At 47.6% G+C, this 72,089-nt stretch overlaps 1 protein-coding gene across 2 annotated transcripts; it reads left to right on the top strand.

The window, feature by feature from the left end:
• Window positions 1-20,300: 20,300 nt before the first annotated feature.
• On the top strand, window positions 20,301-56,414 carry LOC139263498 (ovarian cancer G-protein coupled receptor 1-like). 2 transcript variants are annotated; one of them, XM_070879674.1, is made up of 3 exons: window positions 20,301-20,468; window positions 48,838-49,997; window positions 56,300-56,414. In XM_070879674.1, exons 2-3 carry the CDS (start codon window positions 48,972-48,974, stop codon window positions 56,336-56,338), a joined length of 1,065 nt encoding a protein of 354 aa, XP_070735775.1. In that variant the 5' UTR covers window positions 20,301-20,468; window positions 48,838-48,971; the 3' UTR covers window positions 56,339-56,414. The 2 variants fall into 2 exon arrangements, with proteins under 2 accessions (XP_070735775.1, XP_070735776.1); XM_070879675.1 differs by having other exon boundaries at window positions 56,296-56,369.
• Window positions 56,415-72,089: the final 15,675 nt, after the last annotated feature.

Below are 72,089 nucleotides of genomic sequence, written 5' to 3'. Positions count from 1 at the left end.
GACTCAGAGTCCGCAACAAAGGATGAATGCAAGGCAATTCACACCTTGTTGGTGTTGTGGAGGCTTCCATTCAGCCTATTCATGCCGCTTCAAAGGGTATGTTTGCAAGAGCTGTGGAACAATGGAGCACCTCCAATGAGCTTGCAGACGAGCTGCAAGCTCTGCAAAACCTGCTAACCACCACGTGGCAGAGGAAGATCGGTCCATGGTGGATCAAAGCAATTTCGAGCCTCAGAGAGAGGAGGCAGATACTGAAGTACACGGGGTGCACACATTTTCGATGAAATGTCCACCTATAATGCTAAATGTAAAATTGAATGGCTTACCCGTAGCCATGGAACTGGACACTGGCGCTAGCCAATCCATCATGAGTAAAAAGATGTTTGAGAGACTGTGGTGCAACAAGGCACTCAGACCAGCCCTGAGCCCCACACAAAACTGAGAACATACACCAAAGAGCTCATCACTGTCCTGGGCAGTGCCATAGTCAAGGTCACCTACGGGGGCACGGTGCACGAACTGCCACTCTGGATTGTCCCGGGCGATGGCCCCACACTGCTTGGAAGGAGCTGGCTGGGCAAAATCCACTGGAACTGGGATGACATCCAAGCTCTATCATATGTCGATGAGGCCTCGTGTACCCAGGTTCTTAAAAATTTCCTTCCCTTTTTGAGCCAGGCATTGGAAATTTTTCCAGGGCGATGGTGCGGATCCACTTGGTCCCAGAGGCACGACCCATTCACCACAAGGTGCGAGCGGTATCTCACATGATGAGGGAGAGAGTGGAAATCGAGCTGGACCGGCTGCAACGCGAGGTCATCATCTCCCCACTGGAATTCAGCGAGTGGGTCAGCCTGATTGTTCCAGTACTCAAAAGTGATTGCACGGTCAGAATCTGCGGTGATTATAAAGTAACTATTAATCATTTCTCGCTAAAGGACCAATACCCGCTACCTAAGGCAGACCACCTATTTGCGATGATGGCAAGCTCGACCTGACTTCGGCCTACATGACGCAGGAGCTGGAGGAGTCTTCAAAGGGCCTCACCTGCATCAACATGCACAAGGGACTGTTCACCTACAACAGATATCCGTTTGGAATTCGGTCGGCTGCAGCGATCTTCCAGAGAAACATGGAGCGCTTACTCAAGTCGGTACCACGCATGGTGGTTTTTCTGGACGACATATTGGTTACGGGTCGGGACACCGTCGAGCACCTACAAAACCTGGAGGAGGTCCTCCAGCGACTGGATTGCGTAGGGCCGCGGCTGAAGAGGTCGAAATGTGCCTTCATGGCAACAGAAGTGGAGTTTTTGGGGAGAAAGATCGTGGCAGACGGCATTCAGCCCACAGACGCCAAGACAGAGGCTATCAGGAACGCGCCCAGGCCACAGAACGTCACGGAGCTGCGGTCATTCCTGGGACTCCTCAACTATTCTGGTAACTTCCTACCGGGGTTAAGCACCCTCTTAGAACCCCTACATGTGTTATTGCGTAAAGGTGAGAACTGGGTATGGGGAAAAAAACAAGTAATTGCTTTTGAGAAAGCCAGAAACATTTTATGCTCCAACACGCTGCTTGTATTGTATAACCCGTGTAAAAGACTTGTGCTAGCATGTGATGCATCGTCGTACGGAGTCTGGTGTGTATTACAACAAGCTAACATTGCGGGGAAGTTGCAACCTGTCGTCTATGCCTCCAGGAGCTTGTCTAAGGCCACGAGGGCCAACAGCATGATTGAGAAAGAGGCATTAGCGTGTGTGTTTGGGGTAAAGAAATTGCATCAGTACCTGTTGGCCTCAAATTTGAGCTGGAAACCGATCACAAGCCCCACATATCCCTGTTTGCTGAAAACAAGGGGATAAATACTAATGCCTCAGCCCGCATAAAGGTGGGCACTCACATTATCAGCATATAACTATACCATCCGCCACAGGTCAGGCACCGAGAACTGTGCGGATGCTCTCAGTCGGCTACCATTGCCCACCACGGGGCTGGAAATGGCGCAGCCTGCAAACTTGTTGATGGTGGCGCAGCTCGCAGACTTGTTGATGGTCATGGAAGCGTTTGAAAATGAGAAATCACCTGTCACGGCCCGCCAGATTAGGACTTGGACCAGCCAAGACCCTCTGCTGTCCCGAGTAAAAAAACTGTGTACTGCATGGGAGCTGGGTCAGCATCCCCGTTGAAATGCAAGAGCTAATCAAGACATTCCAGTGGCAAAAGGGCGAGCTGTCCATTCAGGCAGACTGCCTGTTGTGGGGTAACCGCGTAGTGCTACCCAAAAAGGGCAGGGAGACGTTCGTCTTGGATCTCCACAGCACACACCCGGGTATAGTAATGATGAAAGCAATAGCCAGATCCCACGTGTGGTGGCCCGGTATCGACTCTGACTTAGAGTCCTGTGTACAGCAATGCATAGTGTGTGCTCAGTTGAGCAACGCGCCCAGAGAGGCACCACTAAGTTTGTGGTCCTGGCCCTCCAGACCATGATCGAGGATCCATGTCGACTATGCGGGCCCGTTTCTTGGTAAAATGTTCCTGGTGGTGGTGGATGCTTTTTAAAAATGGATTGAATGTGAAGTAATGTCAGGAGGCACTGCCACCGACACCATTGAAAGCCTGAGGGCCATGTTTTCCACCCACGGCCTGCCTGACATACTGGTCAGTGACAACGGGCCATGTTTCACCAGTGCCGAATTTAAAGAATTCATGACCCGCAATGGAATCAAACATGTCACCTCGGCCCTGTTTAAACCAGCCTCCAATGGGCAGGCAGAGCGGGCAGTACAAACCATCAAACAGAGCCTTAAACGAGTCACATAAGGCTCACTCCAAACCCGCCTGTCCCGAGTACTGCTCAGCTACCGCACAAGACCCTAATCGCTCACAGGGGTGCCCCCGGCTGAGCTACTCATGAAAAGGACACGTAAAACCAGACTCTCGCTGGTCCACCCCAACCTGCATGATCAGATAGAGAGCAGGTAGCAGCAACAAAAGGTAAACGATGGTCGCGCCACTGTGTCACGGGAAATTGATCTGAATGACCCTGTGTATGTGCTAAACTATGAACATGGTCCCAAGTGGATCGCGGGCACGGGTGATAGCTAAAGAAGGGAATAGGGTGTTTATAGTCAAACTAGACAATGGACAAATTTGCAGAAAGCACCTGGACCAAACGAGGCTGCGGTTCACAGACTGCCCTGAACAACCCACAGCTGACACCACCTTTTTCGAGCCCACAACATACACCCAAAGGATTAACGACACCACCCTGGACCAGGAAATCTAACCCATCATGCCCAACAGCCCAGCAAGGCCAGGCTCACCCAGCAGCCCTGCAGGGCCAACAACACGCCAGCCCAGCAAGGGCACAGTCAACACACCAGAACAGATATTTGTACCGAGGCGGTCCACCAGGGAAAGAAAGGCTCCCGACCGCCTCACCTTGTAAATAGTTTTCACTTTGACTTTGCGGGGGAGTGATGTTGTGTATCTGTAAAGCATGCACTCCCATGTTCCGCCACCAGGGTGCGCATCCCCTGAAGTCCCAAGGGATCCCACCATCCCTTGGGAGCACTGTATATAAGCTGGTCCCTAAGACCTGTTCCTCACTCTGGAGTGTCTCAATAAAGACTGACGTCACCGTTACTTTAACCTCCCTTTGTGCAGTCTCATCTGTGTTAGGAACACAATAGAAGGCATCGTGGCTGCTGCCAGGATATCGGGCATTGATGGTGAGGATTCGGCGTGTGTGGTCGCAGACCAACTGGACATTCAGTGAGTGGTAACGTTTGCAGTTACGGAATACCTCAGGATTGTGATGCTGTGCCGCAAAGCAACATGGGTGCAGTCAATTGTATCCTGCACCATGGGGAACCCCGCTATCCTGGCAAAGCCACATGCACGCTCGTGCTGCTTCTCTCTGCTTATGGGGAAGGAGATGTAGTCCTTCCTCCTTCTGTACAGAACATCTGTGACCTCACGGATGGAACAATGAATGCCAAACTGAGAGATGTTGCAGATGTCTCCTGATGCTCCCTGAAAAGATCCATTGGCATTGAAATTGAAAGCGATCATAACTGTAACATAGAGCTCCCCCTAGTGGACTACTGTGGTAATGCAACTGCTGCTGTAAATGCAATAAAAGCATCATGTGACCATGTCACATGACAAGTTCCTGCAGAGCCATCTTGTAGTCTGTGTGTGTTTTTGATGTCATAAAGAATACATCATGTCGGCAAATGAGAATAGGATTTCTGGATTCCATAGCTGACATTTTTGTTGTTGGCTATTTCAGCAAAACAACGGAGAGACGTTGAGAGTTTTTTTTGCAGCACAGCTAAAAATTCAAGGTAAATTACAAGCACACTGTTGACATTGCCAGAGTCCAGATGGCTGCACCTATGGGAATAATAAGGCTCTTGGGTGAGTTCCATCACGACCGAGAAACTGTTGGAGTGTATGTGGAGCGGCTAGAAATGTTTTTCACCGCAAATAGTATCGTCGAAGTCCCTGATGATGAAAACCATAACCGGGTGGTGTTAGAAAGAAAGCAGGCTATTTTTCTGACTGAAGCAGGCCCCGAGCTGTATGAAACCCTGAAAAATGTGCTTGTTCCCGTCAAGCCAAAGGACATGCCACTGACAGAGATTCTAACCAAGTTAGAACAGCAATACAGTCCTGAGCTCTGGAAATTGTTGAGGGTATCAGTGGGTACATTGTAGCTTTAAAAAAGCTATCAATTCACTGTCAAATGTCGGAAACTTTCAGGACCAAGCATTGCTTGACCACTTTGTTTGTGGGATGAAAACTGAAGCAATCAGAAGAAAGTTGTTGATAACCCCTAACTTGACTTTCGATTTAGCTTGTCAGGCTGTTATGTCGGTGGTTATGGCTGACAACCGAGGTGAATCGCCTGCAGGTTAAAAGTAAAAGGCAGTTGGGCCCCAAGGCCTCAGCAATTGATCAAGGTATCAGAGCACTGAAGTCATGCTATCGGTGCCTGGGACAACATATTGCTCAAAGTTGTCCATATGTGAAGGCAGAGTGTTTCTGCTGCAAGAAACCTAGGCATTTTGTGAAGGCATGCCGGCTGAAAAATAAACCAATGTTCAATGCTATAAGTCGAAATCGCCAGAGACTACATAACATTGAAGAGAAGCAACAGGGCGATGAGGTTCTGGAGATACCCGTCATCAGGAGCACAAGGGTATCAAACAGCGATTTGCGAAGTATCGTCATCCAAGTAGATGTTGCAGGAACTAGGATATCCATTGAAATCGACACTGGTGCATCCGTGACTGTAGTCGCTATATCTCGACAAGTTGAGTGATTTTCCACTGGAAAAATCAAAGATAGAGCTGCGAGGCTACTCAGGAGAGCAAATCCCAGTTGTATGATCTATCACCGTACCGGTGAAATACAAGGATCAGTTTCAGTGCTTGTCTCTTAGCAATGGCAGCCTTGATAGGAATCATTGAAGCTGGATTGGAATGAGATTTTTCATGTTGAAACGAGATTTGCATTGAAGGATGATGTCATCAAAGCGAAACAGGCAGCCCGACCCAAGACTTCAAGACTTCAGAGGACGCTAGACCAGTTTACTACAAGTCACATCCCATACCATATGCACTTAAGGAGAAAGTTGGGCAAGAACTCAAAAGACTATAAACTGAGAACAATGGCCCCGAACTTGGTGGAAACCAAGTGCCGCCCAAAGGACCGCTGAGATACCTGATGGTACGTTGGGTGGGAGTTTCGTGGAATTGTCCTGGAAAGACCGCCTGGCGGCAAAAAAGGGACTTACGCCGTGAATCTGGGCGGCAGCGGGCATGAGCTCCCAATCTCGCCTGCAAATGCAATCCTCAGCAAAGTACCGCCCATGGTTGAGTTGGGCGGGCTCAGGGAGGAGGGAGAGGGGCAAAATTAAACTTTTCAACAAAAAAAAAATCAATAACACTGGCAAACCTTCAGGGGATCCCAACCACCTGAATCGCTGGGTAAAAAAAAGTAAAGAAAAGATTACTAATCTTTCTTTGCAGGTCTTCTTACTTATCGTTGAGGTTAGACCTGCCTCCACGTGGCGGCCCCTTCCGCCTGCTGCCGCGGACTCCCGCTCGGACCAAACTGGCAGCTCGGCAGAAGGACACTTATGCGTGTTGCGCACCAGCGGATGTCAGTGGCCGGTCCCCAGAGGTCTTCCCTCCCCGCCGCCGGGAGGCCTTCCTCTTTAATGCATCATCTTTTGTCAATTCTTTGTTTACGGTTCCTTTCTCAAAATAACTGAACTTCTCCCCCCACTCTCCCCATCACCACCAACCTCTGATAACTCACCCCATGGCCTTTCTTCGTACAGAACCCGGGACAGTGAGTGTTGGCATCCTATCCCACCATGGAGGGAAGTGCCGAAGCTAAGACTGATCCTGCCTTCGCCTGTAGCCTTTGCTCATGTATTTTCCAAGCGGACCTCAATAGCAGGAACCTGGGCTGAATTTTCTTCCCCTTCCCTGGGTCAGGGTACTGAGGCCAATTTTAGCGACCCATGCTGCTCCACCTGTGATCCGCCCAGACCTTGAATCTCAGACAGTTAGGATACAGAGCAGCCGTGATCTGACTGAATGGCGGCACAGACTCAATGGACTGAATGGCCTCCTCCTGTTCCTGGGAGAGCCTCCTGGTCTGTGTGGCTCAGTACCACATTGGTCAGAGCTCAGAGACATGGACCATGTACAGTAAACACCTCAAATCGCTGGAGAAGTACCAGCAACAATGACTGCGCAAGATCCTGCCAATCCCCTGAGAGGACAGACGCACCAACATTAGCGTCCTTGACCAGGCTAACATCCCCAGCATCGAAGCACTGATCACACTCGAGAAGTTCCGCTGGGCGGCCACATTGTTCACATGCCAGACACAAGACTCCCAAAGCAAGCGCTAAGTGAACACCTCCGCAATGGTATAGTTTCACAAGATATTTATACAGTAAAACCCAAGTTATGGCCTCTCCCTGTGTATTGCTCTGTCTCACAGTCAGTGAATACAGATAAAGAGTTAATTACTATATCCTGGTCCTGACATGGTTTACAGATATTTCCTTTTGTCAGGATTATCAGTTGGCCAGCCGGCCATTACTCCATGAGAATGAGGTAATGGGCTATCACCTGTCTTGTATTGTGTCAGGATTGTTCAATTTCTTGGTCAGTTTATCGTTTACATCAAAAGGATGAGGTCTCTACAAGAGATAGTGGCTGGTGGTTTGAGTACATAGGAAAGGGTGGGGTGACATGGAACTCTTGTTGTGTAGACAATAGGAGAGCACCATGGGGGGGTACTTGTCTCAGTATGACTTGTCTCCTAGCCATCAGCCATCTCAAGCCAGGTTTAGCTGTTTATGCAAGCTGACTGCTAAAATGCAGAAAGTTCTGGAAAGACCAGGACTCCATTTTGATATATATATATTGCAATGGGCACACAAATACCGTATGGTATCAGCTTAGATAAAAATACATTTCCACAGGGACCTTGTCAAAAGCCTTTTGAAAGTCCAAATACACCACATCCACTGGTTCTCCCTTGTCCACTCTACGAGTTACATCCTCAAAAAATTCCAGAAGATTTGTCAAGCATGATTTCCCCTTCATAAATCCATGCTGACTTGGACCGATCCTGTCACTGCTTTCCAAATGCGCTGCTATTTCATCTTTAATAATTGATTCCAACATTTTCCCCACTACTGATGTCAGGCTAACCGGTCTATAATTACCCATTTTCTCTCTCCCTCCTTTTTTAAAAAGTGGTGTTAAATTAGCTACCCTTCAGTCCATAGGAACTGATCCAGAGTCGATAGACTGTTGGAAAATGATCACCAATGCATCCAATATTTCTATGGCCACTTCCTTAAGTACTCTGGGATGCAAACTATCAGGTCCCGGGGATTTATCAGCCTTCAATCCCATCAATTTCCCTAACACAATTTCCCACTTTATAAGGAGATATTAAGACAGGTGTCTAAATGCTTGATCAAAGAGTTGGGTTTTAAGTAAGGTTTTAAAGGAGGAGGGAGAGGTGGAGAAGCAGAGAGGTTTAGGGAAGAAATTCCAGACTCTGGCACCCAAACGATTAAAGGCACGGGTCAAAGTGGATAGGAAGAACCTATTTCCCTGAGCAGAGGGGTCAATGACCAGGGGGCATAGATTTAAAGTAATTGATAGGAGGTTTAAAGGGGATTTGAGAGGAAATTTCTTCACCCAGAGGGTGGTGGGGGTCTGGAACTCACTGCCTGAAAGGGTGGTAGAGGCAGAAAACCTCACCACATTTAAAAAGTACTTGGATGTTCACTTGAAGTGCTGTAACCTACAGGGCTGTGGACCAAGAACTGGAAAGTGGGATTAGGCTGGGTAGCTCTTTGGTCGGCCAGCGCAGGCACGATGGGCTGAAATGGCCTCCTTCCGTGCTGTAAATTTCTATGATTCTATGAAAGAGGGATGCGTAATGGCCAGAGTCAGAGGAGCAGGGCGTTTGGGAGGGCGAGTTGTAGAGATGGAGAAGGTGACCGAGATAGGGAGGGGGACACACCATAGAGGGATTTGAACACGTGGATGAGAATTTTAAATTGGGAGGCATTGGAGGACCGGGGGCCATTGTAGGTCAGCAAGGACGGGCTGATGGATGAGTGGGACTTGGTGCAGCATAGGGTACAGGCAGCAGAGTTTTGGCGGAGCTGAAGTTCACAGAGGGTGAACCGGGGGCACTAGAGCCTGAGCACTGGGCCCATTCCATGGAAGCAGGTTTTAGAGCAAAATTCAGCATTGATTATTGAAGGTACTATGTGCAGATGGGCATTGTCTGCCTGCTCATAGTCGGTGTTAAAGTTTCTGGGAAATTATTCAGTGAGCAGGGAGTTCTCATGCCTTCCTGGACACCATTCTGTCATCATCACCAAAAACAGATGAACTGGTCATTCATCTAAATGCTATGTACTGAATCTGCTTCATTTGCGTACGCTGCCCATTAAAGGTCGTTCATTGTACGAGAGACATCGCTGGGATGTAATTGTTTTTCTTATGATGGATAGAGTTGACCCTGAGCTCCCTCATCAAGAAGGTTGGCAAGCAGCCTAGGCCCCAGCCCCGAGCCAGAGGGCCAGTTGCCAGGAAACTGCCCAACGCAACTCTCAATTCTCTCCTTCCCTCTAGGGGGGTGCCCTGGCCTTGGTTCAACGCTCACCCACGCGATGTAGCTGATGTGGGAACCTGGCAGCGGGAGGAATTGGGAGGCCCACCACTAGGGCTCCAGCAGACACACCGCCAATCCCCATCCTTCCCCATTGATCATTCCCTCAGCGCTTCGCCCAGAGCTTCTGCTGGAATTTGAATGCAAAAAAAAACCTCTCGATTTGCGCTCAGTGAGCGGAGTCGCCGGGGTCACCAGGTCGGGTTGCCCGTGGGGTTGGTGGAGGTTGGGTCGCGGAAACAATTCCCAAAGGTCGACAGATTTTTGCTTTGCTGCGAGGAATGGAATGAAATAAATGAAGTAAATGTGTAGACGTTTCCTACAACCGGAGGTAGGACAGTGATAAGAAAGAAAGAGAAAGAAAGCGAAGGAGGGAGGAGGAGGGAGAGAGAGAGCAAGAGAGAGGTGGGAGGGGGAGAGAGAGGAGGGAGGAGGGAGGAGGAGAGAGAGGAGTGGGAGGGAGGGGAGAGAGAGGGAAGGGAGGGGGGAGAGGGAGAGGGAGAGAAAGAGGAGTGAGAGGGAGGGGGGAGAGAGAGAGATAGAGAGGAATGGGAGGGAGGGAGGAGAGAGAGAACAAGAGAGAGGTGGTAGGGGAGAGAGAGAGAGGAGGGAGGAGAGAGAGAGAGAAGTGGAGGGGGAGAGAGAGAAGGGAGAGAGGGGGCGAGGGAGAGAGAAAGAGAGGGGGAGAGGAGAGGGAGAGAAAGAGGAGGGAGTGGGGGAGAGAGAGAGTGGGAGGGAGGGGGAGAAAGAGAAGTGGGGGAATGAGGGGAGTGGGGGAGGAGGAGAGAGGGGTGAGATTGACCTGAAATGTGCCAAGGAGGCGATCTGCAAAGCTCTTTGGATGGGTACTGAAGTCATGAAAGGCGGTATAGAAATGCAGGTTTGTTCGAATGCATGCTGTCCAGGGAATCCTTCATTGCTTGCTGCAAACTAGGTTGTCAGGGGATGAGTTTACATGCTGAGAGGTTGTTTCCCTTGGCTGGAGAGTCTAGAACTAGAGGGCATAGTCTCAGGATAAGGGATTGGCCATTTAGGACTGAGATGAGGAGGAATTTCTTCACTCGAGGGTGGTGAATCTTTGGAATTCTCTGCCCCAGAGGGCTGTGGATGCTGAGTCTTTGAGTATATTCAAGGCCAAAATCAATAGATTTTTGGACTCTATGGGGAATCATGGGATATGGAGATCGGGCGGGAAAGTGGAGTTGAGGTCAAAGATCAGCCATGATCTTATTGAATGGTGGAGCAGGGCTTGAGAGGCCTTATAAGAACATAAGAAATAGGAGCAGGAGTAGGCCATCTGGCCCCTCGAACCTGCTCTGCCATTCAATAAGATCATGGCTGATCCGATCCTGGCCTCAATTCCACTTCCCTGCCCGCTCCCCATAATCCTTGATTTCCTTATCTTTCAAAATCTGTCTATCTCCAACTTAAATATGTTCAGTGACCCAGCCTCCACAGCTGTCTGGGGCAGAGAATTCCAAAGATTCACGACCCTCTGAGAGAAGAAATTCCTGCTCACTTCCATTTTAAATGGGAAGTTCCTATTTCTTATGTTCTTATAAGAACAACTCAAAGGAATGTGCGTGGATGGACTGCAGGATGAGTTTAGATGAGGAGATATGAAATAGATATAAATTATACATATGCCTTGTTGTTGATGAAAGATTTTACAATTAGGAGTGGTTGAAAAACAAACAGGACTGGAGCCAGGTATGACTCATCATGACTAAACTATGTCAGCAACAGTCGTGTAATGGATACACCTTGAGGGTGTTGGTTGAAACAAATTACTCCAACTTACACTAATTGGTTGTGAGGACCAATTCGGGATAATAAGGTAAATTTGGCTCCGATCCACCTCAGCCATTCCAGACTTCTCGTAAATTTGAGCACCGAGACCCATGTTCCTGTGTTCAGCGATTGACACCGATTCCTCGATAAACCGATTAACAACAACAGCAACTTGTATTTATATAGCGCCTTTAACATCGTGAAATGGCCCCAGGCCCTTCGCAGGAAGGTTATGACAAAAAATTTGACACCGAGCCACATAGGGAGAATTTAGGGCAGGTGACCAAAAGCTTGGTCAAAGAAGTATGTTTTAAGGAGCGTCTTGAAGGAGGAAAGAGAGGTCAAGAGGCGGAAAGTTTAGGCAGGGAGTTCCAGAGATTGGGGCCTAGACAACAGAAGGTGCGGATACCAATGGTTGAGCGATTATAATCAGAGATGCTCCAGAAGACAGAATTAGAGGAGCATAGACATCTGAGTGTTGAAGGCTGGAGGAGGTTAGATGGATAAGGAGAGGAATTGAAAATAAGGATGAGAATTTTTAAATTGAGGCGTTGTTTAACCGGGAGCCAGTGTAGGTCAGCGAGCACAGGGGTGATGGGTGAGCGGGACTTATTAATACCTGATTAGAAACAGGATCAAGTCGGGTTGCTGACTCGGATTGGACGTATTCCTGGAGGTTTCATCACATGACCTCTGGCCTCCAACCGCCCCACCCAGTCAAACAGCCAACTTTCACCCATCTCCAATATTTTTAGAACAAATAAATAAAAAGTGTTTAAAAAGAAGGCATAAAAAACACATTTTTTTCTCTCCTGACTTTGCTCGCAGCAGTGTCCCGGAGATTAATCTCTAATTCCTGAAGACTCCGGGATAATCCCAGAGGGTGGGAAACCCAAGGATCGAGAGCTTTAAAGGTCAGTGCAGAGCATAAGAACATAAGAACATAAGAAATAGGAGCAGGAGTAGGGCATACCGCCCCTCGAGCCTGCTCCGCCATTCAATAAGATCATGACTGATCTGATCATGGACTCGGGTCCACTTCCCTGTCCGCTCCCCATATCCCTTTATCCCCTTATCGTTTAAGAAGCTGTCTATCTCTGTCTTAAATTTATTCAATGTCCCAGCTTCCACAGCTCTCTGAGGCAGTGAATTCCACAGATTTACAACCCTCTGAGAAAAGAAATTTCTCCTCATCTCAGTTTTAAATGGGCGGCCCCTTATTCTAAGATTATCCCCCCTAGTTCTAGTCTCCCCCATCAGTGGAAACATTTTCTCTGCATCCCCCTTCCTAATCTTATACGATTTGATAAGATCACCTCTCATTCTTCTGAATTTCAATGAGTAAAGGCCCAACCTACTCAACCTTTCCTCATAGGTCAACCTCTGGAATCTGGAATCAATCTATTGAACCTTCTCTGAACTGCCTCCAAAGCAAGTATATCCTTTTGTAAAAACCAAAACTGCACGCAGTATTCCAGGTGTGGCCTCACCAATACCCTGTATAACTGTAGCAAGACTTCCCTGCTTTTATACTCCAGCCCCTTTGCAATAATGGCCAAGATTCCATTGGCCTGCCTGATCACTTGCTGTACCTGCATACTATCCTTTTGTGTTTAATGCACAAGTACCCCCAGGTCCCGCTGTACTGCAATCTTTCTCCATTTAAATAATAACTTGCTTTTTAATTTTTTCTGCCAAAGTGCATGACCTCACACTTTCCAACATTATACTCCATCTGCCAAATTTTTGCCCACTCACTTAGCCTGTCCATGTCCTTTTGCAGATTTTCTGTATCCTCCTCACATATTGCTTTTCCTCCCATCTTTGTATCATCAGCAAACTTGGCTACGTTACACTCAGTCCCTTCTTCCAAGTTGTTAATATAGATTGTAAATAGTTGGGGTCCCAGCACTGATCCCTGTGGCACCCCACTTGTTATTGAATGCCAACCCGAGAGTGAACCATTTATCCCGACTCTCTGTTTTCTGTTAGTTAGCCAATCCTCTATCCATGCTACTATATTACCCCCCAACCCCGGGAACTTTTATCTTGTGCAGTAACCTTTCAGGTGGCACCTTGTCAAATGCCTTCTGGAAATCCAAATACACCACATCCACCGGTTCCCCTTTATCCACACTGTTCGTTACATCCTCAAAGAATTCCAGAGCAGGTTAATGAGATCCTGATGGGACACGAGCCTCAGTCGTTGTCAAGGAAACCAAGTGACATGGGATGTATAAGGTAGGATGTAAAACTAGACGGGTATTCTGGGGTTTTACTTCCTCTTGTCTTTGGTTGCAGGTGTGAGGAAGTGGGGATGGGAGGGGTGGTGGAGTGCGGGAGGGGTGGTGGAGCGGGGGAGGGATGGTGGAGCAGGGGAGGGGTGGTGGGGAGGGAAGGGGAGGGGTGGGTAGGGGGAGGGTTGGTGGAGCGGGGGAACGGTGGTGGAGCGGGAGAAGGGTGGTGGAGCGGGGGAGGGGTGGTGGGGCGGGGGAGGGGTGGTGGAGCGGGGGAGGGGTGGTGGAGCGGGGGAGGGGTGGTGGAGCGGGGGAGGGGTGGTGGGGCGGGGGAGGGGTGGTGGGGCGGGGGAGGGGTGGTGGAGCGGGGGAGGGGTGGTGGAGCGGGAGAAGGGTGGTGGAGCGGGGGAAGGGTGGTGGGGCGGGGGAGGGGTGGTGGAGGGGGAGGGGTGGTGGAGAGGGAGGGGGAGGGTGGTGGGGAGGGAGGGGGAGGGGTGGTGGAGCAGGGGAATGGTGGTGGGAAGAGGGAGGGGGGGTGGGAGGGGTGGTGGAGCGGGGGGGAGGGGGGAGTTAGGGAGGGGGGTGGAGCGGGAGAGGGGTGGGGAGGGGGAGGGATGGTGGAGCAGGGGAGGAGTGGGGGAGATATCCAATTAGTTCCACTATTCCTGCTCTTTTCCCGAAACACTGCAAAGTTTTCCACTTCAAGTATTTATCCAATCCAATTTTGAAAGTCAGGATTGATTTCTCATCCTCTCCCGCCCTCTCTGGCTTTTTTTCCAATTAGAATCACAGAATCATAGAACGGTTACAGCACAGAAGGGGGCCATTCGGCCCGTCGAGCCCGTGCTGGCTCTCTGCAAGAGCACTTCAGCTAGTCCCACTCTCCCAGCCTTTCCCCGTAGCCCTGCAATTTATTTTCCTTCAGGTAATTTTCCAATTCCCTTTTGAAAGCCACCATTGAATCTGCCTCCACCACCCTCTCAGGCAGAGCATTCCAGATCGTAACCACTCACTTTGTAAAAATGTTTTTCCTCATGTCGCCTTTGTTTCTTCTGACAATTACTTTAAATCTGTGTCCTCTGGTTCTCGACCCTTCCGCCAATGGGAGCAGTTTCTATCTACTCTGCCGAGACCTCTCATTATTTTGAGACCTCCATCAAAACCCCTCTCAATCTTCTCTGCTCTAAGGAGACAATCCCAGCTTCTCCAGTCTAGCCACGTAACTGAAGTCCCTCATCCCTGGAACCATTCTCATCAATCTTTTCTGCACCCTCTCTAAGGCCTTCACATCCTTAGTGCGGTGCCCAGAACTGTCGTTGGTTGTAGATGTCCTTTGCTTACCGATCTTCCCGCCAATGTTTCCCCTTATTGACTATCAAAACCCCTCAGCAATACTCACTCCTGCACACACAGGGCTATCCCAAAACCATAAATAAAGACTTGCATCTCTAGAACTTCTTGCATGACCTTGGGAGATCCCAAAGCCCTTTACAGCCAATCAAGGACTTTTAGGAGGTGAAATTGCCCCCCGTTCCGTTTGGGGCGCACAATTTGAATTAAATGAATATTTCATCATCATCATAGGCGGTCCCTCAAAGCAAGGATGACGTGCTTCCACGCCAAAAAGGGATGAGTTCACAGGTGTTTCAATGTTCCAGATCCCGAACTAATATTCCAGATCCCGAACTACATGTTGGTGGGTGGAAGATGCCTGTGCGTGGATTTTTTTAACGTGGGGTGGCCGTTGCACACCAGCCACCACACGGGCTTGACAGAGCTAGGTCTTGGTCCAGTGGAAAGGATTACCCAAGACGACTGGAGACCAGCTCTGCTGCACGGACCGAGAGCGCACACATATCGCAGTGTGGGCTGGGCCCGTGCTGCCCCTGGGCCCTCGCCTCTTCTGGGCCCCGAACTCACGCCTCTCCTGGGCCCTGGTCACTTCCCTCTACAAACTCTTGCCGCTCCTTCGCCCCTCCTGCTGTGCCTGCCCGCACTGCAATCAGCGACCTGGCCTCGCAGCCGTCGCCCTCCTGCAGCAGCACATGCTGCTCCCTGCAATGGTATACCGCCGCACGCTGCTCCCTCCAATGGCCCCGGCCTGCTGATGGTCTTGGAGGGAGCAGCGTGCGTCGGTCCGGCCCGGGAATTGACACGGTCCTGGCCTGCAAATGAATATTTAGCATCTGGCTAAATGTCGCTGAATTGAGGTCTTTGTCTGAAATAAAATGTACGGAGCGGTATCGGAGGCGTGGTTCATCGATGCGGGGTGTGAGTGCAGAGTTAGCGGGGCGCGAGGCTCAACACTGCGCTGACGTGTCACAACTACGCTCTCCTTTGAAACGGGAGGGCCGGTGCGAACTCTGCCGCCGCTTTCCTGGCACCACTGGGCCTCCACGGAAGGTTTCGGCTAGGCCGGCACCCAAGGCACGCCAACCAATGGTGGAGTGATGAAAATCAGGGATGCTCAGGAGGCCAGAATTGAAGGAGAGCAGAGATTTCAGAGGATTGGAGGGCTGGAGGAGGTGACAGAGATAGGATGTTTATTTACACTGTCACAAGCTTTGAGCTTCATTACTTTTTCATGAATTTTATTTTTAAATGCCCTTCTTCACTGTTTCCTGGGAGGCCCTGAGTTTTGGGCTGCCAACTTCCCAGTAACCATGACGACTCAGATCTGACCCTAACCTTCTCCTCACTTATTTTCCCTCGCCGTCATTTTTGCGGATCTTGTGGGTTTCTTTATTGTGAATTTTATGCTGATAGGGTTAAAAGAAAGAAGGAAAGACTTGCATTTATATAGTGCCTTTCATGACCACCGGACGTCCCAAAGCGCTTTAAAGCCAATGAAGTACTTTTTGAAGTGTAGTCACTGCAGTAATGTAGGAAACGCAGCAGCCAATTTGTGCACAGCAAGCTCCCCCAAACAGCAATGTGATAATCTGGTTTTTTTTGTGATGTTGATTGAGGGATAAATCGTCATCATAGGCAGTCCCTCAAAATCAAGGAAGACTTGCTTCCACTCTAAAAGTGAGTTCCTAGGTGGCTGTACAAAACTGGAATTACAGTCTGTGTTATAGATGGGACAGACAATGGTTGGTGGAAAGGGTGGGTGGGGAGTCTGGTTTGCCGCACGCTCCTTCCGCTGCCTGCGCTTGGTTTCTGCATGCTCTCGGCTCTAAGCACCACTCAGGGTGGTCTTTGGCCAGGAACTCCCAGGTGTTGGTGGGGATGTTACACTTTATCAAGGAGCCTTTGAGGGTGTCCTTGAAATGTTTCCTCTGGCCGCATGGGGTTCGCTTGCTGTGTAGGAGTTTCGAGTAGAGCACTTGCTTTGGGAGACTTGTGTCTGGTATGCGGACGATGTGGCCCACCCAATGGAGCTGGTCGAGTGTGGTCAGTGCTTCGATGCTGGGGATGTTGGCCTGAGCGAGAACACTGACGTTGGTGCGTCTATTCGCCCAGTGGATTTGCAGGATCTTACGGAGGTATTTCTCCAGCGATTTGAGTTGTCTACTGTATATAGTCCACGTCTCTGAGCCATATAGGAGGGTGGGTATCACTACTTCCCTGTAGACCATAAGCTCGGTGCCAGATTTGAGGTCCTGGTCTTCAAACATTCTCTTCCTCAGGCGGCCGAAGGCTGCGCTGGTGCACTGGAGGCGGTGTTGGACCTCGACATAGATGTCTGCCCTTGCTGATAGTAGGCTCCCGAGGTACGGAAAATGGTCCACGTTGTCCAAGACTGAGCCATGGATTTTGATGTGCTGTGCAGTGATGTGTGGCAGGGTCAAGTTGGTGGAGGACCTTTGTCTCACAGATGTTTACGTAAGGGCCATGCTTTCATGGGAAATATTGGCTAGGACACTGGGGACTTCCAGATGGTACCAGGGATGAGGGAATTCAGTTAGATAGAGGGACTAGGGTTATTCTCCTCAGAGCAGAGAAGGTTAAGGGGAGATTTAACAGAGGTGTTCAAAATTGAAGGGTTTTGACCGAGTAAATAAAAATGAGCAGGAACTGTTTCCACTAACAGGAAGGTCGATGACCAGAGGACGCAAATTTAGGATAATTGGCAAAAAAAAACTGTTATGTATGCAACCCTAGGTAACCTGTATCATACCGCCACCAGAGGGCATACCTGTTGGAGTCCCAAGAGATCCCAGCATCCCTTGGAAGCACTGTATATAAGCAGGCCTCCCATGCTGTACCAACACTCTGTAGTTTGAATAAAAGAACTAAGGTCACACTTACTCATGTCTACAGTACTCAGTTACATTACTTTATTATGAACATAACAAAACCAAAAGAGAGATGAGGAGCAATTTTTTAACTCAGTGAAATGTTACGGATGATGGAAGTAGAGTCGATAGTAACTTTCAAAAGGGAACTGGATAAATACTTGAAAAATTAAACATTTGCAGGGCTATGGGGGAAAAGAGCAGGGGGAGTGGGACTAATTGGATCGCTCAGGTCAATTGGCCTCGTTCTGTGCTGTTTCATTCTATTCTACATTAGTTTCACCCTCGTGTACTTATCAAGCTTTCCCATAAATACATAAATTAATGCTGTCGTTCACAAGATGGATACAGATGGGGGCTGGGTCTCTGTGTCTCCCTCCCAGAACAGCTCCTCCCATTAAAGCATCCAATAATTCTCTGAATAGGCAGCCTTCTCTGTCAGCCAGTGGCTCAGTGGGGTAACACACTCACCTCTGAGTCAGAAGGTTATGGGTTCAAGTCCCACACCAGGGATTTGAGCATATAAATCTAGGCTGATACACCCAGTGCAGAGCTGAGGGAGTGCTGCACTGTTGGAGGTGGTGGCTTTTGGCTGAGACATTAAACTGAGGCCCCGTCTGCTCTCTTGGGTGGACGAAAAAGAACCTGTTGTGGCACTACTTTGAAGAAGAGCAAGGGAGTTATCCCCAGTGTCCTGGAGCCAATATTTATCCCTCAACCAACATAACAAAAACAGATTATCTGGTCATTATCACAATGCTGTGTCATTGAATATATTTAAGGCGGATATAGACAGATTTTTGAGCGATAAGGGAGTAAAGGGTTATGGGGAGCGGGCGGGGAAGTGGAACTGGGTCTCTGATCAGATCAGCCATGGACTTATTGAATGGCGGAGCAGGCTCGAGGGACCTTGCTGTGTGAAAATTGGCTGCCGCGTTTCCCACACTAGAACAGTGACTGCACTTCATTGGCTGTAAAGCACTTTGCGGCATCCTGAGGTTGTGAAAGAGGCGTTTTTAATGGCGGGGACCCATTTTGACCCCGTAGCCCCCATGGAAAACTGTAATCTGTGGCGCTGCTGCTGAGATAAGGCTGCTAGATCTGTCAGTGTAACCAGCCGAAAGCCAGCTAAACCATGCAGCATCTGCCAGGCCCAATAAAAATGAGGGCAATAAACAAAGAGCTCTGGGAAAGTATCCAACGAGCATTGCACAATTAGACAGGATTACTCATTCACACAAATTGAGCTGGATCCTCGGTGCCCCGCAGCAAGGCTGAACATAAGAAATAGGAGCAGGAGTAGGCCATACGGCCCCTCGAGCCTGCTCCGCCATTCAATAAGATCATGGCTGATCTGATCATAGACTCAGTTCCACTTCCCTGCCCGCTCCCCATAACCCTTTACTCCCTTATCGCTCAAAAGTCTGTTTATCTCCGCCTTAAATACATTCAATGTCCCAGCCTCCACAGCTCTCTGGGGCAGAGAATTCCATAGATTTATGATCCTCTGAGAGAACAAATTTCTCCTTATCTCAAATGAGCAACCCCTTATTCTGAAACTGTGCCTTCTCATCATAAGCAGTCCCTCGAAATCGAGGAAGACTTGCTTCCACTCCAAAAGTGAGTTCTCAGGTTGACTGTACAGTCCAATACGGGAATTACAGTCTCTGTCACAGGTGGGACAGACAGTGGTTGAGGGAAAGGGTGGGTGGGAGTCTGGTTTGCCACACGCTCCTTCCACTGCCTGCTCTTGTTTTCTGCACGCTCTCGGCAACAAGACTCGAGGTGCTCAGCGCCTTCCCAGATGCTCTTCTTCCACTTAGGGCGGTCTTGGGCCAGGGATTCCCAGGTGCCTGTGGGGATGTATAGACGCACCAACGTCAGTGTTCTTGGTCAGGCCAACATCCCCAGCATCGAAGCACTGACCACACTCGACCAGCTCCGTTGGGCGGGCGACATTATCCGCATACCCGACACGAGATGCCCAAAGCAAGCGCTCTACTCGGAATTCCTACACGGCAAGCGAGCCCCAGGTGGGCAGAGAAAACGCTTCGAGGACACCCTCAAAGCCTCCTTGATAAAATGTCCCCATATGAAACGATGGAAGCAGCACTGGGGCATGATGGCTCGGGCTGTGGTTTAAGGGAGGGGTCGGGAGGCTGGTTATTTTATCTCCTCCTCGATCCGTGCTGCGTACGTTTGTGATTTTTTTTCCTGGGAAATCCGGACAATTATGGAGTGCAGTTCCTCCCACTCCCACTCCCCATCCAGGGCACCGGCAAAAGCCGTCACATTCCCCTTCGTGGCACAAATGGAATTTGACAGATTCAGGATTGCAGAAAACTTCACCCCCAAAGCGCCTGTTAAAATTGGCGGACATTCCATGCAGTATTATAACGCGACCCTGTTCGGTCACAGTGGGCAAATTTCCCGGAATCGCTGTGGCCTGTTCCCGAAATATCTCCGGTATTTTTTTTAACTGCCCTGAGTCACATTCCTTACTTTTAGACGCCGTTTTTGTTTCCCTTACAGTGCTTTCTGGGTTCTGTGTCGAGACACGATTGAACCTGGATTTAAACACGCCCTGCAACTATCTCTGCCAAACCCACGAACGTCTGCTCTGTGGCTCTACCCCCGCCTCCCTACCTGCTGACTTAAAACTTCCTTCATTTGTAAGCTGCAGCCAGAACTCAAAAGAAGTGTCACGGCAGGGCTGACGAGAAAGCCATTATTTAAAAGAGGATTGAAGCCAACCGGTTTCACTTTACACAGCAGGGGAGGTTTTGTATTTAAATTGTTTGGCGTTGAATGACTCTACAGCCGACAGGAAGACTAGGGCAACTCGCGGTGTGTTTACAATCATTGCTGCGAAAGCTTTCACCCTGGTTTACAGTCAACACTGTTTTCTCATCTGCGCCTGAACTTGGTCTGCAAGAAGCTAAGACAGAAATGCGAGTGATCTTCAAGTGAGTTTTTGTGTGCAATCCAACTGAACTATTTCTCTGCTGTGTGTTTTTTTTTTGGTGGGGGGGAGGAAGGAGGGATTATATTCATTCTGGCTGATGCATTTAAGGAGAAGTTAGATAAGTACACGAAAGAAAGACTTGCAATTTATTCAGCGCCTGTCACAACCTCAAAGCGACGGACTTTTGAGGTGTAGTCACTGTTCTAGTGTAGGAAACACGGCAGCCAGTGTGCACACAGGAAGCTCCCACACATAGCAATGTGATATGTTGATTGAGCGATAAAGATTGGCTCAGGACCCCGGGGAGAACTCCCCTGCTCTTCTTCGAAATAGTGCCTTAGGATCTCAGAGAAAGACAGGGTGGGATGGAGGAGGCTCGCGTGGAGCATAAAAGCCAACAAAGAGCTGAACCGAATTCTATATAAAACGGTAGTGGTAACTGAAAGGAGGATGTAGGGAGGCTGAGCGATAGCTGATAAAGGGAATTCAGTGCACATTTGGTCAAAGATTTGCTCAGTGACAATCAGATGGTTTGTTTTGAAATAAGTAAAAAAATGTTCTGCGTCTGACGGAGGACGCCTTACTGTTGCGGAAGTATCTGCTTTGACTTGCTTCCACTCTAAAAATGAGTTCTTAGGTGGTTGAACAGTCCAGTACGAGAATTCATCATCATAGGCAGTCCTTCGGAATCGAGGAAGACTTGCTTCCACTCTAAACATGAGTCCTTTGGTGGCTGAACAGTCCAATACGAGAGCCACAGACTCCGTCACAAGTGGGACAGATAGTCGTTGAGGGAAGGGGTGGGTGGGACAGGTTTGCCGCACGCTCTTTCCGCTGCCTGCGCTTGATTTCTGCATGCTCTCGGCGATGAGACTCGAGGTGCTCAGCGCCCTCCCGGATGCACTTCCTCCACTTAGGGCAGTCTTTGGCCAGGGACTCCCAGGTGTCAGTGGGGATGTTGCACTTTATCAGGGAGGCTTTGAGGGTGTCTTTGTAACGTTTCCACTGCCCACCTTTGGCTCGTTTGCCTTAAAGGAGTTCCAAGTAGAGCGCTTTTTTTGGGAGTCTCGTATCTGGCATGCGAACAATGTCTCTGTCACAGGTGGGACAGATAGTCGTTGAGGGTAAGGGTGGGTGGGACAGGTTTACCACACACTCCTTCCGCTGCCTGCGCTTGTTTTCTGCATGCTCTCGGCAATGAGACTCGAGGTGCTCAGCACCCTCCCGGATGCTCTTCCTCCACTTAGGGTGGTCTTTGGCCAGGGACTCCCAGGTATTGGTGGCAAGTCTTCCTCGATTTCGATGGACTGCCTATGATAATGATGTATCTGTTCGTCCGGCCTGACCGCATTAGCGCTTTACACTCCGGAGGAAATTGCTCCTTTGAAACCTCGCAGATGCCTGTACTTTACCCCGCATGGAGTCAGCCAATCAAATCGTTTCCCATTCCCGTTTCTGAGAGTGCGTTGTTGTTGCTAACGAAAGAGTAAATGGGCGATTCCATTTTTTTTGCTGGTTTGTACATCTTTAGCTTTGCGCGTTAGTGAGCATTTCGACAGAACCTGCCCTTGGCAGGTTTGATGGGTGCAGTAGTTTATACTCTTGCTGTGACAGGAATGGACTTGACGGCTAATGTCTTTCTTGCATTCTGCACTTTCTTATTTATTTACTCAACAATTAGTGGGATGGATAACAAGGCAATCTTTCGATTACTCTCTGCAGGTCTGTGTTGCTGCTGTTAGTGACCCATTTGATTGTGGGTGCCAGCCATGGCTCAGTGGGAGACTCTCTCGCCTCTGAGTCAGTAGGTTGTGGGTTTAAGTCCCAACTCCAGAGACTTGAGCACACAATCCAGGCTGGCACCCCCAGTGCAGTGCTGAGGGAGCGCTGCATTGTCGGTGGTTTCGTCTTTCAGATGAGATGTTAAAACGAGGCCCCGTCTGCTCTCTCAGGTGGACGTAAAAGGTCCCATGGTACTATTCTGAGGAAGATGGGGTCGCCCATTTAAAATGGAGATGAGGAGGAATTTCTTCTCTCAGAGTGTCATGAACCTGTGGAATTCTCTGCCCCAGAGAGCTGTGAAGGCTGGATCATTGAATATGTTTAAGGCGGAGAGAGACAGATTTTTGAATGATAAGAGAGTCAAGGGTTATGGGGGAGTGGGCAGGGAAGTGGAGTTGAGGCCAAGATCAGATCAGCCATGATCTTATTAAATGGCAGAGCAGGCTTGAGGGGCCAAATGGCCTACTCCTGCTCCTATTTCTTATAAGAGCAGGAGATTTCTCCACAGTGCCCTGGCCAATATTTATCACTCAACCAACATCACTAAAAACAGATGATCTGGTCTTTATCTCATAGATGTTTGTGTGAGCTTGCTGTGCACAAATTGGTTGCTGCATTTCCTACATTACAACAGTGATTACCCTTCATAAAGTACTTCATTGTCTGTAAAGGCCATGAAAGTTGTTATAGAAATGCTAGTCTTTCTTGTGTATTATTTGTCTAGCGTATCAATCTTCAGTCCTGGGTCATCTCTTTTGATGACGAGAGTACTTTGACAACTACAGGATCACCAGAGAGCAGCCCTCAGAAGGTCTGCTGGTTGTACGAAGCTGGGCTCCTCAGTGGACACACATGAGGGGCGATTAGTTAAAACACCCTCAGTGGAAGTGGAGTTAAAATCAAGGTAGGTGACTGACCAGCTAGTTCCCACTCCCATTCACTCTCCCAACTTGCTCCCACTCCCTTCCCACTGGCACTCACCCTCCCTTCCCGCTCCCATTCGCACTTCCATTCCCATTGGATTCCCTTCCCACTCCTCACGCTTCTGCCCTCATTCCTGCTCCACCGTTCTACTCCCACTCCCATTCCTCTTCGCCCTCCCTTCCCTCTCCCGCTCCCATTCCCACTCCCGCTCGCTCTCCCTTCCCTCTCCTGCTCCCACTCCCATTCGCCTTCCCTTCCCTCTCCCGCTCAACATTCCAACTGCCGTTCGCCCTCCCTTCCCTCTCCCGCTCCTATTCCCACTCCCGTTCACCCTCCCGTCCCTCTCCTGCTCCCACTCTCGCTCCCATTCCCGCCGGACTCCCCGCTCCTGCTCCCACTGCCGCTCCCATCTTCTGCGGGGAAGCCCAGATGCCTGCATGATTCGGGCTGGAGCCTCATTAATCTGTGCAATGCGTGGCCTGAAAACACACACAGGAGCCCCGATACCTTTGAGAGGGGAGAGTGGACCCTGGGGGCACTCAGTAAATCCTGACGGCGAAAATTAGAGTTTAAAAATAAAATTATTTTTGGGAGGTCAGGAGTAGCAGGATTGGTCCTCTGGGCTCCATAACAACAACTTGCATTTATATAGAGCCTTTTTACATAGTAAAACATCCCAAGGCATTTTACAGGAGTGTTATCAGCCAAAAATTGGACACTGAGCCACAAAAGGAGAAATTAGGGCAGGTGACCAAAAGCTTGTTCAAGGAGGTAGGTTTTAAGATGCGTTTTAAAGGAGGAATGGGAGATAGAGAGACAGAGAGGTTTAGGGAGTGAATTCCAGAGCTTGGGACCCAGGCAGCTGAAGACACGGCCACCAATGGTGGAGAGATTGAAATCGGGGATGCTCAAGAGGGCAGAATTAGAGGAGCACAGAGAGCTGGGGGGTGAGGGTGCTGGAGGAGGTTACATAGATAGGGAGGGGCAAAGACACGGAGGGATTTGAAAGCAAGGATGAGAAATTTTTTAATCGAGGCATAGCCGGGCAAGCAGCCAGTGTTGGTCAGCAAGCACAGGGTGAACGGGAGGGTCTTGGTGCGAGTTAGGACATGAGCAACGGAACAGTGTGGAGCCCGGACTCGTCCCCTCCCCTGACCTACCTTCCTGTCACAGGTCGGCCTTTGGGCAGCCCGGTATTGCATCGGTGCAAAGTCAGCGAGCTGTCACCATCATCATTATAGGCAGTTCCTCGAAATCGAGGAAGACTTGCTTCCTTCTGAACGTGAGTTCTCAGGTGACTGTACAGTCCAATACGGTAATTACAGTCTCTGTCACAGGTGGGACAGATAGTCGTTGAGGGTAGGTGGGTGGGACTGGTTTGTTGCACGCTCCTTCCGCTGCCTGAGCTTGATTTCTGCATGCTCTCGGCGACGAGACTCAAGGTTCTCAGCACGCTCCCGGATGCTCTTCCTCCACTGAGGGTGGTCTTTGGCCATGGACTCCCAGGTGCCGGTGGGGATGTTGCACTTTATCAAGGAGGCTTTGAGGGTGTCCTTGAAACGTGACCTCTGCCCACCTGGGGCTTGCTTGCCGTGTAGGAGTTCCGAGTAGAGCGCTTGCTTTGGGAGCCTTAGCGAGCTGTAGCAGGATGTCAGCTCCGGGTGTACAGCTCGAGGGCTGCCTGTTAATGAGGCCCAGACCTTGAAATAAACTGTTCCTCCTGCCAGAGTGAGTGCCTGGATGGCCAGTGGTTAAAATCACCCCAACGCACCAAGTGGGGGTCCTGCAGCTGTTTACAAAGAATAATTTAAGCCCCCCCCCTTCTTTAATCCTCCTCCAATGCCCCCTTAAGCTACTGGTTTAATTTGCCAAGGCGCCAGGGGAAACGAGAACCGAGACGTTGGTAATCTATGTTGTTAAATATTACATTGGGTGTCACCTCAAACCAAATGAACCATCGGGGAACGATTATAGACTCGAGTAAATGCTCTCCCAACCCCGCCACGCTCCCTGAGGGCTGAAGGAAAAGTGAAGTCAATTAACATTTAAAGTATGAGCCATGGCTGGATGCTGCTCGCTCACCTCAGTCTGTTACAAGAGGAATCAGCATTTGTTGGTGAGCATTGCCCAACCTGTCACCAGCGCAGCTCTGTAATTAAACCTCCCCCGGAACCGGCCCTTGCATATACTGTGAGTAATTTACGTGAAAAATCTGAAGAGGGAAAAAAAACCACAGTCTTTCATTGCACAGAGCAGAAAGTATTCCTTTTAGGGACAATTAAATTGCTCTTGGCTTGGGAGCAAGCTTATAATGTCGAGCACTGGTTCTCAATCAATGTTGTCCCACTGGGTATAACAAGCGAGATTGCCGCTCACTCCTGCCAGAGTATGGATGCCCTCTGGCCTCTCTCTTTGATACACCCAATGGAAGCAGTCCTGCTCTGTGAACCAGATCCCTCGGTTCTGCAAAGCTCCGTCAAGACAGAGATGGAAACATTTTTGGGCACTAAGGGAACCAAGGGAGATATGGGGATAGTGCAGAAAAGTGGAGTTGAGGTAGAAGATCAGCCATGATCTTATTGAATGGCGGAGCAGGCTCGAGGGGCCGAATGGCCTACTCCTGCTCCTATTTCTTATGATCTGTTTAGATCTTATGATAGATCCCCAAGGTCTATACTTGCCCCCTCTCCCTATTTCTCATCTACATGTTGCCCCTTGGCTTCATTATCCGAAAACACAGCGTCAGTTTCCACATGTAGGCTGATGACACCTAGCTCTACCTCACTACCACTTCTCTCGACCCCTCCACGATCTCTAAATTGACAGATTGCTTGTCCAACATCTAGTTCTGGATAAGCTGAAATTTTCCCCAATTGAATACTGGGAAGACCGAAGCCATTAGTTTCGGTCCCTGCCGCAAATTCTGTTTCCTAGGCACTGACTCCATCCCTCTCCCCAACTTTTGTCTGAGGCTGGACCAGACCAGGTTAAGCAACGCCTTGATTTCGAAATTCTCATCTTTATTTTCAAATCCCTCCATGGCCTCGCCCCTCCCTATCTCTGTAATCTTCTCCAGCCCCACAAACCCCCGAGATATCTGCGCTCCTCCAATTCGGCCCTGATTATAATCGCTCAGCCATGGATTGGCGTGCCTTCTGTTGCCTAGGCCCCAAGGTCTGGAACTCCCTGTCTAAACCTCTCCACCTCGCTACCTCTTTTTTGTCCTCCAAGACGCTCCTTAAAACATACCTCTTTGACCAAGCTTTTGGTCACCTGCCCTAATTTCTACTTACGCGGCTCGGTGTCAAATTAAAAAAAAAATCTCATAATACTCCTGTGAACCGCCTTGGGACATTTCACTACGTTAACTACCCAATATAACTACAAGTTGTTGTTGATAACACTGCAGCACCAACAGAGTGACAGCCATACAAGTTAGCATTGCCCCAATGGCTCAGATAGTTTATACAGCGGGTAGCAGAGACCAGAGAGATCCCAGGTTCTGTCTGCAGTCAGCGCTGGGCAGGCCCATCTCAGTGTGGGTGGCAATTGGGATCCTATAACTGTGTTCAGCACCCCATTGGGTTGGGGAGGAGGATGAATCACAAAAACGTAAGAAATAAAAGCAGGAGTGGGCCATATGGCCCCTTGAGCCTGCTCTGCCATTCAATAAGATCATGGTGATCTTCTACCTCAACCCCACTTTCCCACCCAATCCCCACATCCCTTGATTCCCTTATCGGCCTGTTGTTGATTGCTGCCAAGCAGCCCATTCTTTGAAAGTGTGATTTGGACTGAATCTTAACTCCTGGAAAATGGGTGGGTTGGTTGTCGGATCAGAGGTTAAGATTCAAAAAATCTGAAACAGGGATGCAACCTACTTCGGGCGGGATGAGGGACAATTGACGAATCCGCTTGCAAGAAGCCAGGTTGGTCACTTAAATGTTTTAATGAGGCTGCATGCCTCCATTTTAACTCATTTCAGCCGGGTTTCAAGGAGGTGAGAAACATAGAAACATAGAAAATAGGTGCAGGAGTAGGCCATTCGGCCCTTTGAGCCTGCACCGCCATTCAATATGATCATGGCTATTCATGCAACTTCAGTACCCCATTCCTGCTTTCTCTCCATACCCCTTGATCCCTTTAGCCATAAGGGTCACATCTAACTCCATTTTGAATATATCTAAAGAACTAGCCTCAACAACTTTCTGTGGTAGAGAATTCCACAGGTTCATAATGCTCTGAGTGAAGAAGTTTCTCCTCATCTCGGTCCTAATTGGCTTAAACCTTATCCTTAGACTGTGACCCCTGGTTCTGGACTTCCTCAACATCGGGAACATTCTTCCTGTATCTAACCTGTCCAGTCCCGTCAGAATTTGATATGTTTCTATGAGATCCCCTCTCATTCTTCTAAATTGCAGTGAATATAAGCCTAGTCGATCCAGTCTTTCTTCATATGTCAGTCCTGCCATCCCGGGAATCAGTCTGATGAACCTTCGCTGCACTCCGACAAGGGCTGAATCCAAGAGGGATGTGGCTTTACAGGACTGCCTGTGGGCCAGGAGGAGTAGGAGTGTTTCCTCCAGGCCCAGCAAGCTATCCAGTAAGCCCTCTCACCTTCGCGATCTGTCTGCTCCTCCAACCCTCAGCCACCATCGGAATGCCCAACCACCATTCGGAACCATTCCACCAGTGATTGGTCCCCCCCATACCCCAGCGAAAGCCCCCCATGATCTCTCCCACCTGCTCCGTGTGATCGGATCCCCCCCTCCCCCCAGTGACCTTCCTGTGTCAGCTGTGGTTCAGTAGGTAGCAACCTCGTCTCTGAGTCAGAAGGTTGTAGGTTCAAGTCCCACTCAAGGAATTTGAGCTCATAAAAAAAATCTAGGCTGACATTCTCAGCGCAGTACTGAGGGAGTGCTGCACTGTCGGAGATGCCGTCTTTCGGATGAGACATTAAACCAAGGCCATGTCTGCTCTCTCAGGTGGATGTAAATGATCCCATGGCACTATTTCTAAGAAGAACAGGGGAGTTATCCCTGGTGTCCTGGCCAATATTTATCCCTCAATCAACATCACAAAAACAGATTATCTGGTCCTTATCATAAGCCACGTAAATCCCACATTTAGTGGTGTACCAAAGCTTTTTGTGGTATATATCAATGATTTAGACTTTAATATAGGGTGTATGATTTAAGAAATTTGCTGATGAGACTAAAATCGGCCGTGTGGTTGATAATGAAGTAGAAAGCTGTAGGCTGCAGGAAGATATCAATGAACTGGTCAGGTGGGCAGAACAGTGACAAATGGAATTCAATCCAGAGAAGTGTGAAGTAATGCATATGGGGAGGGCTAACAAGGCAAGGGAATACACATTAAATGGTAGGACACTGAGAAGTGTAGAGGAACAAAGGGACCTGGGAGTGCATGTCCACAGATCCCTGAAGGTAGCAGGCCAGGTAGATAAGGTGGTTAAGAAGGCATACGGAATAATTGCCTTTATTAGCCAAGGCATAGAATACAAGAGTAGGGAGGCTATGCTTGAACTGTATAAAACACTCGTTAGGTCACAGCTAGAGTATTGCGTGCAGTTCTGGTCACCACATTACAGAAAATATGTGATTGCACGAGAGAGGGTACAGAGGAGATTTATGAGGATGTTGCCTGGACTGGAGATTTTAGCTATGAGGAAAGATTGGATAGGCTGGGTTTGTTTTCTTTGGAACAGAGGAAGCTGAAGGGAGACATTATTGAGGTGTATAAAATTGTGAGGGGCCTGGAGTGGATAGGAAGGACCTATTTCCCTTAGCAAAGGGGTTAACAACCAGAGGGCATAGATTTAAAGTAATTGGTAGGAGGTTTAGAGGGGATTTAAGGGGAAATTTCTTCACCCAGAGGGTGGTGGGGGTCTGGAACTCACTGCTTGAAAGGGTGGTAGAGGCAGAAACCCTCACCACATTTAAAAAGATACTTGGATGTGCACTTGAAGTGCCGTAACCTACAGGGCTACCGACCAAGAGCTGGAAAGTGGGATTATGCTGGATAGCTCTTTGTCGGTCGGCGCGGACACGATGGGCTGAAATGTCCTCCTTCCGTGCTGTAAATTTCTATTAATTTGGAAGAAGAAATTACTGCAGATGCTTGGTCAAAGATGTAGGTTTTAAGGAGCGCCTTAAGGGAGGAAAGAGATCTAGAGAGGCGGAGAGGTTTAGGGAGGAAGATCCAGAGCTTAGGACCCAGGCAGCTGAAGGCACGGCCACCGATGGTTGAACAGTTATAATGAGGGATGCTCAAGAGGGCAGAATTTGTAGAATGTAGGTATCTCGGGTTTTGGATCACCTCAAGTTTACGTAGGGTAGACTGTGGGAGGCCAGCCAGGAGTGTTTTGGAGTAGTCAAGATTGGAATTACAAAGGTATGGATGAGGGTTTTAGCAGCAGATGAACTGAGGCAGGGGTGGAGATGGAAGTGAAAATAGGCGGATTTAGGTATGCAGTGGATATGTAGTCGGAAGCTAATTTCAGGGTCAAATATGACACCAAGGTTGAGAATAGTCTGGTTCAGCCTCAGACAGATGCTAGGGAGAGGGAAGGAGTCAGTGGCTAGGGAACGCAGTTTGTGGCAGGGAACAAAGACAATAGCTTCGGTCTTCCCAATATTTAATTGGAGGAAATTTCAGCTCATCCAGTACTGGATGTCAAGTTAGAGACCGTGGAGGGGTTGAGAGAAGTTGTTGTGAGGTAGAGCTGGGTATCGTCAGCGTACGCGTGGAAACCTACACCGTGACAATCTAAAAACAGATTGTCTGGTCATTATCACATTGCTGTTTTGTGGGAGCTTGCTGTGCGCAAATTGGCTGCCGCGTTTCCTACATTAACAACAGTGACTACACTTCAAAAAGTATTTCATAGGCTGTAAGGTGCTTCGGGTCATCCCGAGGTCGTGAAAGGCGCTACAGAAATGCACGTCTTTCTTTTCGTGGGCTACCCTGGATCAAAGTCCTTCAATATTTTTCACAAAAGACAAGTCATTGATGAGACAGGCCCCGCCCTACAGTGTTGCAGTGACTGCTGCACAGTAGAGAGAACATAGGCTTCTTCGATCCACTCACACCATCACCGCCACTTCTTCACAAGAGTAAAGAAAAGCCACATTCTTGCAAGAGGTTGTCAGCAGAGTCTGGGTTCAAAGGATGCAAATCCCAGTTGTACTTTATGTGCTTCATGGTTTCTTTGCTTAAGAATTCATAGCAACACTTTGCTATTAAGAACTAGATGGTTTATCAACAATCACACCACACGTAACCATTTCATCCACTAGGCTCACAACTGCATACTTCATCGTGGCTGGCCTGGACCCAACTAACTGGGATTTTAGTGAGTCTTGTGAACATCACATGACTGGCTAAGCCATTCACAATGCAACAGCTCTGCAAACCTGTGAGCATCTCACTGGTGCATGCTGTGATATCAGGCCCTCAAATCTATCACCAAGCTCATGGTCTACAAGGCTATACTAATACCCGCCCTCCAGTATGGCTTAGAGACGTGGACCATAGACAGTAGACACCGCAAATCGCTAGAGAAATACCACCAACGATGTCTCCGCAAGATCCTGCAAATTCCCTGGGAGGACCGACGCACCAACGTTAGCATCCTCGATCAGACCAACATCCCCAGCCTGAAAGCACTGACCACGCTCAACCAGCTCCATTGGGCGGACCACATCGTTCGCATGCCTGATACAAGACTCCCAAAGCAAGCGCTCTACTCGGAACTCTTACACAGCAAGAGAGCCCCAGGTGAGCAGAGGAAACAGTTCAAGGACACCCTCAAAGCCTCCTTGATAAAATGCAACATCCCCACCGACACCTGGGAGTCCCTGGCCAAAGACCACCCTAATTGGAGGAAGTGCATCCGGGAGGGCGCTGAGCACCTCGAGTCTCATCGCCGAGAGCATGCAGAAATCAAACGCAGGCAGCGGAAGGAGCGTGCGGCAAATCTGTCCCACCCACCCTTTCCTCCAATGACTGCCTGTCCCACCTGTCACAGAGACTGTAATTCCCGTATGGGACTGTTCAGTCACATAAGAACTCACTTTTAGAGTGGAGGCAAGTCTTCCTCGATTTCGAGAGACTGCCTATGATGATATTCCTCGTGACCTCACAACACACACAGGCCTCCAAGATGGCTCCATTCCTTTTATTCTTCTTGTAAACAGCAATGGCCGCATTACCACAGTAGTCCACTAGATGGAGCTGTAGTCCACACTATATTATGGAACTATATTACACCAGTCTTCACTGACAATCACTGCAGATGACATTGAGGGACTGTTGTTGAACAAGAGGGCCAAACACTGTCTGGTAGAATGTAGCTCGCAAGGCAAGGCTAGGGACCATCACCACCCAATAAACAGATTCATATTTATCTCTAGAGGGGTGCTGCACCAGGCCTACAACAAGAACCACTGCCCTTCAATAAAGTAACTTGTGTGAAGTAGCTTCAGATATTTTGACATGATGGGGCACAGCATAGATGCAAGTATTTCTTGTCTTATTTAGCAGGATAATTAGATGATTAAGTAGTACGCTATCTGAAAACTGAAATTGTGGCTTGTATTGAGCAAGGCAGCATAAGGCACATTTGGTTTGATGACTTAACCATAAATATTCCCTTTGTGCTCGTTACTTTACTCTAGATATCTCTTGCCTCGGGCTGAGTGCCTTTCTCTCTGTCACTAACATGGCCAAGGTTTATTTGTTACACTAAATGGTATCAGTTTTTGCTGCCAAGAGTTAACTCCAAGGATTAATAAAAACGGAACATTCTGGAAGCGGTCAGCAGAGCGTGCCTTCTCTTGGGCCTCTCCAATCCTCTTTCCTAATCCTCTGGGACCACTGTTCAACCAGCTGTTGGACACCTTCCAGAAACATCCCCAAAGTAGACAATTTCCGTCCAAACCAAGCCACCGGAGAGCAGGGTGCGTGTATTTCCACGGGATTTTCTCACCCGGTGTAAAAGTGCAACATCCTCACCGACACCTGGGAGTCCCTGGCCAAAGACCGCCCTAAGAGGAGGAAATACATCCAGGAGGGCGCTGACACCCCGAGCCCCATCGCCGAGAGCATGCAGCAATCAAACGCAGGCAGCGGAAAGAGCGTGCGGCAAACCAGTCCCACCCTCCCTTTCCCTCAATGAGGAGAAATTTCTTCTCTCAGAGGGTTGTAAATCTGTGGAATTCGCTGCCTCAGAGAGCTGTGGAAGCTGGGATATTGAATAAATTTAAGACAGAAATAGACAGTTTCTTAAATGATAAGGGGATAAGGGGTTATGGGGAGTGGGCGGGGAAGTAGAGCTGAGTCCATAATCAGATCAGCCATAATCTTATTGAAAGGCTCGAGGGGTCGTATGGCCGACTCCTGTTCCTATTTCTTCTGTTCTTATGACTGTCTGTCCCACCTGTGACAGGGGCTGTGCTTCATATATTGGACTGTTCAGCCACCTAAGGACTCCTTTTTAGAATGGAAGCAAGTCTCCTCAATTTCGAGGGACTGCCTCGATGGTAACTTCGGAGAAAGGTATGTGGAAAACCCCGGAGAGGCGGGGGCGGGCTGCCGAAGGGATGGACCAGGAGACAGAGCCTAGGTGCCCCGAGCCAGAAGGTCATGGGTTCGAGTCCCACTCCAGAGACTTGAGCACATAATCCAGGCCGACTCTCCAAGTGCAGTGCTGAGGGAGCACTGCACTGCCGGAGGTGTCGTCTTTCGGATGAGTTAAACCGAAGCCCCCGTCTGCCCCCTCAGGTGGGATGTAAAAGATGCCGCTACTTTGAAGAAGAGCGGGGGCGGGGTGGTGGGGAGTTCTCCCCATTGTCTTGGGGCCAATATTTATCCCTCAATCAACATCGCGAGAAAACAGATTATCTGGTCATTATCACAATGTTGTTTGTGGGAGCTTGCTGTGCGCAAATTGACTGCCGCGTTTCCTACTTTACAACAGTGACTATACTCCAAAAAGTACTTCATTGGCTTTAAAGCGCTTTGGGACGTACTGAGATTATGAAAGGCGCTGTGGTGATTTAAAAAACAATGTTTTATTCGTTCCGGGATGTGCGCATCACTGGCAAGACCAGCATTTATTTCCCATCTCTCGATGCAAGTCTTTCTTAATTGCAGATCTGCAGTATTGAGGTTTCCTTCCACCCATGCAGAATAACAGTTTGTCAGTCTAATGACTGCGAAATCATCATCAGGAAATGTGTGGTAAAAGTCAGTGCTGAATTCGGCCTTGCTTCTGCCTGCTGATCATAAAGAAGTAACAGCAGAAGTGACTGGAAACACATCAGTGACTGAGAGAACGGAGGGAGGCCAAGTGAATGTATAGTTAGAACTGTCCTGATCAGTGGAGAGAAACCAATCACCACTGAGGGGAGAGGGTGAGGGGTGGTGGTGGGGGGGGGGGGGAATGACAGATAGAGGCCAAATGCACAGATATGCTCTGTAACCAAATAACACATTTGCATTTATATAGCGCCTGTCACCTCCTGAGGACATCCCAAAGCCAAATAATACTTTTTAATGAATGATTAGAACTTGCAACCACATGGCATGGTTGAGATGACTAGCACTATCATTTAAGAGGATGATAGAATGATGCGGCACAGAAGGAGGCCATTCGGCCCATCATGTCTGTGCCGGCTCTTTGGTAGAGTTTATCCAATTAATCCCACTCTCGCTCTTTCCCCGTAGCCCTGTTATTGTTTTCCCTTCAAGTATTTATCCAGTTCCCATTTTGAAAGTCACTATTGAATCTGTTTCCAGCACCCTTTTAGACAGTGCGTTCCCGATCACAACAACTCGCTGTAAAAAGTTTTTCCTCATCTCGCCTCTGATTACTTTTGCCAATCTCCTTAAATCCGTGCCCTCTGGTAACCGACCCTTCAGCCCCTGAAAACAGTTTCTCCTTATTTACTCTATCGAAACCACTCATGATTTTAAACACCTCTAGGCAATAGTCTCATAACCTGCTGTTAATCTTTTTTGATTATAGATAAATTAAGGGAAAGCACATGAGGGAAAGGAAGAGATAGTTATGCAGATAAGGTGGGTTGAAGTAGGGAACAGGCTCTGTGGAGCACAAACACCACCATGGACCAGTTGAGCTGAATGGCCTGGTTCTGTATTCTATATTCTACATAATTCTTGTCTGTGTTCATTGTCGGTCCCTAGCTGTCCAGAGAGGGATATAGAGTAACAAGAAAAAAAAAAGACTTGTATTTCTATAGCGCCTTTTGTCATGTATGTAACCACAATGTAACACCACTGTATTACTGTATACTCTCAACCTAGATGCACACCTTGACCACAAGGGGTGAAATTGTGGGAGACACTCCTTACCTGATCCCCCAGGTATATAAAAGGAGGTCCCACGCAGGGTCATCACTTGTGGAGTGCTGTGAATAAAGAAGTGAGGTCACAGAGTGACCTTGTCCCCAGAATGTGCCTCGTGTGGTTTCATGCTGTAGAGTAAGGACTTTACATTGGCGCCGAGAACCGGGAACTCACGACCCATGAGAATGGCCACCGGTAGCACAGAGGAACAGTACTGTGTTGGGGAAGACTGGGACGATTTTGTCGAGAGGCTTCAGCAAAGCTTCGTTACGAAAGAATGGCTGGGGGATGCAGCGGCTGACAATCGAAGAGCTCACCTTTTGACCAGCTGCGGACCAAAGACTGACGCGCTCATGAAGGACTTACTAGCACCCGAGAAGCCGTCGGACTAAAACCTTTGAAGAGCTTAGCAAACTGATCGGGGAGCACCTCAAACCGGCGAGTAGCACACACACTCATGGGCGTTCAGCAATTTGAGAAGCTGTGCCCACTTAAAGCCAGTAGACCTAAATTAGCACGTATTGAGACACAATTACGGATTTACACTAAAGAAATCATTCTGGTGCTAGGCAGTGCAATGTTGGCTGTCACACACAACGGGTTAGTGAATCGGCTGCCGCTCTGGATTGTCCCGGGTAATGGTCCCGCACTGTTGGGGAGGAGCTGGTTAGCCGAGATGAACTGGAAATGAGGGGATGTTCTCGCAATGTCATCTGTGGAGCAAAGTTCGTGCTCACAAGTCTCACAACAATTCGATTCGCTATTCCAGCCTGGCGTCGGGACTTTCAAAGGCACTAAAGTAGTAATACATATTACCCCGGACGCCAGGCCAGTGCACCACAAAGCCAGAGCGGTGCCGTATGTGATGCGGGAAAAGATCGAGAGCGAATTGGACCGGCTGTTGAGAGAGGGCATCATCTCACCTGATGAATTCAGCGACTGGCCGAGCCCCATTGTTCCCGTCCTAAAAGAGGATGGTTCTGTCAGGATCTGTGGCGACTACAAGGCCACCATCAATCGGGTGTCCCTACAAGATCAATACCCACTCCCAAGAGCAGAGGACCTTTTCGCCACGCTGGCAGGCGGCAAGCTGTTCACCAAGTTGGACCTCACCTCAGCCTATATGACCCAGGAACTAGCCGACGAATCTAAACTACTGACCACCATCACCACGCACAAGGGACTGTTCGTTTATAACAGGTGCCCGTTTGGCATTCGATCAGCGGCCACGATTTTTCAACGAAACATGGAAAGCCTACTTAAATCCATTCCTGGAACGATCGTATTCCAGTTCAACATTCTCATCACGGGTCGAGACACCGAGGAACACCTCCACAACCTGGAGGAGGTGCTACACCGACTGGACCGGGTAGGCCTGCGACTCAAGAAGTCTAAATGTGTGTTTTTAGCTCCTGAGGTTGAGTTTCTGGGCAGGAGGGTTGCTGCAGATTGGGATTCGGCCCACCGAATCCAAAACAGAGGCGATTCAACGAGCACCCAGGCCCTGTAACACATCGGAGTTGCGTTCATTCCTGGGACTGTTGAACTATTTCGGGAACTTTCTGCCGAACTTGAACACGTTGTTGGAGCTGCTACACGTGCTCCTGTGTAAGGGTTGCGATTGGTTTTGGGGAGACTGTCAGGAACGGGCTTTTGATCGGGCGCAAAACCTACTTTGTTCAAACAAGTTGTTGACCCTGTATGACCCCTGTAAAAAATTGGTTCTGACATGTGATGCATTGTCCCATGGGGTTGGGTGCGTGTTGCAGCAGGGCAATGCTGAGGGTCAGCTACAACCTGTGGCTTATGCCTCCAGGTCGCTCTCTCAAGCAGAACGGGGCTATGGGATGGTCGAGAAAGAAGTGCTCGCATGTGTCTATGGTGTAAAAAAAAATGCATCAGTACTTCTTTGGTAGGAAGTTTGAATTAGAGACGGACCACAAGCCATTAACATCCCTGTTGTCAGACAGCAAGGCTGTCAATGCCAACGCATCAGCTCGCATACAACGATGGGCTCTCACGCTGGCTGCTTATGACTACTTCATCCGGCACCGGCCCGGCACTGAAAATTGCGCTAACGCGCTCAGCAGGTTTCCACTGGCCGCTACTGAGGGGGCAGCGGAGCAAAGCGCTGAGATGGTCATGGTTGTCGATGCCTTTGACAGTGCAGGCTCCCCCATCACAGTCCGCCAGATCAAAATCTGGACAGAGATCCCCTCCTATCCCTGATTAAGAAATGTGTCCTGACTGGGGATTGGGCGCCTGCACACAGAGCATGCCCTGAGGAGGTCAGACCGTTCCACAGACGGATGGATGAGCTCTCCATCCAAGCCGACTGCCTACTATGGGGAAGCCAGGTAGTTATGCTCCAGAAGGGCAGGGAGGCCTTCATCAGGGCTCTCCACAGCGAGCACCCAGACATTGTGCTGATGAAGGCCATTGCCTGGTCACACGTTTGGTGGCCTGGAATTGATTCAGACCTGGAACACTGTGTTCGCAGGTGCACGACATGTGCCCAGCTGGGTATTGCCCCCAGGGAGGCCCCACTCAGCCCGTAGCCCTGGCCCACCAGGCCATGGTCACACATTCATGTTGACTACGCGGGCCCGTTCATGGGAAAGTTGTTCCTTATTGTGGTAGATGTGTACTCGAAATGGATCGAGTGCATCATTCTGAATTCATGCACATCATCCACCACCATGGAAAGCCTCCGTGCGATCTTTGCAACCCATGGCTTGCCGACATCCTGATTAGTGATAATGGCCCATGTTTCACAAGCTACAAATTCCGGGCGTTTATGTCAGGTAATGGCATCAACCACGTCAGGACTGCGCCGTTCAAGCCGGCCTCCAATGGCCAGGTGGAACGTGCGGTCTAAATCATTAAGCAAGGTATGCTCAGGATTCAAGGACCCTCCCTACAATGCCGCCTATCCCGCCTCCTGCTCGCCTATAGATCCCAACCGCACTCGCTCACGGGAGTCCCGCCCGCAGAGCTATTCATGAAACGGACACTTAAAACCCGGTTGTCCCTCATTCACCCAGTCCTAACCGACATAGTTGAGGGCAAGTGCAAGTCACAAAACGAGTAGCATGACCGCAGTTCGAGGGGGAGATGTATAGAAATAAATTATCCTGTATTCATCCTCAATCACGCCAAATGGCTTGAGGGTACTGTAATTGACAAAGAGGGGAATAGGGTCCTCGTGGTAAAACTCAATAATGGTCAGATATGCCGTAAGCATCTGGACCAAGTCAAAAAAAGGTTCAGCATCGACACGGAGGAACCTGAAGAAGACCATGAGATGGAGCTCACACCATCGCCAGTGAACGAGCAACAAGAGCAATCAGAAGAATGCACAGTCCCTGCGGTCAGCCCGGACAGGCCAGAATCACCACAGGTGACAGACACTCACGTCAGTGTCCAACAACCAGAGCCCCAACTGCGGCGCTCCACGAGGGAGCGTAGACCACCTGAAAGACTAAACCTATGATCCCAAGACTTTTGGGGGGCGGGAGAGGTGATGTCATTTATATAACCACAATGTAACACCACTGTATTACTGTACACAACACAACCTAGATGCACACCTTGACCACAGGGAGTGAACCGGTGGGAGACACTCCTTACCTGATCTCCCAGGTATATAAAGGGAGGTCCCACGCAGGGTCATCACTTGTGGAGTGCTGTGAATAAAGAGTTGAGGTCACAGAGTGACCTTGTCCCCAGAACGTGCCTCGTGTGGTTTCATGCTGTAGAGTAAGGACTTTACACCTTTCACCCCCACCAGACATTCCAAAGCAAGTTACAGCCAATGAAATACTTTTTGGAGTGTAGTCACTGTTGTAATGTTGGAAGCGCCTCCAATCATGTGCACAGCAAGCTCCCACTAACAGCAATGTGATAATGACCAGATAATCCATTTTAGTGATGTAGATTGAGGGATAAATATTGGCCAGGATACCGGGGATAACTCCCCTGCTCTTCTTCGAAATAATGCCATGAGATCTTTTACGTCCACCTGAGAGAGCAGTTTCATTTCTTATCTGAAAGACGGCCCCTCTGGCAGTGCAGCACTCCCTCAGCACTGCACTGGGAGTGTCAGCCTAGATTCTTGAGCTCAAGTCACTGGAGTGGGACTTGAACATCAGAGGTGAGCGTAGAGGAACGGAAATCAAATGGATTAGATATAAACAGGGAAAAGACTGAAGTGAAGGTTCGGGTAGTAACTCAGACAGAAAGAAAATCTTGGGAGAATGAGTAGTGTTTAAAAAATGTTTCTTAAATACATGAACCGCAACGCATAGTTTGGGAAATAAACTGGAAGAACTGGAAGCAATTATTTTACAGGAAGCTCTAGACTTCATAGCTTCAACAGAAAGCTGGCTGTAGATCAGACAAGGATAGAAAATTAATATAATTAAATAAGATAGGAGCTGGAGTGGGAATGTTAGTTAATCAGGGAATCGGAGACATTGTTGCTCGGTAAGCAATTGCAGCAGCCAATTTGCACACAGCAAGGTACCACAGCAAAATAAATGGCAGTACGTAGCATAGTGGAAATGTTACTGGGCTAGTAATCCAGAGGCCTGGACTAATGATCTCAGAGATGTGAGTTTAAATCCCACCATGGCAGCTGGGGAATTTAAATTCAGTGAATTCAATAAATCTGGAATAACGAAAGTAGCATCATTAATGGTGACCATCAAACTATTGGATTGTTAAAAAACCCCATCTGGTTCACTAATGTCCTTTAGGGAAGGAAATCTGCCATTCTTCCCTGGTCTGACCTATATGTGACTCCAGACCCACAGCAAAGTGGTTGACTCTGAAATGGCCTAGCAAGCCACTCAGTTGTACAGAACCACATTGTCACACATCACACGGTGTGCACATTGTCACACATCACACACCGTGCACTTTGTCACACATCACAATGTAGCCCCACTTTTTAAAAAAGGAGGGAGAGAGAAAACAGGGAATTATAGACCGGTCAGCCTGACATCTGTAGTGGGCAAAATGATTATTAAGGATGTCATAGCAGTGCATTTGGAAAGTATTGACATAATAGGTACAAGTCAGCATGGATTTGTGAAAGGGAAAGCATGCTTGACAAATCTTCTGGAATTTTTTGAGGATGTTTCCAGTAGAGTGGACAAGGGAGAACCAGTTGATGTGGTGTATTTGGACTTTCAGAAGGCTTTCGACAAGGTCCGACACAAGAGATTAATGTGCAAAGTTAAAGCACATGGTATTGGGGGTAGTGTGCTGACGTGGATTGAGAACTGGTTGGCAGACAGGAAGCAAAGAGTAGAAGTAAATGGGTACTTTTCAGAATTTCAGGCAGAGACTAGTGGGGTGCCGCAAGGTTCTGTGCTGGGGCCCCAACTGTTTACATTGTACATTAATGATTTAGACGAGGGGATTAAGTGTAGTATCTCCAAATTTGCGGATGACACTAAGTTGGGTGGCAGTGTGAGCTGCGAGGAGGATGCTATGAGGCTGCAGAGTGACTTGGATAGGTTAGGTGAGTGGGCAAATGCATGGCAGATGAAGTATAATGTGGATAAATGTGAGGTTATCCACTTTGGTGGTAAAAACAGAGAGACAGACTATTATCTGAATGGTGATAAGATTAGGAAAAGGGGAGGTGCAGTGAGACCTGGGTGTCATGGTACATCAGTCATTGAAGGTTGGCGTGCAGGTACAGCAGGCGGTTAAGAAAGCAAATGGCATGTTGGCCTTCATAGCGAGGGGATTTGAGTCCAGGGGCAGGGAGGTGTTGCTACAGTTGTACAGGGCCTTGGTGAGGCCACACCTGGAGTATTGTGTACAATTTTGGTCTCCTAACTTGAGGAAGGACATTCTTGCTATAGAGGGAGTGCAGCGAAGGTTCACTCGACTGATTCCCGGGATGGCAGGGCTGACATATCAAGAAAGACTGGATCAACTGGGCTTGTATTCACTGGAGTTCAGAAGAATGAGAGGGGATCTCATAGAAACGTTTAAATTTCTGACGGGTTTAGCCAGGTTAGATGCAGGAAGAATGTTCCCAATGTTGGGGAAGTCCAGAACCAGGGGTCACAGTCTGAGGATAAGGGGTAAGCCATTTAGGACCGAGATGAGGAGAAACTTCTTCACCCAGAGAGTGGTGAACCTGTGGAATTCTCTACCACAGAAAGTTGTTGAGGCCAATTCACTAAATATATTCAAAAAGGAGTTGGATGTAGTCCTTACTACTAGGGGGATCAAGGGGTATGGCGAGAAAGCAGGAATGGAGTACTGAAGTTGCATGTTCAGCCATGAACTCATTGAATGGTGGTGCAGGCTAGAAGGGCCGAATGGCCTACTCCTGCACCTATTTTCTATGTTTCTGTGAAAAACAATGAGAAAAATAAAACTAGAAGGGCCACCTGGCATCGACCTTGGCACCAGCTATGAACAGAACAACGGCACACCCAGCCCAGTCGACCCTGCAAAGTCTTCCTCAATAAAATCTGGGGACTTGTACCAAAATTGGTATGCTATCCCACAGACTAGTCAAGCAACAGCCTGACATCGTCATACTCACGGAATCATACCTTTCAGCCAATGTCCCAAACTCCTCTATCACCATTCCTGGATATCTCCTGTCCCACCAGCAGGACAGACCCACCCGAGGTGGTCACCATAGGCTGTCCCTCGAAATCAAGGAAGACTTGCTTCCATTCTAAAAGTGAGTTCCTAGGTGGCTGTACAGTCCAAAATGGGAATTACAGTCTGTGTCATAAGTGGGACAGACAATGGTTGGAGGAAAGGGTGGGTGGGGAGTCTGCTTTGCCGCACGCTCCTTCTGCTGCCTGCGCTTGGTTTCTGCATGCTCTCGGCTCTAAGCACCATTCAGGGCGGTCTTTGGCCAGGAACTCCCAAGTGTTGGTGGGGATATTGCACTTTATTAAGGAGGCTTTGAGGGTGTCTTTAAAACGATTCCTCTGCCCACCTGGGACTCGCTTGCCGTGTAGGTGTTCCGAGCAGAGCACTTGCTTTGGGAGTCCTGTGCCGGGCATGCGGACAATGCGGAGCTGTTCGAGTGTGGTCTGTGCTTCGATGCTGGGGATGTTGGCCTGATCAAGAACACTGACGTTGCAGGATCTTGCAGAGACGTCGTTGGCAGCACAGTCGTATACAGTTGGAAGGGAGTGGCCCTGGGAGTCCTCAACATTGACTCCAGACCCCATGAAGTCTCATGGCTTCAGGTCAAGCATGGGCAAGGAAACCTCCTGCTGATTTCCACCTTCCTTCAACTGATCAATCAGTACTCCTCCATGTTGAACACCACTTGGAAGAAGAACTGAGGGTAGACAGCGCACAGAATGTACTCTGGTTGGGGGACTTCAATGTCCAAAAGTGACTTGGTAGCAACACTGGCATCTACCGGACAATGTGGAAAACTGCCCAGGTATGTCCTGTCCACAAAAAGCAGGACAAATCCAATCCGGCCAATTACCGCCCCATCAGTCTATTCTCAATCAGCAGCAAAGTGAGGGAAGGTGTCTTTGACAGTGCTATCAAGCGGCACTTACTCACCAATAATCTGCTCACCGATGCTCAGTTTGGGTTCCACCAGGATCACTCGGTTGGCACTGCAGTGCGGTATTGAGAGAGTGCTGCACAGTCGGAGGTGCTGTCTTTCAGATGAGATGTTAAACCGACCCCTGTCTGCCCTATCCCATACCAAAACCAACATCACTAAAACAGATCAAACTGGTCAATTATCTCATTGCTGCTTGAGGGATCCTGCTGTGTACACATTGACTTGTAGCGGATCTTGAATCCATGACCTTCCAACTCAGAGATGAGGCAAAACGACACTCAATAATATGATACAACAGAAGGGTCGATAATCAGAAGACACAGATTTAAGGTGATTGGCAAAAGAACTAGAGGCTACATGAGGAATAACCTGTTTACGCAGCGAGTGGTGAGGATTTGGAATGCACGGCCTGGTGGGGTGGTGGATACAGATTCAATAGTAACCTTCAAAAGGGAACTGGATAAATACTTGTAGGAGAAAAATTTGCAGGGATGTGGGGAAGGAGCTGGGGAGTGGGACTAACTGAATCGCTCTTCGAAAGAGCCGGTGCAGATTCGATGGGCCGAATGGCCTCCTTCTGTGCTGTACTATTCTATGATCCTATGAATTTTAAAAAATCACTCTCATGATGTGTGACAATGACAGTGACAGCATTTATTGTCCATCCCTCGCTGCCCTGAGCAGGTGGTGGATCAGCTGCTTGAATCACCTCATCATTCTTCATAACTGAGTTCTCGGTGACTTCAGAGAGCATTAAGAGTGGTGGATACAGATTCAATAGTAGCCTTCAAAAGGGAATTGGATAAAGACCTGTAGCAGAAAAATTTGCAGGGATGTGGGGAAGGAGCGATCACGGGCTGTGGGACTGGAGTCACGTGAAACATTTTATCGCTATGACCAAAGCTGTTTTTAAAATACATTCATTCATGTGATGTGGGTATCGCTGGCCATCCGTAATTGCACTCAAGAGGGTGGTGGTGAGCTGCCTTCTTGAACCACTGTCCTTTGTAGCAGTTTGTTCCAACTGAGTGGTTTGCTGGGCCATTTAAGAGTCAACCACATTGCTGTAGGTCTGGAGTCACAAGTAGGCGTGACAGGGTAAGGACGGCAGATTTTCGAAATGACTTTGAGGAACCAGATGGGTTTTTAACAACAATCCAGTATTCTCATGGTCACCAAATACTAGCTTTTTATTCCAGATTTATTCAATAAACTGAATTTAAGTTCCCCAGCAGCCGTGGTGGGATTTGAAAATCTTGTCTGTGGATCATTAGTCCAGATTCTGGATCACTAGTCCAGCAACATTACCACTATGTTACTGTTCCCTGATGTTGCTGAATGAAAGACACAGGCAGGTAAACAGTTCACCTGCGTGGGAGATGAGAGAAGCTGGGGTAATTCTCCTTAGAGCAGACAAGGTTGAGGGGAGATTTGATAGAAACATAGACAATAGGTGCAGGAGTAGGCCTTTCAGCATTTCGAGCCTGCACCACCATTCAATATGATCATGGCTGATCATGCAACTTCAGTACCCCATTCCTGCTATGAGGTATTCAAAACCATGAAGTGTTTTGATAGAGTAAGTGGGGAGAGATTGTTTCCAGTGGTGGAAGGGTCAGTAACCATAGGACAAAGATTTAATGGGTAATTAGCAAATAAAACCGGAGAATTTTTTTATGCAGCGAGTTGTTATGATCTGGAACGCGCTGCCTGAAAGGACGGTGGAATCAGATTCAATAGTATCTTTCAAAAGGGAATTGGATACATTCTTGAAAGTGGAAAATTTGTAAGGCTATCGGGGAAAGAGCCAGGGGAGTGAGACTAATTGGATAGCTCTACCAGAGATACAATGGGCCGAATGGCCTCCTTCTGTGCCATATCATTCTGTGATTCTATGAATACGACTTCAACACAGTGGCGATAGAGAGAGAAGAAAGAGCGTGTTAGATGTTATCACTCAGAGTTAGAAAGCACTAGAGGAAAGTTGAGAAGAGCCTTTATTCATGTTGATGAGGTAGAGGAAGACAAATACAGAAATTGGACACTGGAGGTGAGAAAAGAATCTATCAGGTGATATTGGATGAACAGTTTTCTTTTTATAACCTGCCCAGGAGGATAAGAGAGGATTACCTAGAAGTGTCTTGCTAGTTATCGGAGCTGTATTCAAATCTTGGAATAACTTGTTCTCCATATAGTTTGCATCAATGGCTCCCATCTGCTCTTATTGTGTCATCAGAGAGTGGTTCCTAGTTTTTATGCCAAAGTGCCCAATTGTACAAGAGACTGAGAATTGAACGCATCAAGAATTGGTGGTTTGGTGGTGACGAGTTGGGTTTTGATTGTAGGAAGATGGTAGGACTGAGAGAAGGAAGAGCTCCTAACATGCACGCAGGGAGGAGCAAGAGAATCAACCGCATATTAGAAACATAATCGGAACAATAAATTATATATCAAGAATCAATAACCATAATAACATATTTATATAGCGCCATTAACGTAATAAAACGTCCAAGGCGCTTCACAGCAGTGTTAGCAAAAAATATATATTTGATACTGAGCCATATAAGGAGGTGTTAGGGCAGATGACCAAAAGCAGAAGAGGCAGGTTTTAAAGGAGGAAAGAGAAATGGAGAGGTTTAAGGAGGGAATTCCAGAGCTTAGGACCTAGGCAACAGAAGGCACGGCTGTCAATGGTGAAGTATTTAAATCGGGGATGTTCAAAAAGCCAGAATAGTCAGCGTGCAGAGGTCTAGGGGGATTATAGGGCTGCAGGAGATTACAGAATTCAGGTAGAGCAAGGTGATGGAGGGATTTGAAAACCAGGATGAGAATTAACAAATAAGCAGAAACGACCCAGTAATGTCTCTGTCAGATACACCGCTTTGAGTACTGTTGAGGGGGATGACTCATCAGGGGAGGGCAGCAGCAGCCAAGTTCATGGCACCGTGGCTGGCTCTGTTGCACAGGAGGGCAGGAAAAAGAGTGGAAGAGCGATAGTGATAGGGGATTCAATTGTAAGGGGAATAGATAGGCGTTTCTGCGGCCGCAACCGAGACTCCAGGATGGTATGTTGCCTCCCTGGTGCAAGGGTCAAGGATGTCTCGGAGCGGGTGGAGGACATTCTAAAAAGGGAGGGAGAACAGCCAGTTGTCGTGGTGCACGTTGGTACCAATGACATAGGTAAAAAAAGGGATGAGTTCCTACGAAATGAATTTAAGGAGCTAGGAGCTAAATTAAAAAGTAGGACCTCAAAAGTAGTAATCTCGGGATTGCTACCAGTGCCACGTGCTAGTCAGAGTAGGAATCGCAGGATAGCTCAGATGAATACGTGGCTTGAGCAATGGTGCAGCAGGGAGGGATTCAAATTCCTGGGGCATTGGAACCGGTTCTGGGGGAGGTGGGACCAGTACAATCCGGACGGTCTGCACCTGGGCAGAATCGGAACCAATGTCCTCGGGGGAGTGTTTGCTAGTGCTGTTGGGGAGGAGTTAAACTAATATGGCAGGGGGATGGGAACCAATGCAGGGAGATAGAGGGAAACAAAAAGGAGGCAAAAACAAAAGACAGAAAGGAGATGAGGAAAAGTGGAGGGCAGAGAAACCCAAGGCAAAGAACAAAAAGGGCCATTGTACAGCAAAATTCTAAAAGGACAGAGGGTGTTAAAAAAACAAGCCTAAAGGCTTTGTGTCTTAATGCAAGGAGTATCCGCAATAAGGTGGATGAATTAACTGTGCAAATAGATGTTAACAAATATGATGTGATTGGGATTACGGAGACGTGGCTCCAGGATGAGCAGGGCTGGGAACTCAACATCCAGGGGTATTCAACATTCAGGAAGGATAGAATAAAAGGAAAAGGAGGTGGGGTAGCATTGCTGGTTAAGGAGGAGATTAAGGCAATAGTTAGGAAGGACATTAGCTTGGATGATGTGGAATCTATATGGGTAGAGCTGCAGAACACCAAAGGGCAAAAAACGTTAGTGGGAGTTGTGTACAGACCTCCAAACAGTAGTAGTGATGTTGGGGAGGGCATCAAACAGGAAATTAGGGGTGCGTGCAATAAAGGTGCAGCAGTTATAATGGGTGACTTTAATATGCACATAGATTGGGCTAACCACACTGGAAGCAATATGGTGGAGGAGGATTTTCTGGAGTGCATAAGGGATGGTTTTTTAGACCAATATGTCGAGGAACCAACTAGGGGGGAGGCCATCTTAGACTGGGTGTTATGTAATGAGAAAGGATTAATTAGCAATCTCGTTGTGCGAGGCCCCTTGGGGAAGAGTGACCATAATATGGTGGAATTCTGCATTGGGATGGAGAATGAAACAGTTAACTCAGAGACCATGGTCCAGAACTTAAAGAAGGCTAACTTTGAAGGTATGAGGCGTGAATTGGCTGAGATGGATTGGCGAATGATACTTAAGGGGTTGACTGTGGATGGGCAATGGCAGACATTTAGAGACCGCATGGATGAACTACAACAATTGTACATTCCTGTCTGGCATAGAAATAAAAAAGGGAAGGTGGCTCAACCGTGGCTATCAAGGGAAATCAGGGATAGTATTAAAGCCAAGGAAATGGCATACAAATTGGCCAGAAATAGCAGCGAACCTGGGGACTGGGAGAAATTTAGAACTCAGCAGAGGAGGACAAAGGGTTTGATTAGGGCAGGGAAAATGGAGTATGAGAAGAAGCTTGCAGGGAACATTAAGACGGATTGCAAAAGTTTCTATAGATATGTAAAGAGAAAAAGGTTAGTAAAGACAAATGTAGGTCCCCTGCAGTCAGAATCAGGGGAAGTCATAACGGGGAACAAAGAAATGGCGGACCAATTGAACAAGTACTTTGGTTCGGTATTCACGAAGGAGGACACGAACAACCTTCCGGTTATAAAAGGGGTCGGGGGGTCTAGTAAGGAGGAGGAACTGAGGGAAATCCTTATTAGCCGGGAAATTGTGTTGGGGAAATTGATGGGATTGAAGGCCGATAAATCCCCAGGGCCTGATGGACTGCATCCCAGAGTACTTAAGGAGGTGGCCTTGGAAATAGTGGATGCGTTGACAGTCATTTTCCAACATTCCATTGACTCTGGATCAGTTCCTATGGAGTGGAGGGTAGCCAATGTAACCCCACTTTTTAAAAAAGGAGGGAGAGAGAAAACAGGGAATTATAGACCGGTCAGCCTGACATCGGTAGTGGGTAAAATGATGGAATCAATTATTAAGGATGTCATAGCAGTGCATTTGGAAAGAGGTGACATGATAGGTCCAAGTCAGCATGGATTTGTGAAAGGGAAATCATGCTTGACAAATCTTCTGGAATTTTTTGAGGATGTTTCCAGTAGAGTGGACAAGGGAGAACCAGTTGATGTGGTATATTTGGACTTTCAGAAGGCGTTCGACAAGGTCCCACACAAGAGATTGATGTGCAAAGTTAGAGCACATGGGATTGGGGGTAGTGTACTGACATGGATTGAGAACTGGTTGTCAGACAGGAAGCAAAGAGTAGGAGTAAATGGGTACTTTTCAGAATGGCAGGCAGTGACTAGTGGGGTACCGCAAGGTTCTGTGCTGGGGCCCCAGCTGTTTACACTGTACATTAATGATTTAGATGAGGGGATTAAATGTAGTATCTCCAAATTTGCGGATGACACTAAGTTGGGTGGCAGTGTGAGCTGCGAGGAGGATGCTGTGAGGCTGCAGAGCGACTTGGATAGGTTAGGTGAGTGGGCAAATGCATGGCAGATGAAGTATAATGTGGATAAATGTGAGGTTATCCACTTTGGTGGTAAAAACAGAGAGACAGACTATTATCTGAATGGTGACAGATTAGGAAAAGGGGAGGTGCAAAGAGACCTGGGTGTCATGGTACATCAGTCATTGAAGGTTGGCATGCAGGTGCAGCAGGCGGTTAAGAAAGCAAATGGCATGTTGGCCTTCATAGCAAGGGGATTTGAGTACAGGGGCAGGGAGGTGTTGCTACAGTTGTACAGGGCATTGGTGAGGCCACACCTGGAGTATTGTGTACAGTTTTGGTCTCCTAACCTGAGGAAGGACATTCTTGCTATTGAGGGAGTGCAGCGAAGGTTCACCAGACTGATTCCCGGGATGGCGGGACTGACCTATCAAGAAAGACTGGATCAACTGGGCTTGTATTCACTGGAGTTCAGAAGAATGAGAGGGGACCTCATAGAAACATATAAAATTCTGACGGGGTTAGACAGGTTAGATGCAGGAAGAATGTTCCCAATGTTGGGGAAGTCCAGAACCAGGGGTCACAGTCTAAGGATAAGGGGTAAGCCATTTAGGACCGAGATGCGGAGGAACTTCTTCACCCAGAGAGTGGTGAACCTGTGGAATTCTCTACCACAGAAAGTTGTTGAGGCCAATTCACTAAATATATTCAAAAAGGAGTTAGATGAGGTCCTTACTGCTAGGGGGATCAAGGGGTATGGCGAGAAAGCAGGAATGGGGTACTGAAGTTGAATGTTCAGCCATGAACTCATTGAATGGCGGTGCAGGCTAGAAGGGCCGAATGGCCTACTCCTGCACCTATTTTCTATGTTTCTATGTTTCTATATGAATCCTGTTAACACAATGTTATGACCAAGTTTTTCACACAACAGATAAACCTAAGTCTCAAAATTCCAAATTATCAGGTTGTTTCATAGCTTCTCTGTTTTTTTTTCCCCCCACCAGCTGGACAGGTTTCAATGAAGAGGAATTAAAAAGAAAACTGCCAAGACAAGTTTGATGCCGTAAACAAGACCGTTGCCAGGGAACCAGTACAAAAATAAGCTTTTTTTTAAAAAGTTCCAGTATTGTATCGAAGGATGACCAATTGTTCTATCGAACACGATATCCACCAGACCCTGTTTCCCACTGTCTACATCTTTGTCTTCATCATCGGCCTCCCGACCAATCTCCTGTCCCTGTATCACAGCTACCTGCAGATCAGACAGGGGAATGAGCTGGGTGTCTACCTCTGCAATCTGACCATCTCCGACCTATTGTACCTCATTTCCTTGCCCTTGTGGGTTCAGTATATCCTGCAACACGATGACTGGATCTTATCCCGGGAACTCTGCAAGCTCAGCGGCCTGCTCCTCTACCAGAACATCTACATCAGCATCGGCTTTCTCTGCTTCATCTCCATTAATCGCTTCCTCGCTGTAGCTTACCCTGTGAACTTTAAATCCCTGCACACCATGAAGATGGCGGTGTTCATCAGTGTTATCATCTGGCTCAAGGAGATAGTTGTTTGCATTTTCTTCATAGGCTCCAAGGTTCTCAGTAAAGATGATGAGAATGACACCTTGTGTTTCGAACATTACCCTCTGCGCCCAAAGGACAGACATTTAAATATTTACAGGCTTTCTGTTGGGTTCTTCCTCCCTTTTATTTTACTGGTCTTCTCTTACTGCAAAGTGTTGATGGTTGTCCAAAAGAGCCACGGGCTTCAAAGAGATCGAAAATTAAGAATAAGAAAACTGGTGTCTGGGACGATCATCATTTTTCTGGTTTGCTTTGCACCCTATCACGTTTTCCTGATGGTGCGGACCATATTCGAGTACAGCTGTGACTTCGCTGAAAGTATTTTTGACTCTTACCATTTTGGGCTTCTGCTGACGAGTTTAAACTGCTTGGCCGACCCCGTCTTGTACTGCTTTATATCTCAGAGTTCACAGGGCTGGCTAGCCAGATTCCTGGATCCTGTTACAAAACTCCTTAATTGTAGAAAGAGACCAGAAGTTTATACTCTGGAGATGAACATCAATTTACCAGTTTCAATCAAAACTAATCTTATACCTGAAGGACACCAGAAGCAGGTGGAAAATGGTTACAGAAATCAGGCAAAGGTGTGAATCGCCAATTAAACCTTCACTGGAATTTCGGGAAAGACAAAAAATGTGCTTAGATGTGTAAAGGTCAATGGACAATGTATGATGTGTAATGGAGGTATATTCCAAGGACTGTCAGAACATATGAGCATGTGTGGAGAGGTTTCTGTGTGTGTATGTGTGTGTGTGGGGGGGGGGGGGTATCTGTGTGTGTTGGGGGAGGGTATCTGTGTTTGTGTGGGGGGGTATCTGTGTGTGTGTGTGGTGGGGGGTATCTGTGTGTGTGTGCATGTGTGTGTGTGTGGGGTGGGGGGGGGGTATCTGTGTGTGTTGGGGTGAGGGTATCTGTGATTGTGTCGGGGGTATCTGTGTGTGTGTGTGGGGTGGGGGGGGGTATCTGTGTGTGTTGGGGTGAGGGTATCTGTGATTGTGTGGGGGGTATCTGTGTGTGTGTGTGGGGTGGGGAGTATCTGTGTATGTGTGTGTGTGGGGGGGGTATCTGTGTGTGTGTGTGGGGTGGGGAGTATCTGTATGTGTGTGTGTGGGGGGGGGGTATCTGTGTGTGTGTGGGGGGGAAGCATCTCTGTGAGTGTCAAAGAAACAACCCTCGACACCTCCGTCATTGCAAACTATCACCCCATCTCCAACCACCCTTTCCTTTCAAAAGTTCTTGAACATTTTGTCGCCTCCCAAATCTATGACCATCTTTCCCAGAACTCCTTGTTTGAATCCCTCCAATCAGGCTTCCACCCCTGTAGAACTTCAGGAGTGTGGGGTGGGTGTATTGGATTGGTCGCTGGTTATACCTCCTGCCAATCTTCCCTTCCACTGTCATCAATGGACCGGAAATTGGATGGGGTTTACAATGGGTAGGGTGTACAACGAGCAGGTGTACAATGAGCAGGTGTACAATGAGCAGGTGTACAATAGATGGGGTGTACAATGAGCGGGTGTACAATGGATGGTGTACAATGGGCGGGGTGTACGATGGATGGTATACAATGGGCGGGGTGTACAATGGGCGTGTGTACATTGGATGGGTGTACAATGGACGGAGTGTGCAATGGGCAGGTGTATGATGGGCGGGGTGTACAATGGATGGGTGTACGATGGATGGGTGTACGATGGATGGGTGTACAATCGATTGGTGTACGATGGATGGGTGTACGATGGATGGGTGTACGATGGATGGGTGTACGATGGATGGGTGTACAATAGATTGGTGTACGATGGATGGGTGTACAATCGATTGGTGTACGATGGATGGGTGTACGATGGATGAGTGTACGATGGATGGGTGTACGATGGATGGGTGTACGATGGATGGGTGTACAATGGATGGGTGTAAAATGGGTGGGGTGTACAATGGGCAGAGTGTACAATGGATGGGATGCACAATGGGCGGGGTGTACAATGGGTGGAGTATACAATGGGTGAGATATATAAGAACATAACATAAGAAATAGGAGCTGGAGTAGGCCATTTGGCCCTTCGAGCCTGCTCTGCCATTCAACAAGATCATGGCTGAACATCGACCTCAACTCCATCTTCCCGCACTAACCCCATATCCCCTAATTCCTTTAGTTCTCAAACATTTATTGTCCTCTGTCTTGAATATACTCAACGACTGATCATCCACAGCCCTCTGGGGTAGAGAATTCCAAAGATTCACCCCATTTTGAGTGAAGAAATTTCTCCTCATCTCAGTCCTAAATGGCCGACACCTTATCCTGAGACTGCGACCCCGTGTTCTAGATTCCCCAGCCCGGGGGAAATGAGCTGGCGCTCCACTACCATACATTATGCATTATTTTAAAATGATTAAAGGAGTTGACGGGGTAGATAGAAATAAACTATTTCATCTGATGCAGGGTTTCCAGATCAAGGGGAATAATGGATTGAATCCACGCATTTTAAATTAATCTAGGGAAGAGATACAGAGCCATTACTGCACATACGTATTAATTTGTTTATAAAAAGGTGTAGTGCCAGAGGACTGGCGGACAGTTAAAACCATACCTATATTTAAGAAGGGGGATAGAACATGTCCGGGGAACTATAGACCAGGCAGCTTAACATCGGGGGTAGGAAACATAATGGATCCCTACTAAAGGAGAAAATAGAACATCTAGAAACAAAAAGTATAATAATAAAGTCAGCATGGATTTCAAAAGGGAAAGTCTTGTTTGACCAAACTTACTTAATTTTTTGAAGAGGTGACAGAGAATAGACAATTGTAATGCAATAGATGTAATTTGTCTAGATTTTCAAAAGGCCTTTAAGAAGGTACCCCACAGTAGAGTAACGAATAAGGTCAGAGAATGCGGAATCAGGGGACAAGTAGCAGAATGGATTGTTGGCTGACTTCAAGACAGAAAGCAGAGAGTAGGGTAAAAGGTAGCTATTCACAGTGGCAGAAGGTGGGTAGTGGTGTTCCACGAGGGTCAGTGCTGGGACCACTGTTGTTCACAATTTATATTAACGATTTAGACTTTGGAATCAAAAACACAATTACTAAATTTGCGGATAATACCAAATCGGGGGTGGGGGGGGGATAGTCAATACTGAGGAGGACTGCAACAAATTATAGGGGAACATGAATAAACTTGCAGAATGGGTAAATCATTGGCAAATGAAGTTCAACACAGATAAATTTTGGTAGGAAGAATAAGGCCACATTTCTTGGAGGGTGTGAGTCTAGGTGGGGCAGAGGAACAAAGGGATCTCTGAGTACAAATACACAAATCACTAAAGGTTGCGCCACAGGTTAGCAAGGCCGTAAAAAGGTAAACCAAACACTAGGGTTTATTTCTAGAATTGAATAGTAGTGAAGTTATGCTAAACTTGTATCGATCCTTCGTTGGAGACGCTTATGTACTGCATGCAGTTCTGGTCGCCGTATTATAAAAAGGATATAGAGGCACTGGAGAGGGCACAGAGAAGATTTACAAGGATGATACCAGAAATGCAAGGGTATACATATCAGGAAAGGATGAACAGGCTGGGTCTCTTTTATCTTGAAAATAGAAGGCTAAGGGGTGACCTAATAGAAGTCTTTATAAGTTGGATACAGAGAGAATGTTTCCACATGGGGAAGAGCACAACTAGAGGCCATCAATATAGGACAGTCACCAAGAAATCCAACAGGGAATTCAGAAGAAACTTTGTTATCCAGAGAGTGGTGAGAATGTGGAACTCGCTACCACAGGGAGTGGTTGAGGCGAATAGTATCGATGCATTTAAGGGGAGGCAAGACAATCATATGAGGGAGAAGGGAACAGAGAGTTATGCTGATAGATTTAGATGAGGAAAGACAGGAGGAGGCTCGAGTGGAGCATAAACGCCGGCATGGACTGGTTGGGTCGAATGGCCTGTTTCTGTGCCGTATATCCTGCGTAATCCATAGGTAAAATTAGAGCTAGGCATTCAGGGGTGATGTCAGGAAGCACTTCTTCACAAAAAGGGTAGTGGAAATCTGGAAATTTTCCCATAAAGCTGTTGAGGCTGGGGGTAGAATCATATAATCATAGAATTTTACAGCAGAGAAAGAGGCCATTCAGCCCATTGTGTCTGTGCCGAAAAAGAGCTATCATGTCTAATCCCACTTTCCAGCTCTTGGTCCGTAGCCTTGTAGGTTAGGGCACTTCAAGTGCATATCCAAGTACTTTTTAAAAGTGATGAGCATTTCTGCCTCTACCACCCTTTCAGGCAGTGAGTTCCAAACCCCCACCACCCTCTGCGTGAAGAAAGTTCCCTTCATCCCACTTTTAATCCTTCTACCAATTACTTTAAATCCATGCCCTCTAGTTATTGACCTCTCTGCTAAGGGAAATAGGTCCATCCTATGCACTTTATCTTGGCACCTCATAATTTTATATGCCCCAATTAAGTCGCCCCTCTGTTCCAAGGAAAACAACCCCTGGCTATCCAATCTTTCCTCAAGGCTAAAATTCTCTAGTCCTGCAACATCCTTGTAAATCTCCTTTGTACTCTCTCTCGTGGAATCACATCATTCCTGTAATGTGGTGACCAGAACTGCACGCAGTACTCTAGCTGTGGCCTAACCAGTGTTTTATACAGTTCAAGCACAACCTCCCTTCTCTTGTACTCTGTGCCTCGGCTAATAAAGGCAAGTATTCCATATGCCTTCTTAACCAGCTTATCTACCTGTCCTGCTACCTTCAGAGATCTGTGGACATGCACTCCAAGGTCCCTCTGTTCCTCTACACTTCTCAGTATCCTACCATTTATTGTGTATTCCCTTGCCTTGTTATCCCTCCCCAAGTGCATTACCTCACACTTCTCCAGATTGAATTCCAATTGCCACTGTTCTGCCCACCTGACCTACATTGATATCTTCTTGCAGTCTACAGCTTTCTTCTTCACTTTCAACCACACGGCCAATTTTTGTATTATCAGCAAACTTCTGAATCATACCCCCTACGTTGAAGTCTAAATCATTGATATTTACCACAAAAAGCAAGTGACCTAGTACTGAGCCCTGCGGAACCCCACTGGAAACAGCCTTCCAGTCACAAAAACACCCATCAACCATTACTCTTCCTGCCACTGAGCCAATTTTGGATCTAACTTGCCACTTTCCCTTGGATCCCATGGGATTCTATCTTTCTGACCAGTCCGCCATAGAGGGCCTTGTCAAAAGCATTGCTAAAATCCGTATTGACTACATCATACGCACTACCCTCATCGACCCTCCTTTATTACCTCCTCAAAAAATTAAATCAAGTCAGTGAGACATGGCCTTACCTTAACAAAATTCATGCTGAATGATTAATACTGTCAGAATTTTTTCCAATAATTTTACCACTATCCAGGTTAGGTTGACTGGCCTGTAGTCTATCCCTTTCTCCCTACTTAAATAACTGTACAATGTTAGCAGTGCTCCAGCACCACACCTGTAGCCAGACAGGATTGGAAAATGATGGTCAGAGCCTCTGCTATTTCCTCTTTTGCTTCTCTTACATAAGAACATAAGAACTAGGAACAGGAGTAGGCCATCTAGCCCCTCGAGCCTGTTCCGCCATTCAAAAAGATCATGGCTGATCTGGCCGTGGACTCAGCTCCACTTACCCACCTGCTCCCCGTAACCCTTAATTCCCTTATGGGTTAAAAATCTATCTATCTGTGATTTGAATACATTCAATGAGCTAGCCTGAACTGCTTCCTTGGGCAGAGAATTCCACAGATTCACAACCCTCTGGGAGAAGAAATTCCTTCTCAACTCGGTTTTAAATTGACTCCCCCGTATTTTGAGGCTGTGCCCCCTAGTTCTAGTCTCCCCGACCAGTGGAAACAACCTCTCTGCCTCCATCTTGTCTATCCCTTTCATTATTTTAAATGTTTCCATAAGATCATCCCTCATCCTTCTGAACTCCAACGAGTAAAGACCCAGTCTACTCTATCATCATAAGGTAGCCCCCTCTTAACAGCCTGGGATACATTTCATCCAGGCCTAGGCATTTATCCACTTTTAAAGATGCTAAACCCCTTAATACTTCCTCCCTCACTATGTTTATCTAATCTAATACTTTACACTCCTCCTCCTTAACTAGAATGTCTGCATCGTTCCCCTCTTTTTATGAAGACAGACGCAAAATATTAATTGAGAACCAAACCCACATCTTCCGCCCCCACACACAGGTTACCTTTTGGTCTCCAATAGGCCCTACTCTTTCTTTAGTTATCCTCTTGCTCTTTGAGATTTTACTTGCCAATATTTTTTTCAAGCCCTCTCTTTGCTTTCCTAATTACCATTTTAATTTCACCTCTGCACGTTCTGTACTGCTTTAGACTTTCTGCAGTATTTAGCTCTCGATAATCTGACATAAGCTTCCCTTCTTTTGCTTATCCTACCCTGTATGCCCCTTGACATCCGGGGGGCTGTAAATTTTGGAGTCGCACCTTTTTTCTTCGTGGGAACATACTTGCTCTGAACCCTCACTGTCTCTTCCTTGAATGCCTCCCACTGCTCTGACCGATTTATCTTCAAGTCCCTGTTTCCAGCTACTTGAAGGTGTCAAAATTGAGATTGATGGATTTTTGTTGGGTCAAGGCATTAAGTGATACGGAACCAAGGAGGGTAGATGGAGGTAAGATACAGATCAGCCATGATCTAATTAAATGGCAGAACAGGCGGGAGGGGCTGAATGACCCCCTCCTGTTCACATGCTTCTATGTACCTTTGTTGGAAGTTGAATTTAACTCCCGATATATCTACACAGCACATTGGACTTCGATCATTTTGTTTAATAACTTGTTTCTTTGTTTTTATTGTGCTTCCCCCCAACCCATTTAGGAAGATCTCTCAACTTGAAGCCTCACAAAGCGAAACGGTTTGATTTCCTGGCTGACTTGGAGACTGTAGTGAGGGGAAGTAATTCGAAGAACGTTCTGCTCCTATCGCCTCCGAACACGGCCAATCAAACTGAACACGACGAAGACGATTGCACCCATTGTACTCTAGATGACTCAATCGCCTGTCCCTGTATCACAGCTTCCTGCAGATCAGGCCGGGGAATGAGCTGGGTGTCTACCTCTGCAACCTGACTGTCTCTGACCCGTTGCACCTCGCCTGTTTGCCCTGCTGGATCCAATACTTGTTGATGGAAGATAACTGGGTCAACAGCGGGTTCATCTGCAGGATCACGGTGGGGCTTGTCCTCCCTGAGAATATGTAGGTGAGCATCGCATTCCTCTGCTGCATCTCCATGGATCATCGCATTCCTCTGCTGCATCTCCATGGATCGCTACCTGGCAGCGGTCCACCCTTTAAGATTCCACACCTTCAGAACTTGGAGGGCCGCGGTCCTGGTCAGTGCCCTGGTCTGGATCCAAGAGATCGAAAGCAGTCTTTTCATTTTCAACCACCACAAGACGGTGAAAGATCAAAATAATAATTTACTGTGTTTCGAACATTATCCACTGCAGTCCTTGCAAAGGGGAATAAACTATTACTGCCTCTCAGTCAGGTTCCTTTTCCCCATTCTTCTGTTGGCCTTTTCCTACCATGCGGTATTGGTATCTGTCCGGGAGAGTCAAGGCATTCAACAGGATAAAATGTTAAGCATCAAAAAGTTGGTGTTAAGCGCCATTTTCATTTTTTTGCATGTGTTTCGCCCCGTATCACGTTCTGCCGCTGGTCAGAACTCTATTCGAGGACAACACAACTTTGTGAAGACGTTCCTTCCACTATTGCCACTTTCGAGCTGCTGTTGACAAGTTTGCACTTGCCTGGCCGATCCCATTCTCTGCTCCTTCATCTCCGAGAGCACACAGGGGATCCTGAGGAGACTCTTGGAGCCTGTGGTGGGACCTCCTTCATCGCAAGAAGAAAGAGGCAAACTAAACGCTCACAGGTCAACACACCAGGAACATGCAAGATTGAACTTTAACCTCGTATCAACCGGTGTCAGCCAGTGGCTCAGTGAGTCACCTCTGAGCCAATTGCCTCTGAGTCAGAAGGTTGTGGGTTCAAGTCCCACTCCAGAGACTCAAGCACAAACATTTAGGCCGACACTCCAGCGCAGTGCTGAGGGAGCGCTGCACTGTCGGAGGTGCCATATTTCGGAGGAGATGTAAGTGATTCCATGGCACTGTTTCAAAGAACAGCAGGGGAGTTCTCCCTGATGCCCTGGCCAATAGTTATTCCTCAACCAACATCACTGAAACAGATTATCTCCCCTGCTGTTACCATATTTGTTGCTATCAGCTGAAACTGTTTTAAAGAGGTGGGATATGTGAAGTGCACTCACTACCTTCTATTCACAGGACTTTCCCTAAATGTTCCTCTACTTTAATTTTTAAATATTTAACCAATGCTTCAAAACGCCACATTGACATTAGATGTCCTCATACTGTGCCATCAACAAACCACTGTTGCTATTTTTAGGGTAGGATTAGAGCTCTTAGTCAGTTTTTGGTTTGGATTCAAGTTTCCAGGAAGGATCAGGGTTGGATTGGAGCTTCCAATAAGTATTGAGATTGGATTGGGACGTCTGATAAGAACTGGGTTGGTTTGGAGTTTCCGCTAAGGACCAGGACTAGATTGGAGATTCAGGGAAGGGTTGGGCTCGAATTAGAGGCGGTTATTTGAACCAAACCCGCCTAGTGAGAAACTGACCAGATCAGATCAGCCACCCATTTTACACCCTGAAACGGTTTTACTACCCCGTTGAAGTAAATAGAATGTAGAATTAGGCAGGACATAAAATAGTCATCCCATCTCATCTCATTCCATCCCTTTCCATCTCATCCTATCCCTCTCCACTCATCTCATCTCATCCCACCCATCCCATCTCATCCCACCCATCCTATCTCATCTCATCTCACCCTACCCATCCCATCTCATCCCATCCATCCCATCTCATCTTATCTAATATCCCATCCCATCTCACCTCATCCCACCCCATCTCATCTCATCTCCATCTCCATCTGTGCCTGCCTGGCCAGTCAGATTAAAATTACTTCCTGAGTTCCTGGTGTGAATTGCGATTGCATTAGATCCTCTGTAAGGATCGGGGTTGGATTAAAGGTTCAAGGGAGTGGGACTCTCTCCATTGTGGGCATCCAGTGTCTGCATTAAGCAATTTCAGGTTGATGTAGCACGGTTGGATGCAGAACAATGCTTTCTCTACTCTGCCCCAACAATGTGCCTCAGCGCCAATCTCTGCACTAGTGTGGCATTTTGCAACTTGACACAGCAGCCATACTGTAATCTCTTCCGAATGGGATTACCCGTTTTGTACAATGTTTGGGGAAATTTTGCGCCATGTGCTGATGCCCACTACAAGACTGTCCAGATGCACTTCACAAATGGCCCTTGCAGCCAGAGGAAACTTTCATTCATAAGGGTGGGAGGAGGCTCGTGTGGAGCATAAATACCAGCACGGACCTGTTGGGCCAAATGGCCTGTCTGTGTTGTAAATACTATGAAATTCTGTGATCTGAAATGTACACAGAGAATGCTGGACATGAGCTGCCGGACAATCAGAAAATGAAAGAGAAACGACGGGTTAACATTTCATGTGCGACCCATCATCAGAACTGGGCATTCTGAAGGTTGCAGTTCAGGGGTTTAGTCGCAAAAATTCTTCCTTGGGATGTAAGGCACCAATCACACTTCTTCTTCGGATGAGTCAGAGGGGGTTGACGGGTTTGCGTATCAATGCTTTCTGAAAGCCGATATAAATTTCAACCACTTTATCTGTCATTTCTTCAATTCCATAATCCCACAACGTTGGTCAAGTTCGACCTGCCCTTGAAAAATCCATGCACACAAGTCTCCAATTGCTTTGAAATTTCCTCGCACATTGTAGACTAAGGGGATTATTTTGTTGGAAGGGTGAAAACAGGCGTTAAGTAGGCGCCGTGCTAAAAAGACACGCCAGTTTGAAAGTTCGATTTTAGCACGCAATTTTGCGGCTAATTGAAAATGACCTGTCTGGAGGCACCTGCAGGTTTAGCACTCAAGCGCTGTTTGGAAGCAATTTTCATGGAGTGGTATATGTAGCCTCCACGCATCCCCTTCCACTGAAGGTGTGGCGTGTGCTGGCTGACACACAACAGAATGGCTCAGGGACCGAGGGAGAGGGCACACAGGTTCGCGGAGGTGACACAGTAGGTGCTGGTGGAAGAGGTCCAGAGGAGGAGGGATATCCTGGGCCCCCAGGGAGGGGAAGGAGTCCACCTCGTCCTCCTGTCCCTTCTGCTCTGCCTGGTCTCAAGTTCTCCTCCCATTCCTCCTGCACACCAACAGGACCCCGAGCAAGATGCCCATGACCAAGCACTCCCTTTCTCCTGGTGACTCCTATAAGGTATCCAATGAGGTTCAGTAGCACAGCACTTACTTTAGATAAAGTCCTCAGAAAATGTCCGTTAATAAATGTTGTTGGTGAAGTCTTGACAAAGGATCCCAGAAAGTCTCCCGATGTGTCTCAAAACTCCTCCACACCTCCAGCAGGAAGTGAAAGCTGAGTACAGTGTTTGAAAGCCTCAGCAATGACTTGTTTACTGCTGATCAGCTGGTCGCTGTTAGGAGAGGTCAGAGGTCATTAATTGAGCGCTATTAGGCAATTTAATTGTCAATCAGACCCTCAACGAACCTCCGGGCGGGCATTCCTCGCGCGCGCTTCAACTCCTTTACCAAGATGGCGTCTTGCACTAAACGCGGGCTAAACCAGCATTGCAGCTCAAGACCCCAACTTGGTTACCTCGGAGGCTCTTTCGCGCCTAAAGTATCCGGGGGAGAAATCGCCCTCTAATAGTTTACCAGCAGCCAAAGGAAAACTAACTGGCCTAGAATTTGCTGCCTTACCTTCTTTCACCGACGTGCATCACATTCACTCGCTGGTACAATTTTCCTTTCCAAGGTAATTTGGAAAATTATTCTCGGACGCTCCTCTGTTTCCTCTCTTGCTTCCCACGGGATCTTTCGCATGTTGGGTAATTGTTCGGGATCATCAAATATGACAACAGTGGGTGTGTCGGCTGTGGCTCAGTGGGTAGCACTCTTACCTCTGAGTCAGACGATTGTGGGTTCAAGTCCCACTCCAGAGACTTCAGCACTTAAATCTAGGCTGACACTGCAGTGCTGCACTGTCAGAGGTGCCGTCTTTCAGATGAGACGTTAAACCGTCTGCTCTCAGGTGGATGTAAAAAAATCCCACGGTGCTATTTTGAAGCAGAGCAGGGAAGTTATCCCCGGTGTCCTGGCCAGTATTTATCCCTCAATCAGCATCACTAAAACAGATTATCTGGTCATTATCACATTGCTGTTTGTGGGAGTTTGCTGTGAGCAAATTGGCTGCTGTGTTTCCTACATTCCAACAGTGACCTACACTTCAAAAAAAGGATTTCATTGGCTGTAAAACGCTTTTGGACGTCCGGTGGTCATTAAAAGCGCTATAGAAATGCAAGGTCTTAACAGAAGCGACAAACCCACCAGGAATGTTTTTATGCAACTCAACGTACCAAAGCTCTTAGAAAATATAATTGTTCGAAAACCTCCTGTATCTTTGATATTCCCAGACTCTTCACAATAACATCTGACTTGTTATAAAGAACAAACTGAGGCAAGAAAGAATCATATTTATATAGACCTTTCAGAACCTGAGGAAGACGGTCCCTCACTTGCAGTCCTGCAGTGGGAGTGTCAGCCAGTGACTCAGAGGCAAGAGTGCCACCCATTGAGTCACTGCCGACACATTGCATCTTCTGTACAGTTTAGCCGCCGCTACACACAAAGCACTTGCATTTCTACAGCGCCTTTCACCACCCCAGGACGTCCCAAAGCAACGCCCGGCCAACGAGATAAGTTCTGAAGTCTAGCCGCTGCTGTGATGTAGGGAAACACGGCAGCTGGTTTGCGCACAGCAAGATCCCGCAAACATCAGTGAGATACAGTGTGGGACGAGAAGTTGAGGGCTGGCAAACGTTGCGATGCTGATCAGAGGGAGGCTGCTGAGGGCAGGCCGGAGTGCCTGATAGACTGTGACCCTCATCATCTCCTGGGCAGGCTCAGGACTAAGACCAGCAGAAGCCTAAAGAATGTGGAGGGAAAGTGTCATAAAATGGGCCAATTTGATTCAGCCTTTTGTGGCGGTATTTTTAATAAACAGTTTATTTTTGTGGGTATTCAGTTTAAAGGTTTTATTTCTGTACCACGCTTCAGCTATACGAATTATGATTATATTTTTCTTAAAATTGTAATAATTTGTAGCATGAAAATGTAATAAAGTTTGTCAAGTGCATTTTAAATAAAGTTTGGCTTGGCTTGCCTGCCTAAAAACCATCACGGAGAAGATGTGACTTTGTGTAGTGAGTCCAGCAGGGTGGAAATTCTGACTGGGAAAGGTTACAGGAGTTGTGTTGGGGTGAGGGCGATGGGAATATGGAGTGGGAATAGCTCAGGGCTCGGTGCTCGGCCAGCAGCTCTTTCTAATGTCTAATCAATGCAATCTGGACAAGTAGGTTATCACTATCAGGAAAGATTGAACCGGCTGGGGCTCTTCTCTCTAGAAAGGGAAATAGGAGGTGGGTGGGGTGGATTGACCCATCCACCTCCACGGAGGTGTGTGGGGGGCCTGACCCATCCACCTCCATGGCACGAACCTGGTATTGCAGTACTTCCAGGAACGGTGCAGTGGCTCTAGGCCTTTTGGCTAAGAGCATTGGCGCAGAGTGATCCTTGATGTGTGCAAGGTGACCTCTGGCGTTTGTGATTTGACAAAGAATAAAAAGTTAAAAAAAATAGAAGACTGAAGGGTGACCCGATAGAGTTCTTTAAAATGATGAAAGGGTTTGATAGATTAGACATGGAGAAAATGTTTCCATTTGCAGGGGAGTCTAAAACTATTGGCCATCAGTACAAGATTGTCACCAATAAATCTAATAGGGAATCCAGGAGAAATCTTTTCATCCAAAGAGTGGTGAGAATGTGGAACTCGCTACCATAGTGAGTGGTTGAGGCGAATAGTATCGATGTATCAAAGTGGGAGCAAGATAAACACATGAGGGTGAAAGGAACCAAAGGATGTGCTGATGGGGGAGGTGAAGAGGGGTGGGAGGTGGCTAGTGTAAAGTCCTGTCCCCTCAGTACAGACTCACACGAGGCACATGTTGAAGTCAAGGTCACTCAGGGCCTGCACCTTTATTTCACAGCTCTCGAATGCCGCACTTGCCTGAGACCTGCCTTTATGTACCTGTGTGGAACAGGTTTGCAGTGTCTCCTGCAAGTGCACCCCTGGTGGTAAGGTATGCTTGTGGTTACAGGTCATATCTAGTTACAGTCATGTATAGCATGGTAAGTTACAGTTGTGTACAGTAGTGTGAGATACATGACAGCTAGTGTGGAGCATAAACACCGGCATGAAGCTGTTGGACCAAGTGGCCTGTTCTTGTGCTGTCACTGCTATATAATAACGATAAAAAATTAGGTGGGACAGTGGAATGTAATAAGTAACATAGAAACATAGAAATCTACAGCGCACAAGGAGGCCATTTCGGCCCATCGTGTCCGTGCCGGCCGACAAAGCTGCAAGGCCCTCAGTAGGCAGCCCTGCTAATCTATAGAAACCTATGCACAATGAACAATGACGGAAAGGCATTCAGAATCCGGCCCAACCAGTCTGCCCCACACAACTACGACACCCCTTGCACCGCAACCGGAGCCATGTGATCTCCTGGGAGAGGCAAAAAAACAGATAAAAACCCAGGCCAATGGGGAAACAAATCTGGGAGAATTCTTCTCCGACCCATCCAGGCAATCGAAACTAGTCCAGGAGATCGCCTTGGCAGTATTCGATTCCCTGAAGTAGTTACCGCCGTATCTGCGCCAGCCAACAAGAGGTTATCCAATCTAATCCCACTTACCAGCTCTAGGTCCGTAACCCTGCAGATTACGGCAGTTCAAATGCACATCCAGGCACCTTTTAAATGTGGTGAGGGTTTCTGCATCCACCACCCTTCCAGGCAGCGAGTTCCAGACCCCCACAAGACTCTGCGTGAAGAAGCTTCCCCTCAAATCCCCTCTAAACCTTCCACCAACCACTTTAAAACTACACCCCCTCGTAATTGACCCCTCCACCAAGGGAAATAGGCCCTTGCTATCCACTATGTCCAGGCCCCTCAAAATTTTATACACCCCAATGAGGTCTCCTCTCAGTCTCCTCTGTTCCAATGAGAACAAACACAGCCTTTCCAATCTGTCCTCATAGCTAAGATTCTCCATTCCAGGCAGCATCTTAGTAAATCTCCTCTGCACCCTTTCTAGTGCAATCACGTCCTTCCTATAATACGGCGACCAGAACTGCACGCAGTATTCCAGCTGTAGTCTAACCAGAGTATTATACAATTTAAGCATAACCTCCCTGCTCTTATATTCTATGCCTCGGCCAATAAAGGCAAGCATTCCGTATGCCTTCTTAACCACCTTATCCACCTGGCCTGCTACTTTCAGGGATCTGTGGACAAGCACTCCACGGTCCCTTTGTTTATCTACACTTCTAAGTGGCCTACCGTTTAATGTGTATACCCTTTCCTTATTAACCCTCCCCAATGCATTACCTCACACTTCTCCGAATTAAATTCCATTTGCCACTGCTCTGCCCACCTGACCAATAGATTGATATCCTCCTGCAGTCCATAACGTTCCTCTTCATTATCAACCACACAGCCAATTTTAGTGTCCTCTGCAAACTTCTTAATCATACTCCCTATATTCAAATCTAGATCATTGATGTATAATCACAAAAAGCAAGGGACCCAGTACTGAGCCTGCAGAACCCCACTGGAAACATCCTTCCAGCCACAAAAACATCCATCAACCCTTACACTTTGCTTCCTACCTCCAAGCCAATTTTGGATCCAACTTGCCACTTTCCCCTGGATCCCATGGGATTTAACCTTCATGACCAGTCTACCTTGTCAAAAGCTTTTTTAAAGTCCATATACACGACATTGTACGCACTACCCTCATTGACCCTCCTGGTTACCTTCTCGAAAAATTCAATCAGGTTAGTCAAACACGATCTTCCCTTAACAAATCCGCGCTGACTGTTCCTAATTAATCCTTGCCTTTCTAAATGTAGATTTATCCTGCCTTTCAGGATTTTTTCCAATAATTTTCCCACCACTGAAGATGGTGACAAGCCTGTAATTACTCGGCCTATCTCTTTCTCCTTTCTTAAAAAAGGGTACCACATTAGCAGTCCTCCGGCACCATGCCCAAATCCAAAGGGGACTGGAAAATGATGGTCAAGGCCTCTGCTATTTCCTCTTTTACTTCGCTCAATAGCCTGGGATGCATTTCATCTGGGCCTGGGGACTTATCTACTTTCAAAGCTGCTAAACCTCTTAATACCTCCTTTCTCACTATGTTTATTTCATCCAGAATTTCACACTCCTCCTCGATAGCGGTATCTGCATTGCCCCTTTCCTTTGTGAAAACAGACTCATTAAGAACTATACCAACATCTTCCACCACCACACAGAGATTACCCTCATGGTCTCTAATAGGCCTTACCCTTTCTTTAGTTACCCCCTGGCTCTTAATATATTTATAGAACATCTTTGAGTTTTCCTTAATTTTACTTGCCAAGAATTTTTCATGCTTTCAGTATTCCTAATGTCCTTTTTAATTTTACCTCTGAACTTTCTATATTCCTCCAAAGATTCTACAGTATTTAGCTGTCAGTATATGGCATAAGCTACTCTTTTTTTTCTTTATCCTCCTCTGTAAGTCCCTAGATATCCAAGGAGCTCTGGAATTGTTATTCCCACCCTTTTTCTTCAAGGGCACATGTTTGGCCTGAGCCCTCCGGATCTCCTTCCTGAATGCCTCTCACTGTTCCGACACAGATTTATCTACAAGTAGCTGTTTTCAGTCAACTGTGGCCAAATCACTTCCCAACTTAGCAAAGTTAATTTTTCCCCAATTTGGGACTTTTATTCCTGGTCTATCCTTGTCCTTATCTAGAACTACCTTGAATCTGACTGAATTATGGTCACTGGCACCCAAGTGCTCTTCCACTAATACCTCTCCCACCTGCCCAGCTTCATTCCCCAAAACTAAATCCAAAACAGCCCCCTCTCATGTTGGGCTTGTTACGTACTGACTAAAAAAGTTCTCTTGAATGCATTTTAAGAATTCTTCACCCTCTATACCCTTCACACTATATTTGTCCCAATCAATATTAGGATAGTTAAAATCCCCTACTATTACTGCCCTATGGTTTTTGGACATCACAGAAATTTGCCTGCATATTTGCTCTTCTATCTCCCTCCCACTGTTTGAGGGTCTATACATGCCCAGCAGTGTGATCGCCCCTTTTTTATTTTTCAATTTGACCCATATGGCCTCATTTGATGATCCCTCTAACCGGTTGTGGGGGAGGTAGGACAAACCGGATGGTCTACGCCTGGCAGGACCGGAACCAATGTTTTAGGGGGAGTGTTTGCTGGTGCTGTTGGGGAGGGGTTAAACTAATATGGAAGGGGGATGGGAACCTATGCAGGGAGACAGAGGGAAGTAGAATGGGGGCCGAAGCAAAAGATAGAAAGAAGAAAAGTAAAAGTGGAGGGCAGAGAAACCTAAGGCAAAAAGCAAAAAGGGCCACATTACAGTAAAATTCTAAAGGGGCAAAGTATGTTAAAAAGACAAGCCTGAAGGCTCTGTGCCTCAATGCAAGGAGTATTCGGAATAAGGTGGACGCATTAACTGTGCAGATAGCAGTTAACGGATATGATGTAATTGGCATCACGGAGACATGGCTCCAGGGTGACCAAGGCTGGGAACTCAATATCCAGGGGTATTCAGCATTTAGGAAGGATAGACAGAAAGGAAAGGAGGTGGGGTGGCATTGCTGGTTAAAGAGGAAATTAACGCAATAGTAAGGAAGGACATTAACTTGGATGATGTGGAATCTGTATGGGTGGAGCTACGGAATACCAAAGGGCAGAAAATGCTAGTGGGAGTTGTGTTCAGACCACCAAACAGTAGTAGTGAGGTTGGGGACAGCATCAAACAAGAAATTAGGAATGCGTGCAATAAAGGTACCGTAGTTATCATGGGCGACTTTAATCTACATATTGATTGGGCAAACCAAACTGGTAGCAATGCGGTGGAGGAAGATTTCCTGGAGTGTATTCGGGATGGTTTTCTAGACCAATATGTCGAGGAATCAACTAGAGGGCTGGCCATCCTAGACTGGGTGATGTGTAATGAGAAAGGACTAATTAGCAAACTTGTTGTGCGAGGCCCCTTGGGGAAGAGTGACCATAATATGGTAGAATTCTTTATTGAGATGGAGAATGACACAGTTAATTCAGAGACTAGGGTCCTGACCTTAAGGAAAGGTAACTTCGATGGTATGAGATGTGAATTGGCTAGAATAGACTGGCGAGTGATACTTAAAGGGTTGACGGTGGATAGGCAATGGCAAACATTTAAAGATCACATGGATGAACTTCAACGATTGTACATCCCAGTCTGGAGTGAAAATAAAACGGGGAAGGTGGCTCAACCGTGGCTAACAAGCGAAATTAAGGATAGTGTTAAATCTAAGGAAGAGGCATATAAATTGGCCAGAAAAAACATCAAACCTGAGGACCAGGAGAAATTCAGCAGAGGAGGACAAAGGGTTTAATTAGGAGGGAGAAAATAGAGTATGAGAGGAAGCTTGCAGGGAACATAAAAACTGACTGCAAAAGCTTCTACAGATATATGAAGAGAAAAAGATTAGTGAAAACAAACGTAGGTCCCTTGCAGTCAGATTCAGGTGAATTTATAATGGGGAACAAAGAAATGGCGGACCAGTTAAACAAATACTTTGGTTCTGTCTTCACGAAGGAAGACACAAATAACCTTCTGGAAATACTGGGGGACCGAGGATCTAGTGAGAAGGAGGAACTGAAGGAAATCCTTATTAGGCGGGAAATTGTGTTCGGGAAATTGATGGGATTGAAGGCCAATAAATCCCCAGGGCCTGATAGTCTGCATCCCAGAGTACTTAAGGAAGTAGCCCTAGAAATAGTGGATGCATTGATGATCATTTTCCAACAGTCTATCGACTATGGACTGGAGGGTAGCTAATGTAACACCACTTTTTAAGAAAGGAGGGAGAGAGAAAATGGATAATTATAGACTGGTTAGCCTGACATCAGTAGTGGGGAAAATGATGGAATCAATTATTAAAGATGAAATAGCAGCACATTTGGAAAGCAGTGATGGGATCTGTCCAAGTCAGCATGGATTTATGAAAGGGAAATCCTGCTTGACAAATCTTCTAGAATTTTTTGAGGATGTAACTAAGAGTGGACAAGGGAGAACCAGTGGATGTGGTGTATTTGGACTTTCAAAAGGCTTTTGACAAGGTACACACAAGAGATTGGTGTACAAAATTAAAACACATGTTATTGGGGGTAATGTACTGACGTGGATAGAGAATTGGTTGGCAGACAGGAAGCAGAGAGTCGGGATAAACGGGTCCTTTTCAGAATGGCAGGCAGTGACTAGTGGGGTGCCGCAGGGCTCAGTGCTGGGACCCCAGCTATTTACAATATACATTAATGATTCGGATGAGGGAATTGAGTGTAATATCTCCACGTTTGCAGATGACACTAAGCTGGGTGCTGGTGGGAGCTGTGAGGAGGACGCTAAAAGGCTGCAGGGTGACTTGGACAAGTTAGGTGAGTGGGCAAACACATGGCAGATGCAGTATAATGTGGATAAATGTGAGATTATCCACTTTGGTGGCAAAAACGCGAAGGCAGAATATTATCTGAATGGCGGCAGATTAGGAAAAGGGGAGGTGCAACGAGACCTGGATGTCATGGTACATCAGTCGTTGAAAGCTGGCATGCAGGTACAGCAGGCGGTAAAGAACGCAAATGGTATGTTGGCCTTCATAGCTAGGGGATTTGAGTATAGGAGCAGGGAGGTCTTACTGCAGTTGTACAGGGCCTTAGTGAGGCCTCACCTGGAATATTGTGTTCAGTTCTGGTCTCCTAATCTGAGGAAGGACGTTCTTGCTATTGAGGGAGTGCAGCGAAGGTTCACCAGACTGATTCCCAGGATGGCAGGACTGACATATGAGGAGCGACTGGATCGACTGGGCCTCTATTCACTGGAGTTTAGAAGGATGAGAGGGGATCTCATAGAAACATATAAAATTCTGACGGGACGGGATAGGTTAGATGCGGGAAGAACGTTGGGGAAGTCCAGAACCAGGGGACATAGTCTAAGGATAAGGGGTATGCCTTATAGCACTGAGATGAGGAGAAACTTCTTCACTCAGAGAGTTGTTAACCTGTGGAATTCCCTGCCGCAGAGAGTTGTTGATGCCAGTCCATTGGATATATTCAAGAGGGAGTTAGATATGGCTAAAGGGATCAAGGGGTATGGAGAGAAAGCAGGAAAGGGATACTGAGGTGAATGATCAGCCATGATCTTATTGAATGGCGGTGCAGGCTCAAAGGGCTGATTGGCCTACTCCTACACCCATTTTCTATGTTTCTATGTTTCTGTATCATCTCTTCAGCACAGCTGTAACAGTTTCTTTAATCAATACCGTGACCCCCAGCCCCTTTTTAATCCCCCTCTCTGTCTTTTCTAAAAATCCTGTAACCAGGAATATTGAGCTGGATAGAAGAGCCTATCCCTCTTTCAGCCATGTCTCTGAAATGACTATAATGTCATACTCCCAAATGTCTACCTGTGCTCTTAGCTCATCCGCCTTGTTTGCTATACTCCTTACATTAATATGTAGCACAGGAAGACCTGCTTGATTACTACTTACTAACCCTTGTTTCCTCTATCCTACAGATTCACTTTCTACATTCTTGCTATCCAATTTCAGCTTTACTTCCTTCCCTATTGAATTTGTTCTCTGGTTCCCATCCCCCTGCCAAGCTAGTTTAAGCTCTCCCCAACAGCACTAGCAAAACTCCCCGCGGGCATATTGGTCCCGGCACTGTTGAGGTGCAACCCAGCCGGTTTGTACAGGTCCCTTCTCCCCCAGAAGCGGTCCCAATGCCTCAGGAATTTAAAGCCCTCCCTCCTGCACCAAGTCTCCAGCCAAGTGTTCATCCTCTCTATCCTTCTATTCTTGTACTCATTAGCACTTGGCACCGGTAATAACCTGGAGATTACTACCTTTGAAGTCCTACCGTTTAATTTTTCTCCTAGCTCCCTAAATTCTGCCTGCAGGAGCTTATCCCTCTTTCTACCTATGTCATTGGTATCAGTATGGGCCACGACTCTGGCTGTTCATCCTCTCCCCCCAGAATGCCCTGCATCCTCTCTGTGACATCCTTGACCCTGGCACCAGGGAGGCACCGTACCATCGCGGAGTCACGTCTACGGCCGCAGAAACACCTCCCTATTCCCCTAAGTAGTAAATCCCCCACCACTACAGCTCTTTTATTCTTTGTCCCTCCCCCCTGTGCAGCTGAGCCACCCATAGAGCCTTGGCACTCCCCAGAGACACCATCGCCCTCACCAGTGTTCAGAAGAGAATCTCAGTGAGAAAGCGAGATCGACTCACGGAGGGACACCTGTACTATCTGCTTCGTGTTCTTCCTCCGTTTGGTGTTCACCCACTTCTGCTCTGCCTGCACGCTTTTAAGCTGCTGGATGACCACCTCCTGAAACGTGCTATCGACATGTGTTATGCTCGTCCTGTACTATGTGGGAAGTCAGGGACGCAGGAAGTGTATCCGCCTCCAGCTCTTGACGGACTGCGTAGCGGCACTGGAGCTGTGGGTGGATTCACTCTGGAGCATCCACGATGCTGAGAATGACGTGAATGGCACGTTTAGTGAGTTGGTCTTACCGCAGGTAAAGTGTCCACAGCCAGATAGGGAATGGAAGACCAACAGGAAGAGCAGTACAAGGAAGGTAGTGCAGGGGTCCCCTGCGGTCATCCCCCTGCAAAACAGATACACCGCTTTGGGTACTGTTGAGGGGGATGACTCATCAGTGGGGAGCAGCAGCAGCCAAGTTCATGACACCGTGGCTGGCTCTGCTGCACAGGAGGGCAGGAAAAAGAGTGGGAGAGCGATAGTGATAGTGGATTCAATTGTAAGGGGAATAAATAGGCGTTTCTGCTGCCGCAACCGAGACTCCAGGATGGTATGTTGCCTCCCGGTTGCAAGGGTCAAGGATGTCTCGAAGCGGGTGCAGGATATTCTGAAAAGGAAGGGTGAACAGCCAGTTGTCGTAGTGCATATGACATAGGTAAAACACGGAATGAGGTCCTACGAGACGAATTTAGGGAGCTAGGAGTTAAATTAAAAAGTAGGACCTCAAAAGTAGTAATCTCAGGATTGCTACCAGTGCCACGTGCTAGTCAGAGTAGGAATCACAGGATAGCTCAGATGAATATGTGGCTTGACGAGTGGTGCAGAGGGAGGGATTCAAATTCCTGGGACATTGGAACCGGTTCTGGGGGAGGTGGGACCAGTACAAACCGGACGGTCTGCACCTGGGCAGGACCAGAACCAATGTCCTACGGGGAGTGTTTGCTAGTGCTGTTGGGGAGGAGTTAAACTAATATGGCAGGGGAATGGGAACCTATGCAGGGAGACAGAGGGCAATAGAATGGGGGCAGAAGCAAAAGATTGAAAGGAGAATAGTAAAAGGAGCAAAAGATAGAAAGGAGGGCAGAGAAACCCAAGGAAAAAAGCAAAAAGGGCCACATTACAGCAAAATTCTAAAGGGGCAAAGTGTGTTAAAAAGACAAGCCTGAAGGCTCTGTGCCTCAATGCGAGGAGTATTCGGAATAAGGTGGACGAATTAACTGCGCAGATAGCAGTTAACGGATACGATGTGATTGGCATCACGGAGACATGACTGCAGGGTGACCAACATCCAAGGGTATTCAGCATTTAGGAAGGATAGACAGAAAGGAAAAGGAGGTGGGGTGGCGTTGCTGGTTAAAGAGGAAATTAACGCAATAGTAAGGAAGGACATTAACTTGGATGATGTGGAAACTGTATGGGTGGAGCTACGGAATACGAAAGGGCAGAAAACGCTGGTGGGAGTTGTGTATAGATCACCAAATAGTAGTAGTGAGGTTGGGGACAGCATCAAATAAGAAAAAAGGGATGTGTGCAATAAAGGTACAGCAGTAATCATGGGCGACTTTAATCTACACATTGATTGAGCTAACCTAACTGGTAGCAATGCGGTGGAGGAGGATTTCCTGGAGTGTATTACGGATGGTTTTCTAGACCAATATGTCGAGGAACCAACCAGGGAGCTGGCCATCCGAGACTGGGTGATGTGTAATGAGAAGGGACTAATTAGCAATCTTGTTGTGCGAGGCCTCTTGGGGAACAGTGACCATAATATGGTAGAATTCCTTATTAAGATGGAGAGCGACAAAGTTAATTCGGAAACTAGGGTCCTGAACTTAAGGAAAGGTAATTTCAATGGTATGAGGCGTGAATTGGCTAGAATAGACTGCCAGAGGATACTTAAAGGGTTGACGGTGGATAAGCAATGGCAAACATTTAAAGATCACATGGATGAACTTCAGCAATTATACATCCCGGTCTGGGGTAAAAATAAAACTGGGAAGGTGGCTCAACCAT

The sequence above is a fragment of the Pristiophorus japonicus genome, chromosome 4 (assembly GCF_044704955.1).
Source record: "Pristiophorus japonicus isolate sPriJap1 chromosome 4, sPriJap1.hap1, whole genome shotgun sequence".
NCBI classification, from domain to species: Eukaryota; Metazoa; Chordata; class Chondrichthyes; family Pristiophoridae; genus Pristiophorus; species Pristiophorus japonicus.
The sequence above is the reverse complement of the archived record's forward strand: the minus strand, read 5'-3'. Positions and strand labels throughout refer to the sequence as shown.

Coding starts and splice junctions, on each gene's coding strand:
- LOC139263498 (XM_070879674.1), top strand. CDS start 48,972: ATGACCAATTGTTCTATCGAACACGATATCCACCAGACCCTGTTTCCC. Junction 49,998..56,299: donor GTTACAGAAATCAGGCAAAG/GTGTGAATCGCC, acceptor CCATTTAGGAAG/ATCTCTCAACTTGAAGCCTC.